This window comes from Phacochoerus africanus, chromosome 11 (genome assembly GCF_016906955.1).
Source record: "Phacochoerus africanus isolate WHEZ1 chromosome 11, ROS_Pafr_v1, whole genome shotgun sequence".
NCBI classification, from domain to species: Eukaryota; Metazoa; Chordata; class Mammalia; order Artiodactyla; family Suidae; genus Phacochoerus; species Phacochoerus africanus.
Genome location: NC_062554.1, coordinates 78,993,082 through 79,065,170, shown reverse-complemented (window position 1 = coordinate 79,065,170; position 72,089 = coordinate 78,993,082). Strand labels below are relative to the sequence as shown.

The window sequence follows — 72,089 nt, the reverse complement described above, 5'->3', positions numbered from 1 at the left end:
GCCAGCACTAATGGGGCCAGGGGAGCTGAGAGTAGGAACTCAGTAGGGGTTTGAATTTGAACTCTACTACTGTCTGCTGTGTGACCTTAATTCAGACTTCTCTAGTTAGTTACATTATAGCCGTATAGCATAGAAATGGTGGGAATAAATTAGAAAAAATGCTTTTTGAAAACACGGCCTAGAACCTGGTCAGTAAATAGCCTCTGAATAAGCATTAAAATTTGTTATAATTATTCTTCACAATTTTTCCCACCTGAATCCAATGCCACAATTTTAAAGTGAGGAAGTCAGATTCATGTTTGTGCTTGTCTTGCTAATGGTCCTAATGCAATTATGTGAGTTTCCTTCTTCTTTCCCCAATACTTCCCCCATATATCTTGATAACACAAAAACATGGCATTCATTTTGAAAAGTATTATTTTTGTATATAGCAGGAGGCTACTAATGTCTCCATTTCATGAGAAGTTTAGAGAATTGGCCAAAGAAAAGCAGTAACATTCAATTGCTTTGAAATATCTAAGTGTTTTGTACTTTTAGTAGCAATGCTTCTCACATTTATTTCTCTGTAGATGAAACCACATAAGACCTATGAAAATTCACTCTCTTTTCTTATGACTATTTTTTCTTTAATTATTTTCTTAATTATATAATCATCATATTAAGAATCCTCAATCCTTTGACTCAAAATGGAGAGGAAAAGGGTGGCTTGGTTCTTATTTGGCTCAGGCCTCTTGAAAAACAACTATGGCATCATTCATTAACTCAAGAACACAGATCACAGATGAGTCAACTCTAAATGCTAGAAGATATCTTAGAAAAAAAAAGTTTATTTTCAGTTTTGCCTCTGAGAGACATCTTCTATTAAAAAGGGAAATATAAGTAATTATCTTTCTAACTTTAAAATATTTTTAATACTTAAAAATATTCTAATGTTGGATTTTAATACAATATTTCAAACGTGATACTGATAGTCAATGATCAACTGATTAATTAACAAATTGTCAGAATAAAAATATCAAAAATGAAAAACGCTTTATAATAATTATAAACCGTATAATTTACAATAAATATTTGTTTAATAACTTATACCATGCAGGACAAGAACACAGCCTACACATGCCCATTATTAATTATCCACTGTAGCATCACTCCCCCCCCCCTTTTTTTTTTTTTTTCCTCTGTGTTTGAGGGCTGTACCCACAGCATATGGAAGTTTCCAGGCTAGGTGTCCAGTAGGAGCTGTAGCTGCTGGCCTACGCCAAACCACAGCAATATAGGATATGAGCTGTGTCTGTGACCTACACCACAGCTTAACCAGATCCTTAACCACCCACTGAGGAGGGCCAGGGATCGAACCTGCCTCCTCATTGATGCTAGTCAGATTCGTTTCTGCTGAGCCATGACGGAAACTCACTGTCATTTTCATTTCATACCTTGAGGGGATTTCAAAATGAAATAAAAGATGGTACTAAATATATTTTAGCTTTGGATGTCACTTTGAAACTCCCTAAACAGTTAACTCCAAAATAAGAGCAGTCATTACAGAATGAAGTGATTATCACTTTCTTTACAAAATTGTACAAGAAAAATTCATGTTAAGTAGTAGTAACCCTATGTGTTTGACTATACTAGCTAATTAGCAACTATTTATGTCCTGACATTTTGTCAGATTTACAAGTTATATGTCCCGTTATATGTTTCATATGTGTATAAATTATTTTAAGGTACTCTTAACACTTGCTTTTAGTGTGGTCTTGGAATAGCTGCTACGAAAATACATGTTTGGTATATAGCGATAGTCTCTTCCACCTCTAACCAGGTTAAAAAAGTTCAGCCAAGAAACTAGTGCTGGACAATATTTAGAAAAGTTGGCTACACAAAATTGAAATGCACAAGTTAAGCAAATAGAACCTAAATGGACCCAGATAGAGAAGTAATTTTTGGACTGTGAATTGTTCAACACAGTTTGATATACACTGGACACTAAAAATGAATTGTTTAACTAAAGCAAACTAGAGCTGAGGGTAGAAATTACCACCAGTTTGGTACCTTAAACACATTGGTTTTGGCCTGTGCACTAACTATTTGAAAACTTCCCCAGGCGATAAATGAAAACAGACTAGGGATATGGGGCATAACTCCTAATATTTTAAATACTTTGAAAAAAGCAATATGTTAAGTATCAAATCAGCTGCATACAATTAAGAATATATTCTGAGTATACTGCTGCACCTTTGGTAAAATTTTATTACAGAGATACTTAGAAAAACCTCCTATTTTGGAGGAAATTACATTTTGTTAAAACCACCCATTAATGATATTTAAACATTATCCTAGAAATTGCCTGTTAAAGTGTAAAAAGTAAACCAAGTGTTGCCTAATGTATAAAACCATTTCATTAAATGAATTCAGTATGATATAGTGTGAGAAATAAAGATTATTTGAGAATATTAAAGTAGCCCCATTTTTCCATGTACTTAAAATACATTTTTTATCTTTGAGTTCAAACATAACTCTAATAATGTTTAAATGTAGATGATCATCATTGTGTATGGCAATTGTTCACTAACATTTTTCTAGATTTTAGCTCATTTCTGTTTCTTAGATTACGATTTGTCATTAATTGTTTCAAAAGCTACGAGGATTGGGGGGAAAAATCAATCTCGTTAAGAAATTTCCCTTAAAATTTAAATTATTTGTTTTTCCTTCAAGTTTACTGTTTGTACCATTGAAAAGCACATTGCTGTCACTTGATGGCTTATAATTCTGTGTAAAGGTAGTGTGATAAACAAAAAATTTAGTCCATCCTAGCTAATAATGGCTTCACAGGATGCACAAATCTATTTTCTCCAAGCTCTTCTTTGTGAATTTCCTTTTCTAGCCTCTTCAAGGACAATTGTGGATGTGCCAGACAGCACTGAGCCACAGTACATCCTTGATGGGTTTCATGAGTTCATTCTCTCCAAAACAAGTGTCATTCCAATTCAATTTCTTGACATGAAGCAACATTACAACATACTTTGGGTAATTTTTAGGTGTTGTGTCAATTACAAAGCTTAGGGTCACTGATTATATAACTAGATGTTACTAATTACAAAACCTTCCAATGGTAATTAAAAATCTATTATAATTAATGACAAAATGTTAAAAGGAGTCAGTTATCTCAGCAGTTGGAGCATTTTACATAAATCAGTACACTATGCTTCCCATTATCAGTCTAAAAGGATAAAAAATCATCCTGTGGAAAAGTATTATGGTTGTATTTAATGAAAAGTAAAATGGAGAAATGAAGCAAGTGTCTGAATAATTTAGGGTCTTTGTTATTAAACTTTCTTTGAAATATTCAGAAATTTAGAACTATTTCAGTATAGATACACATTTATGTAAATTCTAAATTTCACTTTCAATTTATAAATGCAAACTAGTGTTTGTTAAGTCATTTAAATTAATATATGTTTGCTTAATCACAAAGCCTGTTCTTTTATTTACATTTCATTTATCTTTACTTCCTCTCAGTCAGTCCTCTGGGCCATATAACGTCTATGTTATGTGGGCAAAGTCACTGAAAAATTTATAATTAAAAAATTAATAAAGATTATTGAACAGTAATAAAATAGAACTAATGCACATGCCCTGTGAAACTGGCAGGGAGACCACAGTGACTGTGTCAAAGAAAAATTGCATTAAATAATGCAAATACGTAATAAAACTAAGGAAGATTTTATTTAAGACTATTGAAATAGGGGAGAGAGATTGAACTCGTTTCCCTTGAAACAAAACATGAGAGAGTTTTAAGAATTGTAAAGAACTTGTAGAAAAGTACCAGAAGACAGTGGGGAGGGATGAGGTATCTGCCTTATCTTTCCTGGTGGCCAGGTCTTTGAGCAAAACCTGTCAGGTTGTAAAATGGGCAAGAGACTGGGAGAGGCTTTACATCTCAAAGGAGCAGAGAAACAATTTTTAATAACAGGTATTCTAAAGTAAATAATCTAAGAAAAGGGAGATCACAGAGAAACCCAGCTGAAGATTAGTCAATCTAGAGAACATTAAGTCTACCTTGGTCAACTTTATTTTCATAACTTTCTCTAACTTAAAATAATATTCCTGTTACTTTCTTTCAAGAGCAAACAGTAAATTTCTTATCTGAGTGTGAATCTGCAGTCTACTAGCTAATTTGCGAGCTTTAAGCATAAACTCAAAATGTTTGATGGTCATGTATGTGTGTCATTTTTTGAAAATAAAAGTCATTAACCTAATAAATTGCTATTTTAAAATGAATAAAAGCAAACAGGAGATCATTGATACCAGATTGAAATTACATAAGATTTACTGATCATATAATGGACCTCATTTTTTTTTCTCTTTGTATTATGTTAATTATAGGAGTTAGAACTGTTTTTCAAATTCACTGTAACTATCAGCACAATTCAGAAATTTCGCTTTGCCTAAAATGTCTAAGATAAAGTTGTATTTCTTCCTCAAGTATGTCCTTCTCAAGTGTCTTTATAGAAGAAAATTTTTAAATATTTATAAAATTATATCCTCCAGATTAGCTCTAGTGAATCTAGAAAGGAAATACAGTTACAATAGTGATTTCCTAGCTATGTAGAGTATTAGAATCACCTGAGAAACTTTTACAATTCTCATTACCCAGTCTGTACTCAATAGCAATCAAATAAGAATGTCTGGAGATAAGAGTGAGGCATTGGTATTTTTCACAGGTCCTTAGGTGGGCTAAACTTGGAATAAAGTATGGAATGACCGAGTTAAAAGGTATTTAGCCTGACATCAGCAAAATAATCTGATCATATTTCCAAATGTTTCTATTGGTCAGAACTCAGTCACATGATCTCACTTTACTGCAAAGCCACTGTTTAAAAAAAGAAGAAAAAACATGGACTCCTGTTCTTTTCATCAAATATATTTTTATTCCTAACCATGAAATCCCCAAAACCCCTCTCCAAGGGAATCAATACAAAGTCACAGCCACTTCACGCATTAGAGTCCAAGATCCACAGGCAGTTATATGTCATCCATTGTTTTCCTTGGTTCTTGGCTGGGTCCTGAAACATTCTTTCTTGTATCTTTAACTCCTTGTCCATGTCTTTAATGCTGATACTATCTTGCTTGGCTTTTGCAGCCTTCATTTCATAGAAGCAAGCTTAGAGTCCCAAAGGTTGTGCTATGATTGAATGACCAAAGGCAATACAATTTCTTAAAGTGTTAGTAGATTCTGAATCTATTTGGTCCCCATGTACCTCAACAGCAATTATATTCAGAATTCTCTCTTATTATATTTCTTTGCCTTCTCACTCCGAAATTCCTTCTTCTCTTCTTAAGTTGCTGAGATCAGCTCAGCAGGATGGGGCTGAAGAACGAGTGCTGTGAAATTTTAGGGAAAAAAGTTAACATTAAACAAAACACAAAGACATTTATCTTAAGTAGAGGTGGGAACTGGGGGACTCAAGGCCTCAGGGACCAAGAGCCCTGCCTCAAGAAACCACACTGCTTTTATTGTGCTCTTTAGGATTACATCAAGTGAGGAAGGGGCTATAGGTGGAGGAATAGGTTTTTTTTTAATTATTTTATAAGTTCCTTTATTATTTTAAAAGTCACATAGCTGGTAGATGGTTAAGCTTTTACTCTGACCTTTAGGCATGTAACAATCATTAGCATTTGAGTTAGCTATCTATGCATACCATTTCAGAGAATCCTCACTGTGCTTCTGCAAAGGGCATGCCTATCTGTGGCAACTGGCATGCCTAGGTGTGCACCTTGGTTCTCTTTGCTAATGCATATTCTGTTAATGACCACTCATAAACCACTTGGCCATGAGGTTCTTCTCTTTCTTATTCTTTAGAGGACATATCATGCTTGTGCCAATCTGCACAGGTCCGGCATGCCTAGACCAATGCATTATGTCCTGATTCTGCTGACCCTATGAATAACTTATGCCTTTAGGTCTTTGTTCTTGAGCTTAAGTCATTTACCAGCACTGTGAATGTTTTTCAAGCAGGAAAATGGGGTAAAGTAAAGCAGGACAAGATAGAGTTTTCAGCAAAGAGGTTAAGAAAATATTGTAGAAACATGTCTCGTGACAGACAGTAACCTAGTGACTCTAAAAGTGAGAGATGTGATAGCCGTGCCCATTATCCAAACCTGTTCCAGAACTGAGTTATTTTGTTTAACTAAGCAATCTCAATGGATCTCATATAGCTCAAAAGATTTTTAAATGAATTTTTCTTTATTTTTTCCTTCTTCTTCCTTCTCTTTCTTTCTCTCCTTCCTTCCTTCATAGACGAGTAGACTTTCCAACCTTAAAAAATCCAATTTTCTGGATTTTTTTTTCTATTTCTTTCTATTTGATGATAACTGTCTTATTCTTCCTAAATTTATACTTTCAGGGTAGTGCATTGCCAAGCATAGTGAATAACCAAAGCAAACAAACAGCAACACTAAATCCCAGTGGGCACATGATTTTCCTTCTATCAGATGTTTGACACTAACACAGTTATGCATCTGTCCAGCCTGTTGTATCTGTTCTCTCACATCTAGCCTGCTAAAGCAGTTAATCACATATTCAAAGTTTCGTTTCAAAAGCAATCTATTGCATTAGATTCTGTATTAGATAACTCACACTTACTATATTAGACGTAGTATCCCTATTAGATTGGTTAATTTGAAATAACCTCAAAAATCTCAGAAGCTCGTTTCTCACTCACATCACTATCTAATGGATATTGGTGGTAAGAGGGAATGAGGAGTCAGTCTTCTGCTCCACGTGGTAATCAGGCACCCAGGTTCTTCCATACGGTGGCTGTGACATCATCAAAGGTTCAGGGTTATCTTTTAGAGGTTTTGCCTCCATTTGGCAAACAAGCAAAAAGAAGGAAAGAGAGGACTGGAAGAGGCCATCACTTCTGCTCAAAAGCACTTGCCTAGAACCCAGTCACATGGCTTTATCTGATTTTAAGGATTTTAAGGGAGTTGTACAATGATATCCATTGATGTTTCTTGGAAGAGGAAATAAAATGCAAATATTGCTGAACTGTAGAACTATCTCTGCTGGGGAGGAAGAAGTTTTCTTCTATCCTTTTAGGTTATTCTGGCTGGCCTAGGAAATAAATTGACATGAGATTGATTGACTGGAGAAAAATGAAATGTTTAATAACATGCATATGTGGGAGAGACACAGGAAAACTGAGTAATTTGCCAAGATGTCTGAAGCCTTCACCATAAATACCATCTTCATCAAAAGACAAGAGAATGCTGGATGTTTGAGACTTCAAAGTGAAGAAAGGCAATTCACATAGAGATAGGAAAGCAAATGTTAGGTAAACAAATGTTTGCTGGGCAAGGCAGAGAAAATGGGTCACAGAGTGGACTCTGATTTCTAGGTCCTACTAAGTTTCCCTCACCATGTCTAACCCATATTCTTATTTTTTCTTGGCTGCGCTTGCAGCATGTGAAAGTTCTCAGGCCATGGGATTGAACTGACGCCACAGCAGTGACCTAAACCACTGCAGTGATAATGCCAGATCCTTAACCTGCTGGGCCACAAGGAAACTCCCTAACCCATTTCTTTGCTCTATTTCAGGATAGAATACATAGTTCTGATGACAGCTCTATTCTGGGAACAAGCCCTCTATCTAAGTAAATCCTTTCAGGAAGTTAGAAGATCAAAATTTCTTCTTGTCTTTTGAGCCTTGATTGTTTACAGCTTTAAATAATCCGCAGGCTAAAGAGATGTTTGGGGGTGACAAATTCTGCTCCCCTAAATCTTTCCCAATTATCATTTATTTCTAATCATTGTTTCACCTAAGGATAAAATAATATATACAAAGGCCTATTTTCTTTAATTTAGTCATTAAAGCAACCATGCATACAATCTTCATTGATATGGATCTGATTTGCCAGATAAAATACTGGATGCCTGGTTACATTTAAATTTCACATGAACAACAAATCACTTTTAGAAAAAAAAAAAATCCCCCATATTTCACAGGCCAGACTTATGGAAAAAAAAAATCATTGTTTATCTTAAATTCATATTTTACTGGGCATGCTATATTTTTATTTCCTAAATCTGTCAATGCTGGCCTGAACATTTTAGTTATTATTATTATTATTATTACTATTATGTATGCTCAGTGGTATCAATATGAATATATGAATTATGGAAAGTGTAAATGTCACGTTATCTCTCAATTACTCTCAAACAAACATTGCTACAAGCCAAAGGATGAAGTCTCAACTACTATCTGCTATTTAAGTTTAATTTATGTGTGCTGAAATCTTTATTTATACTAGCCTTTAGCACTGTATGAAATTTGATGTTTTAATTAAATTTCAGTACAAACACCTTAAAATAATATTGTGCTACTTTGATTTCATTTTAGTATATGAGTTCTGCTTTGTTGCAGGGGAGGGGGAGAAAGTTGCAGAGAACCACAAATTATCGAGCTTCAACATAAATTAAGCATACTGGCACCTTCACTGATCTTCAAACCAAGAGCTGCCCATAAAGTGGTGCTGCCAAGATTGGATTGCTTCATCATGCTCCCTCAGTGATTTTTATATTTTAATAAGACTGTTCATTATAGTTTAGCTTCTCGTTTGGAGCCATTAGATATCTCTATGAAATAGCATATCATTATCCCAATTGCATCCTGCACCATTTGGGATGCTTTTAAGTTAGGGTGATTTTTTTTTTCCTGTCTTAATTTTGCACATACTAGTGCTTGTGTGCCTGTTCTGCTTTATTTCTGTCTTCAGATCCTTTGTCCTATTTTTCAACTTTATTGTGCTAAAAGTGGCTGATGAACAGTGTAGCTGGCTGCTGGATAGGAGTAACATCAAAGACAGTAATTTCAAAAATTTACTGTCTTGAGAAGCAGATAGGAGTTGATATCCCAATTGCTTCCTCTCTCTTCTTCTTTCTCTCTCTCCCTGCCTAAAAGTGTAAAAATACAACAGTGTATATTTACACTGATTCAACATTAGGGACCTAATCATGAAAACTATGATTTGGATAGTGCATGATCATAAAAACCTAAGATATTAAGAGGAAAACCAATAGAACACAGAGCAAAAAGGAAAATACAACATAACCTGTATTTTTTTGAATTTTATTGGCATATAATAGATTTACAATGCTTTGTTAGTTTCACGTGTACAGCAGCATGATTCAGTTATACATATGCATATGTCTATTCTTTTCCCATACAGGGATCCTGTACAACTGAGTCATTTTCACTGCTATAATTTGAACCTATTGAAGGCTTTGAATTATATAGCTGCTTCACTTGTCATTTCCATGTGGCAAACTATGTATGAGGTATAAATTGGAATTTAGCAGTGTTGAAGTCATTCCTGTTACTGGTCTGGCAATAGACGGTGAGGATAGGGTTTAACTAAATAGAAAAACCATCTTTATTCTCCTTTATGGCTTGTTATCTACAAAGACCTATTATCTAAATTTCTTTTACTCTTTATCTTTTATCCCAGCTGACCTGAGCAGCAACTCCATCAGATTCCAGTAATTTTTTAGACTGCATACATGTTACCTTATTCCATATTCCTTCTGTATGTTTATTGTAAATAACAATCTAGACTTGTTTATTCAGTAAACAAACATTTAATGAGCATGTCTTATATTCAAGCATTGAGGACTTTGTATTTAAATATAAAATATATCACCTACTCTCCCCCCAAGGAGGTTGCCAATATGTGTATGTGTGTATGTGTGTGTGTGTGCACACACAGTATTTCTTCTTTACAGTGGATGGTCAGTGACAATAACTTTATGATTTTGATTTTATAGACCAATAAAATTCCCATCCTCCCCAAATTTAGCTATTAATACAGGATTACTAACTTTTATTTTTGCTAAATATACAACCAGGAAAACAAAATTACCTTTTGATATGAATACAATGTTATACTAAAAAGGTATTCTGAATCCAGAAACAAAGGAGGTATCATAGTTCTGAACAGAGCCTCTTAAAAGCAATAAATTTAGCTTTATGAGTTCCTGTCCTGGCTCAGCAGTTAATGAACCCAACTAGTACCCATTAGGACATGGGTTCGCTCCGTGGCCTCACTAGTGGGTTAAGGATCTGGCATTGCCAGGAGCTGTGGCATAGGTCACAGACATAGCTCAGATCCCGCGTTATGGCTATGGCGTACACCTGCAGTTATAGCTCCAATTCGAAATTCCATATGCCGTGAGTGTGGCCATAAAAAGACAAATTAATTAATTTAGCTTTAAAAAAGCTTACTATGTTACTCTCAGGTGTTTCATTTCACATGGACAGTGAAAACATTTTTTCAGCAGGCTTTTGCCACCAACTCTTCTCTGGAAGCCAGTAAAGAGTGAAACAGCCTGATCTTTTAGCTCTGAAAGTATGTTTGGAGTTAAATTTTAAAATGTAGCAAATATGTCAAAGGGAAACAAACCCTAAGACAAAGCTGTGCTCTAAATTCTGGAAGTTGGCTTAAAACAAAAATTGGTTCTGTGTGAGGAAGAAACCAAAATAAAGAGAGTTATGCCAAAGGGATGGGATATGGGGCACTGGAGACCATTGTACAAAAAGAAACAGAATGAATGATTCATTGGAGCAGAATAGTCATGAGAACTGGAAAAGAGTCAAAAGCAGTAACTTGTGAAATCTTTTGCATTCTGTCCTCTAACTGCTTTATTTTACTTTGTTATACTTGCTACTCTCCACATTACATCATATTTTTTGACATAATAGATATTTATTGAGGTATGATTGATGCTTGGCTCTGTTCTGGGCCCTAGAATAAAATAGAACAAAACAAAAATGTCCACACTCATGAAGCTTCCATAATTGTTTTTGCTTGTTTACTGTCCCAGCATAACCACAGAAGCTCTTTGGAAGCAAGGACCTTGGCTATGTCTCAATGTGTTGTATAAGTGTGTGTGTGTATATATATATATCCTTGTAACTTAACCAGTGTGTAGAAGGTAGGTGCTCAATAACTTTTGTTGAATGAATAAATAAAGTAGCCCAAACCTACTGCAAGTTAGACTCTAGATGTGGTTGGCCAGGGCTAAGAAATTTACTTTTGAGAGCTATTCCTTATATGGTGTGAGTAGAAGATAAAAAGACCAAAACCAGTGCCCTGCCACAGTAGGAAAGGTGAGAAGTGGGGGGCTTTTCTAATGAATCAGTGTTGGGGCTCTTTATTCATGCTTTTTTCACAAGAAAAAGACAAGCCAAAGCCACTGCTGTTATTTCTAGCAGGTCAGTATTTGTACCAAGTAGTCCTAGATCCTCAGGTATGCTGAGAGCAATCAGCTATTGCTGTTCTAGGGAACTGGGAAGCCAGAATATATATATTAATATTATATATATATATATATAATATATTAATAAATATGTATATATTTCTAAGAATATGGTATACTATATAAACTATATGGCTATAGTATGAGGTATAGTCAAAGTACATACATTACAAAATATAGCAGGAATTTCTTCTGTCTGTCCACTCTCCTTTGTGGTAAAAGAAAGGATTTTTACATGGAGGCTATAAATTCTAGGAAAGAAGCTAGTTATGAAGAGCTATTGTTATCTGGTCCCCGAGCTGTACACTTAAACTGATGTTCTCAGGAAAATATCTGTTACAAAATGAACATGTTTATCTTGCTGTAGGACTATGAAACTAAATTTACATCCCCAAACACACATTCTACTTCAAATAGCCTTTTTTTGAAAGGTCTGGCCCTAAGTTTTCTTATAGACTGAATCAGCTCTTTTGGAAATAACGGTGCTTCTTTACCTTGGCAATGGTGACAGTGATAAAGAGAAGAGGAATGATAAATCTATAAAATCCTGGTCTTTATGTGCAGAAAAGAAAGTGCTACAGAGAAAGAATCACTCTCATAAAATGGACAAAGATGAAAGGTGGCAAAATGATTTAAGTAAAAATTAATGGGAAAGACTTTAGAGGCATTTAAAACATTCATTTAACGCAATGGTTCAAAGTTTAAGTGAGAGGACAGGGGATTCAAATCTACTGATGACTGACTATATGCCTGACACTATGGCTAGTCACTTCAGGTGCATTAATAAACCCAGTACATAGTCACTGAGGTAAATATAATCAGCTCTACCATATATTGATTAGAATGAAAGAAAAGGTAAAGATTCTTAAAATAACTTGTCTAAAGCCACTTGGCTAATAAGTGATATAGGCAGGATTTAAATCAGGTAGTCAAATGACTCCTAAATCCACATCTTTTATAACACATCATAGCACTGATATAAAATATGGTACCATATCTCTGGTTTATAATAACTTACTTATATCAAATATATATATGTGTGTGTGTGTGTGTATATATATATATATATATATATATATATATATATATATGTATATTCTCTTTCTTCCTAATTTAGTAAGTAGGGAATCATTTGAAAGCCATATGTGCAAAATATAGGTAAGCCACTCCATTAATAATAATAATAATAATTATTATTATTATTTTTATTATTATTATTTGTCTTTTTAGGGCTGCACCTGCAGCATATGGAGGTTCCCAGGCTAGGGGTCAAATCAGAGCTGCAGCTGCCATCCTACACCACAGCTCATAGCAATACCATATCCTTAACCCATTGAGCAAGGCCAGGGATCAAACCTGCTTCCTCATGGATGCTAGACAGATTCATTTCTGCTAAGCCATGATGGGAACTCCCACTGCCCTAATATTAATGAAGGTCTTTGTTCCAGTCATCTTCAGCAAGGATTAAATTATCTTGTTTTTTACAAGTCAGGAGAAATTAGATGAACAAGGAATTCTGAAGGATTCAAATCTACTTGAAAAAAATCTTAATACTATCGCAAAACAGGTGAAATGTAGCTGGAGTGATTAAGGTGAATTCTCAGCGACAATTCTGTGGCAGAAAAGCTGTCAAAACAGTGGAGTTCCAGGATGGATGTGGATGCCTGTCCTGGAGGCCTTTTAACATACATCAATATGTGAGGAACAATTTTTGACATTTGCTTCACTGAATTATCTTTAACTTTGTTTAGTGCTTATACGTCTATATTTAATTTATTATCCAAGATTTTTATTCTGTATCCTTAATGTTCTTATTGATTCTCACTGCATCACACTAGGTCTAACGTGTTGATAAGCTTGATAATTTTCCCTACCTTCTTTCTGACTCTGGTCTATTCATCTCCAGCTTTTCTCTCATTCTTAACACATAGCAGTCATTAAATAATTCTTCTGAATTCCCTGATTTTATCAAGTCACTTGACTTCCATAAAACTAATGGCTTTTGGGTTCTCACTGTCAACAGCTGTATTTGTGCAAAGCATGAAGTGAGGAGGGAAGAAAAAATGATGGCATTCAATGGTCAGATGACTGGGAGAATAGTGGGGATTTTACTCTATAAAGGAGGACTTTAACTCTTCAGAACTTTTAAAAGAACAAAATATGCAGCTATATCATTAGATTTGGCTGAAGGAGACTTCATTCTGTACACAAGAAATATCTGTCACCCCAAAATGTGTCTCTTTTGGCATGAGGCTTAATTTAGGCCAATTGATTTTAAGAACAGAATACTCAAGTCTTTCAAGAAGTCTTTCTTTTTACCTCCCTCTCCTCTGCTTAAAAAATTTAGATAAATGGCCTATTCCCTGAATAGAGCTATCACCAGAGGTGTCTACAAAGAATAAGGGCTAGGTATGGTGAAAGAGGGCAGGGTCTAAAGATCAGATTCTACTCTGCATCCCAGTGTCTCTGTCCATTTAGCAAATTTATTTACCAAACATTTGCCTTCCTTTTCCATGTGAATTGCCTGCTTCTCCTTTGAAGTCTCAAAACACTACCCCCATCACCCTCTTTTGTCTTTAGTTGGAAATGGTTTTTAAGGTGAGGCCTTGGCCATTTTGGCAAGTTATCTAGTTTTCCTGGCCCACTTATATGTTATTAAACTTTTGTTTACATTTTTCCTGTTAATCTGTCTCTTATCAATTTACTCCCTAGACCAGCCAGAAGAATCCAAAAGGGTAGAGGAAAATTTTAAAGTACCTCCTGTATCTCAAAGGATTAATGATGTTTAATGTGGCACTTTGGAAAAGGCTTGTTTTCTAAAATCTTATAGTTTAAAATCTTGACTTTCCATGTGTGCCTGGCTTGACTCCCTTAATTTAGCTTCTTTATTTAATGTCTTGTCATCTGAATAAACTTTGCAACGTCCTACTTCCTTATCTTGCATAAACAATTTCATCTGTTTGGAATGTCCTCTCATCATCAGTTCTACCTATCTTTAATTTCTCACCTAATTCACTCCTTCTTTTAATTAATTACTTTTTCATTCGTCTTTAGTCTTTCCCAACTGATCAGTTACATCATTCTTTCCCCTAAACACTGCAAACACTTCATACAAAGAATCTTGTATTTTATTAATTTTCTTGTATCTGAGTTAGAGATTAATTGCCTTGAATTTAGCAACTACGCACAGCATTTTGTACATTTCTCATAGTTTAGTATGTATATTAGACCTTCAATAACTGAAGGAAATCAGTTACTGACTCAAATGTAATGTATGAATTTCTATCTAAATCAAAACATTATTTGTTTGAGAACGTGTTTGTTATAAATACTACCCCAGGTCACACTCTGACAATTATCTCATTATATCTGGAATAATTTACACATGGTATAGGGAACATTTGCCTATTGTGGCAGTAAGTTCTCCTGTAAACTCTATTATATCTGCTTTTTAAGGAAAAGCAACGCCATAGATATGGGATATTTATGCAAATCCTATGCACAGTGTATTTAATAAGGGCAAAATATACAAAATCACACTGAAGACTGATAAATAGACTAAAAATATCAAAAGAAAAAGAAAACTTTATATACCTTATATACACATGTTCTAAAAATATATACTTTTATAGAAGTTGATTGATCCAAAACAAACTTTATTAGTGAAACAGGTCATCCAAGATATTTTTTTTTTTTTTGGTAAAAATCATAGGCAATGTTAACAGCAGACCTAGAACAAAATTTCCATACCCTGACATGATTAACATACAGATATAACTTATTTTCCAAAATTTATTTTCTAGTCAGAGTAGACTGTGCTTTACACTCTCTATGGTAGTTTCCATCACCAACAGAAGACATGGGATTTATAGAATATCTTGAAAGGAGATGCAGGTGCTCTATGTTAGCTTTCAAGTCCATCATCAAATTGTAAAGAATCATATGTTGATGTGTTCGATTTGTCAATGTCTTGAAGTGAGAAGAAAGGACATTTAAAACTCCAAAGGAATATCAAAATATTTGTGTCTTTTTCTCTGTTGTCATGTTCCTCTTTGCTTAATCCTAAAAAAATTCTCAGGTATCCATTTTGCTTTTCTTTTCATCTAGGCATAATTAGTTTTCTACATCTATTTTGGTGCATAATTCAATGACCACATAGTTTAAGCCTGCATCTCAAATCACCCAGAAAGCAGTGTTACAGTATCTCTAAAGCATTTTGCCTTTGTGGCATTTATCTGTTACACATTCTATTTCATACCTAACCAATGGAAACAGCCTGTCAAACACAGTGGCCTTATATCTAAAGATTTTGCCCTTTGAAATAGCATCTCCACAGGCTTCTCCAAGTTTTTCACACAGGAACTCTCTATTTTCATACATAGTGCAGTTGTATCCTGTAAGAAGCCTTTTAAACTTATGAGCACACTCATCAGTTTGGGAGTTGTATTTTTTTTTTTTTTTATGGTTGTAAAATTGCCTCACAGATACTTCTGAAATAGGAGTAGGAGATATGTTTAGTTTGAAGTTTAAAAATCATGACAGGGAGTTCTAGTTGTGGTGCAGTGGAAACGAATCCAACTAGGAACCATGAGGTTGTGGGCTCAAACCCTGGCCTTGCTCAGTAAGTTGAGGATCCAGCGTTGCCATGAGCTGTGGTGTAGGTTGCAGACATGGCTCGGATCTGGCATTGCTGTGGCTCTGTAGAAGGCCAGCAGCTATAGCTCCACTTGGACCCCTAGCCTGGGAACCTCCATATGCCAAAAAAAAAAAAATCATGACAGGACTCTTCCACTTAAAACCTCAATTTTCTCATCTATAGAATAGGAATATAGATCTCTTCTGCTTTACGCCACTTTCTTTTTACAAATGGCCTACCTTAGCACCATTCGTGCTAATTGAAAGAAAAAAAAATTCCAAAGAGGATTTTCACTTCTAGGAACAAAGCTGAAAAGAGAAAATAGTGTTCAGGGCTGTTTTGCACAAGCCCTCATAGAAGCAGTTCACATCCCAGCATAGAGAGTGTCGCTGCCAAACTCCTTCATAGGAACTACATTCAGCATCTCAGCATCAAAGCCACCATAGCTTTGAAATGTCCCTGTGAGCATCTGTGCTTTGTCTTGATTTATTTTGTGCATCCGTTAGGAAGATGTGTCCTAAGGTAATTGTTTCTCTACTTTACAACATTTCAGATTATGAAAGGTTTCTTTGAAACCTTCTACTTTCATATATCAAGGAAAATCTGCTTTAATATTTGCATTAAGCATCTAAGTTTAGTATGGAAAGAGATAATGCAGCTAAACCATGTGGCACAGAACCTGGCATAAAAGTCACTGCTTGATAAATGGTGTTGTCATAGATATTATTCCTAATAATATGGGCAATGTGATCTAAATTGTGTTTTAAATTATAAGCCTCAAAAGATGAAGAACTGCTTTATAGCATTTCTATAAAACAGGCATTTAATGAGTATGAATTCTCGGGGTTTGGGGAGAGATATTGATTAAGCAAAAAAATAATTTTATTGAATCCTTGTGGTGTTCTAGGCACCATGCTACGTGTTTGGGATAAAATCATGGAGGAGAAATCCACCCTAATGAAAATGACAATGTAAGAGATAGACATGAAACAGATATTAAAAATAACACAATAGCACAATAAATGTGCCCTGTATATAATACACACACACACACACATACACAGACACACACAGGCTGTGCTAAGTATTTCAAATGTATTAACAAAGTCAAAATTAGCAAATGGAATTCACCTAATAATATTTCATTTAAAATTACTAATGTTAAAAAAATAAATACAACAGGCTTTTTGGTTTAAATAACCCTGCAACAAGGCCATTTACTGCATGAATGTCATTTTAGCTTGACTATCACTAAAAATTACTCTCTGGATGTGATATAAATATGTCAGTACTATATACTAAGTACCTAAACTTTCTTATGTCCTCATGTCAATGCATTTTGTATTACACACACAGCAGACCATGGATCAAAGATACTTGCTACTCACTGTTACCAATTAAACCCGACAACTTTCTCTTCTTTCCTTGGGTAATTTTGTGTGTGTGTGTGTGTGTGTGAAAAACTGTTGTCAAAATAAATCCTTTCAGCAATGACATGGTCTTAAACTATTGCTCCTGCTGATCTTTCAACCCAGTTTGAATCTCACTTATTGAGGTTCTAAAACAGATCATTTTCTCAGTGACCCTGAGACCAAAGGTCTTTTCACTTCCAAACTCAGTAGAAAGATAATTTCTGAGAATGTAAGGATATTAGCAACAATGTAGCACATATTTTAAAATATCAAAATTGTTAGAAATATAGAAAGGTAAGTTTGGTTCTAAAAAATTGTATTCTTTGGGAAAATCTATTAAAAAACAATTAAAAAATCAAATTAAAGTTGCAATCACATATATATATATATATATATATATATATATATATATTCCATACTTGGTTTTCTTAAGCAGAAATTGGAAGATTCTTTTTATTTTTTTTAATAGTGGCACATTGCTGCATTTAAAACTTAGTCATATCCATGAGCTGAGCAGACTTATGTTTTACCATATTAGTATCATGTTAAAGGTACAGGTAAGGACTAAAGAGCATAATTTTAGATTGTTCATTATTAAAGATTTATTATTTAATGTTAAATCATCTTCAAGTCTTTTTATTTTTTTTTCTATTTTTAATTTAAGTATAGTTGATTTACAGTGTTGTGCCAATTTCTGCTGTACAGCAAAATGACCCAGTCATAAATACATATACATTGCCTTTCTTATATTATCTTCCATCATGTTCTTTCCCAAGAGACTAGAGTTCCCTGTGCTATACCATAAGACCCTATGGTTTATCCATTCTAAATGTAATAGTTCACATCTACTAATACCAAACTCCCAGTCCATCCCACTTTCTCCCTCTCCCCTTTGGCAACCACAAGGCTGTTCTCCATGTCTGTGAGTCTGTTTCTGTTTTGTAGATAGGATCATTTGTGCCGTATTTTAGATTCCACATATAAGTTATAGCATATGGCATTTGACTTTCTCTTTCTGATTTACTTACTTAGTATGGTAATCTGTAGTTGTATCCATGCTGCTGCAAATGGCATTGTTTCATTTTTTATGGCTGAGTAGTATTCCATTGCATATATATGTACCACATCTCTTAATCCATTCATCTGTCAATGAACATTTAGGTTGTTTCCATGTCTTGGCTATTGTGAATAGTGATTCTACAGACTAAAGTTTTCTGAGGAACCTCTATACTGTTCTCCATGGTGGTTGTACCAATTTACATTCCCACCAACAAGGTAGAAGGGTTCCCTTTTCTCCACACTCTCTCTAGCATTTGTTATTTATAGATTTGTTAATGATGACCATTCTGCCTGGTGTTAAGGTGGTACCTCATTGTAGCTTTGATTTGCATTCCTCTAACAATTTGTGATGTTGAGAATTGTTTCATTTGCCCATTGCCCCATCTGTATGTCTTCTTTAGAGAAATGTCTATTTAGGACTTCCACCCATTTTTTGATTGAGATATTTGTTTTTTATTGTTGATTTCTCCCAGTTGTTTTTTTTTTACGCAAATAATTCAGGGAGAGATGATAATGTCATCAACATTTTAGGAGATATTATTTTGGGTAAATGGCCAGAGGCATCGAGCCCTTAAGATCAAGAAGAGGACAGAAAGATAGAACAGAGAGTAGAAAGAGAGGAGAGACAGAAGACTACAAGCCTTGTACATAATTGTCCTTTATAGACTTTCCTAAAATATTGATACGCACACATGCATACTTATAGATGTAAAATTCAGTATTGAATAATTTTTATCATTGGATAATTACTTTTCATTTTTATAAGTATTTCATTTGTTTCTATTTGTACTCAATATAACTTTGCTTTCCCAAAAATATTAATTAATTTATTAACTAATGATATTGTTCAAAAGACCAAATTATACAAAAAGTTGTCACAGAACTTTGTTCCTACTCCTATCCCATTTACATAGTTCCAGTTAATCCCTTATAAATTACTATTTAATGAGAAGTTGGTTTATCCTTTTTCTCAAGACAAACTAGGCAAACACACACCCATATTCTTATTTTCTGTTACCTTATTTTTATTAAAGCATAGTTGATTTACAATGTTGTGCCTATTTCTGCTGTACAAATATATATATATATATGTATGCATATATATATATGCATACATATATATACATTTTTATATTATTTTCCATCATGGTCTATCAATGGAGATTGGATATAGTGGTAAGTTCCCTCTCTGCCCACTTTCTGGAGAGTTTTTATCAGAAATAGGTATTGAATTTTGTCAAAATCTTTGTCTGCATCTGTTGAGATGATCATATGGTTTGTATTTTTCAGTTTGTTGATGTGGTATGTAACACTGATTGATTTCAAGATATTGAAAAATCCTTGTATGACTGGGACAAATCCCTGTTGATCATTGCTAATAATCCTTTTAATATATAGTTGGATTTGGTTTGCTAATATTTTGTTGAGGATTTTTTTTTTTGCATCTATATTCCTCAGTGATATTGGCCTGTAATTTTCTTTTTTTGTGGTATCCTTGTCTGGTTTTGGTATCAGGGCAATGGTGACCTCATAAAATGAGCTGGGGAGTGTTCCTTCCTCTCCAATTTCTTGGAAGAATTTTAGAATAATAGGTGTTAACTCTGCTGAATATTTGGTAGAATTCAGCAATGTAGCCATCTGGTACTGAACTTTTGTTTTTTAGAAGTTTTTAAATCACCATTTTCAATTATAGTACTTGTGATGGGTCTGTTCATATTTTCTCTGTCTTTCTGTTTCAGTCTTGGCAGGTTGTACCTTTGTAAGAATATATCCATTTCTTCTAAGTTGTCCATTTTATTGGCATATGGTTGCTTAGTCTCTCATGATCCTTTTTTTATTTCTGTAGTGTCAATTATAATCTCTTTTCTCATTTTTCATTTTATGTATTTGAACCCTCTCCCTTTTTTATTGATATGTCTAGCTAAAGGCTAACTAATTTTGTTGATCTTTTAAAAGAACCAATTTTTAGTTTCATTTATCTTTTGTATTATTTTCTTTGTCTCTGTTTCATTTATTTCTGCTCTGATCTTCATGATTTCTTTCCTTCTAGTATTTTTGTGCTTTGTTTGCTTTTCCTTCTCTAGTTGTTTTAGGTGTAAAGTTAGGTTGTCTATTTGAGATTTTTCTTATTTTATGAGATAAGATTGTATTGCTATAAACTTCCCTCTCAAAACTGCTTCTGCTGTGTCCCATAGGTTTTGAATTGTCATAGCTTTATTGTCTTTTTTCTCTAAGTATCTTTTGATTTCTTCTTTGATTTCTTCGGTGATATATTGGTTGTTTAGTAACATTTATTTAGCCTCCAGGAGTTTGTGTTTTTTGCTCTATTATTTTTTTCTTATAGTTGATTTCTATCTTATAGTATTGTGGTTGGAAAAAATGCTTGAAATAATTTCAACTTTTTAAAATTTACCAAGGCTTGACTTGTGGCCCAAGATGTGATATATATACTGGAGAGCTTTCCATATGCACTTGAGAAGAATGTATATTCTGGTTCTTTGGAATGGAATGATCTATAAATATCAGTTAAGTCTGTCTGGTCCAGGGTGTCATTTAAGGCCTATGTTTCCTTGTTGATTTTCTGTCTGGATGAACTGTCCATTGATGTAAGTGGGGTGTTAAAGTCCCCTGCTATTATTGCATTATTGTTGATTTATCCTTTTATGATTGTTAGAAGTTGCCTTATATATTGTGGTGCTCCTATGTTGGGTGCATATATATTTAAAATTGTTATATCTTCTTCTTGGATTGAACCTTTGATCATTATATAACGTCCTTTCTTGCCTCTTGTGACTTTGTTTTAAAGTGTATTTTGTCTATATGAGCATATATATATATGAGCATATATATGTATGGCTGGGTCACTATGTTTTACAGAAGAAATTTACACAACACTGTAAGTCAACTATACTCTAATAAAAATTTTTAAAAAAGAAAGTAAAGAAAGGAGGAAGCAGTTAGACTTATCAATGTATTCAACATGTTTTGTGATCCCTGAACATGCCTGCAACTCTCCTTCACCCCACCTCCTCCTCTCTTTCCTTCTCCTTGTCACTAAGGTTCTTTTCTCTTTCAAGTTCTGTTTATTTAGTCATTGAGGCTGTAGTGCAGTGAGTTCAGTCCATTCAGTCACCTGTATTGGCTGAAATATTTTCTCCCTCTTCTATTCAGAAATTATATGCACACATCAATGTAGTACCTGTGCCTTTCAGCATTTACATATTACCTTTGTGTGTCCAAGGAGACTTACAATTAATTCCATTGATTTACTTCCCAGTTTTCAGCAATACCGACATCATTTTACAGATGAGGTAGCAGCCCTCTAGCAGGTGAGTGCCTTACCTGTTCCTGGATTATAACCCCTGGCATACAGGTCCTCTATGTGTTTTGAGCTACTGTCTTCCATCCAAGTACTAACCAGGTCTGACCCTGCTTAGCTTCTGAGATCAGATGAGATTACGTGCATTCAGAGTGATAGAGCTGTAGACCAGTGAGCCACTATTTTTCACATCACCACTTGAAGGTGGTAACAGTCTTGGGAACCTTTAAGATGTCAGTTAAAATGCATAATAAACTCGCCTTTTACTATTTGTCACCTGAATATTTACTTTCCAAAGGTTTTCTCTTTTTGGCTCTTATATAAGAAAACTATCAACAGTAATCTAGGTGAAAGTAAAATTTTTTTGTCTTTTTTTTTAGGGCTGTGCCGGCGGCATATGGAGATTACCAGGCTGGCGTCAAATTGGAGCTACAGCTGACAGCCTACACCACAGCCACAGCAATGCTGGATCCAAGCCACTTCTGAGACCTACACCACAGCTCATGACAATGCCAGATCCTTAACCCACAACACAAGGCCAGGGATCGATCCCACATCCTCATAGATACTAGTTGGGTTTGTTAACCACTGAGTCATGATGGGAGCTCTGAATTAAAATGTTAAATCTAAGGAAGATATCCCCAATGCTCTCCTAGGAACTTTGGTTAAGAGTGAAAATTTGAAATACATACCATGCTCTAGAGAACTACTTAGGCCTTGTAAGTAGATTATTAAGAACCCAGAAATACAGCATATATTCTAGGATTCACTATGGCTAGCGTTCAATCCATGTGATTCTCTGGACTGGGGAAACTGAATTTTGTTTTTCAAGTACCACATGTCATTTCTAAATCAGAGTGAAATCAGAATTAAACTGAAAGTGGCAGTATTTATTTATTTTGCTTATGTTTTTAACTTAATACTATGTATATATAACCTTGGTCTGTTACATATTCATGTTTTCAGTCTTCTAGAAATTTCAGTCCTCCACTTTGGAAGAGAAAAAAAGCATTGAGAAAATAAACTCATTTGATTGCATGAGTCTGTTTTGTTAGCAACTTAATGGCTTCTGTTCCCACAAGTGCCTAGTGAATTATGAAGGTGTTTCTCTTGAGCACAATAAGCAACATATTTTACTAAGGGAGACCTTATATTCTATTCTATCCACACCCTAGACATCAATTAAACCTTCATGAGCCTTACTCGAAGTAGCTGCCAGAATCAAGAAAGCTAAGATGTGAAGTAGCGATGTGAAGGGAAGTTTTACTCTTTTCTCTCCTTTGAAGGCAATGTATATCATATTTTGTATTTTATTGACTCTTACAAGCTGATGGTAGGCTGACCTAGGATTTAAGAATGCTTCTCTGCTCACCATCCTTATACAGAAACCCAGAAATCACATTCTACTCTGAACAACGAGACCTTAGTTTGCCAAAGGAGTGTGGCCCAATACTTCAGAGCTTTTTAACCTTTTTCTTATTGGTGATTACATTTGGAATTCATGCCAGTGGGATTATGGAGACTTACTCTAAATCCCTGGTAGGAAAAAAAAGAACCTCTTAATTTTTCCTGAACTCAGCTGACAAGCCAATTTTTCCTTCCTCATTTAGAGGTTTTAGAAATAAGCCTCATGACTAGGTATTATCTTGAAAAACTCTGAATTAATAAACCTAATCGAGTCATCAGAGATCTACTTTAGTAAAAAGAAGATGCTTCGGGGGGCATATTCATTCAGAAACTAGAGGAAGAAGGATAGTTCTGTTAGAGGAGAGAAGGAAAAAATATCTTAAAATGCTTTTTACTAGGAATAAATGTCTCAGAGATTACACACAACATATATATATACTCAAACATAGTCATGAAAAAATACCTCAGGGTAGATTCAGGTTTTGTGTGGGCAGAAGCTTACATTGTTTAGGAGACTCTCCTTGAGACACAAAAAAATACAAATTTATAAATTCAAAAATAGTAAAGGTATGAACATAAATATTTTGTTTCAGATAATAAATCACAAAAAATTAAAATATAAACTGATGGTATTATAAACATTGCAACATTCAAAAAATAACCTGTTGTTATTAACATTAATTAGTTGCCCAACATTGGCACTTTCTGGCAGCATATCCTTTGTCTCTTCATATGCAGCAATTAAAAAATATTTTCTATACAAATAATAGAAAGTCAATTCAGCCAAGTGTGGTTGATTGAAAAAAATGATTGATAGCTTAGAACAGTTTTTTTCAGCTTCACAAGTTTTTATTGGTGATGCAACATCTGTAACTTGCTTTGCAAGTCCTTGTTTAGGTAATGATTCTTGCACTGAGGAAATCCCTTGGACACCTCTATACTTTCGATTTTGTGGATATGGTTTCTAATAACTTGTAGACAAAAATTAATCAATAGTCTATGAAAGAGGAAATTTTATTCAAGTCAATAAGCCATGAACATACTCTCCCTAAGCTCTGAGAACTGTTCCACCTATTAGAGTTCAAAGCACACTTATCTAGGTTTTTGAGACAGAGGACTGTATATTAAATGATGAGATAGTTTGCACAATCCAGATCTGTAAGTACAAAGTGAGTAGTGGATCATGGGTCATCATAGACCCTCACTAGTTTAAGAGGGAATATCACCTTTTAAGGTGTTGTCTTGGTACTAATTGATTGTTGTTATTTGTGGCCAAGCAGGTATTTCTGCTGATGGGTGGGGAGAATTGGTTGATGCATAATGCACAGTAAAGGGGAGAGAGGAGCCAAAGGGCAGAGAAAAATTTTTTTATGTTTAAATTTTTTTCTCTTGCCATAAAATATGAATATGAGTTTTACTTCACAGATGCTTATGTTTGTTTATCTTGGCTATTTCCTATTGCCCCATTCCCTACTTGAATGCCATCCCCGCCTCTGCTAGGTTGAGCCTCACAGGCCACCACATGTGGAACCTAGAGCAGATGTCCCTCTCCTTAGGATCTAAGATGCTCAATCCCAACTTTGCCCATTGAGGAACCACAAAGACCAATGATTGTTAGGAACCAGGTAGATATGGAGGTACTGAGTGGCAGCCTGGGTGAGGTAGTGTATGTATCTCTGGTACAGAGGTGGGGCTTGTGATCTCCATTCTTTCCTCACCCCTGCATCCCTGGATAGAACACACTAGCCTTGGAAGAGGCCTGTCCAAGTGAAGGGCCCTGAAGTTTAAGCTTCAGTGCCTTCACAGCCAATTCTTCTCCAGTAAAATCACTGGTAACAATGGGAGACCTTAGAAACTATCAAGAATTAAAATGTATTTTTTTTAATGCATAGCATATAAAACATTGTACTACTGGGACTCAGATCTCACTATTAGGTGGCTATTCCAATACAACAAAAAATAAGTTCTTTATTTGGGACATTTTGACATAATAAACACTTGCTGAATAATTTATTTTGGAGAACTATCCTTAGAGCTAGCATTGTAATTATCAACGAAATCAGCAATGTGAACTGTGAATCAAAAGTGATTTCCCAAGGAACTGGTAGGTTTCTGATATGGGATTAAAATTTCTCACAGTAAAGGGGAGAATGAAACAGTTTGTCAGTAATAAAGTAGGAAATAAATTATAAGGCAAACCAAAAGTCAAGTTAGCAAGAAATAAGATTGCCCTGAGAGAATAGCCTTCATTTCTACAAATATGTGGATTTAGAGGGAAGGCAATGATTGTTGGTTGGGAATCATGAAATCATATTCTGCAAGCTTCCCTTTTTTGCCTATATGGTCTTTCCCTAGCAACACTCCCCTTTTACCCCTCTGTGAGCACCATTTTCCTCTGCCATATCATTTGCCATATTCTGACCACCACTCATGTTCAACATGCATAGTCTAACCTTCATCTTCAAAGATCATTTGTACATCCTAGTCTATGTGGACATCACTTGTCAACAAGAAACATTATAATTCAGGAGACAGTATTAAAATGATCAAGATTTAAAAATCTAGATTCAAATAGTACTTGTTCTTAGTCCATGCTCTGACATTTTCTTATAATGTTCTATTTGTAAGTTATCTCAATTCTCAAAGCCTCTGTTACCCCGAACGTAACATAAGAACAACTATATGATTAGACTATTGAAGGAATTCCATGAAAATTGAGTGCTTTTGTGTCTTTACTACACTCCCTGGATAAAATACATCAGCAATGTTACTTCCTGAGTTTAGCCTCTATTGGGAGTATGTTCTCTGTCAATGTCACCTAATAAATTTGTTCTTCCATTTCTTGCAACATAAAGTTCTTTGATTGCTTCCTATTTTTAAAATCCATTAGCCTGCTCTGAATTTTGTTTGCTTCCTAATAGTTGCTCAACTATTACAACTGTATACTCACTTATATTTTTCATGCTCTCATTTTGCTAAATCCTAAATCTGATGTGAGTCCTCTTAGAATCAGCAGAGAAAATAATAAAGCCATTCTTTAGATTGGCACTTCTAAATAGATATATGATTTCTAATCTCAGCTGAACCTTTAAAACTCTTAAATATATTCCTGCTTCACAAGTGCATTTGTGCCAAATATAGAAATAAGTCCAATAACACAAAGAGAAAACACAAAAATATATAATTGTGATTCAGTGAGCATTTTTAACGTAATAATTGTATGGTCTCTTGATTGCTGACATATTGTGCCATCTATGTACCCACAATTTTCCCTTCCCTCGGAAGAAAGTATCTACTTTGTATATAATTTCAGGTTGTAGACTGTTAAATTTAAGAATTTTGGTTTCACAATCTGACTGCTATATAGCTTCTCTACTGAATGTTCACTGTTGCTGGGAACTTTCTCATTTTCAATTCCAAAGATTTGACTTTTCTGACAGGAATCTATAAGATCTCTTCACTGTGTTTGCACAGCAACCTGGTCCTGCTGGGAAATATTCCTTTCTCTTGCCCTCAAGACACCACTCTTCTTTGTTATCCTTTTACTTCTGTCATCCTTGATGTTTATTCTCCCAGCTTTTCTTCTTGTACATACTCTTAATTTTATGCTTACATCAAATATCCAGTAAGGAACTTGTAAAAATCTTATTTTACATGAAATTAACAACTGGTCTGTAAATACTATTTAAAATATGGGACATTTTCAATACCAATTGGCTTTTTAACTTCTCTTTAAATTTGGAGGATCTTCTGATTCTGGTTCCCCTTTATGATTGGCAGCAATCGTGCAGAGCTAAGCCATAACCACATGGTGGAAACACCTCGTCATAGGCCACACCTCACTCACATCATTCCTCTCACTGTGCAGTGAACATCTGAGTGGAACAATCCTTTTCTATGTTCTCCCTGATGTGTGACTTCAGCTATTTATTTCTATTTAGAGGATTCACAAAAGCAAAATAATAAATATGAAGTGCCCTTTTCCCAAAATAACAGTGCTTAACTCAAACGTCTCTCAGGTTTCTTTGTTAGTGTAACAACCAGACATTTGAGTCTCTGCCAGTGTCCATTTTGATCAGTTCCTAGGCCTTAAAAGGAATGTTTTAAAGGTATATCCATTTTCCCTAGGATTTTTTTATTACAGTCTAGCTCAAACTCCACATATTAGGTCACAAATCTCAAACTGGGGCTTGTGTTCTTTATGTGGAACATATTCCTCTGTTTCTGGATTGATCCAACTTCTACTTCCTCTTTCTATAAACTTCGATTTGAATTGTTACAAACACTTTGGTTTCCTCCCCCAAGGTTTCTGATGCTTTTGACTTCAGACAGATGCCATGATGCTTTTATTTAACAACAAAAAAATGTCAATGGGACAAATACATCTGAAAAATCCCTAAATTCTTTCTCACTCAGTGAAAGTATATTCTTCATGAAAATTTCATTTTAACAAATGGATTACTGCCAAGGGCCACACTTAAGCATCAGGTAACATGGTGGGTAAGGGCACACCCCAAGCAGCAGACCGCCTGGGTCCACACCACTTCCTTGACTTTGTCACATCCAGCCGGTTATTTGGCAACTTGGTGCCTCTGTTTCCTTAATCAAAAATGGGGAGTACAATAACATCTGTTTCCTTAATCAAAAATGGGGAGTACAATAACATCTACCTCAAGAGTTTTTTTTTGATAATTAAATAAGCTAATATTTTCAAAGTGCTTAGAATTCTATGTACCTAGTACATAATAAGAACTCTATAAGTATTTGTTAAAACTTTCCTTTCTTTTAGATATATATATATATATATATATAAAAGTGTGTGTGTGTATATTTATATGTGTGTGTGCATATATATATATATATATATATATATATATATATATATATATGTATTATACATATATAAAGTGCTTGGAATCTGTGTACCTAGTACATGGTAAGTACTATGTAAATAGTTGTTAAACTTTTTAAAAAGTTCTGGGAGTTCCCATTGTGGCTCAGTGGGTTAAGAAACTGACATAACGTCTGTAAGGATGTGGGTTTGATCCCAGGCTTCCCTCAGTGGGTTAAGGATTCAGCATTCCCACAAGCTGCAGAGTAGGTGGCAGATGTGGCTTGGATCCGGAATCACTGTGGCTGTGGTACAGGCTGGCAGCTGCAGCTCTGATTTGACCTCCTAGCCTTGGAACTTCCATGTGCCACAGGTGTGGCTGTGAAAAAAAAAGTTTGAAATACCTCATTTATACAATCAATATTGAGATTATATTCAAGAACAAAATTAGTTAATTTAAATTCCTTGTTTTTCAAGTCTACGGGAATTTTTTAAAAGTTTAATTATAAAATGTTTATATTATTCCTCTATGGAGATACAATAGTCCTTAAGAGAGAGGTATTTATATCAAAAGATCTATTTTAATTAACCATTACTACATGATATCATGATATCTCAAGATACTAATATTCACATTTGAAAATATATTGTTTTTAATTAATGTTAATAAAGGCCAAATAATTTATGCTCAAATTAAAAATTTTTGGTGAGACATTACTGCTATATATAGTTAATAATTTTGAAATTAAGTTAGATTTAACTTCAAGTTTACGTCTATTTCTTTCTGGTCAAAGAAGAAATTATAGTTTCCCTAAGGACTTAAGAACTTGTCCTTTGGTTTCTAGAGGAAATAAAGTAGAACACAAATGACTATTAAGTCAATAGAAACCATACTATAATCAAGCTCATTTATTATTTCAATAATTAATAATGTATACTTTATTATGTTTGGGGTCAACATTGGTTTATTCTATAATACTTGATATTAAGTATTCAACTCTGAATTTTAGAGGGAGTAATATATACATATATATTATGTATACATAAATATGTGTTTTATAAATTACGTTTACTCCAGATTTATTTATTTTTGGTGTCTTGTGAGTTTTACATTTTTGTAGTTACAGTCTGAAATAGAGTAGGACATCTTTCAAATATTTTGTTCACAGATCAATACAGATTTTTGGGCCTCGCATATTACATGAAGCATTTTGTTATGATAATATCCCCGTCTGCTTTTTGTGATTATTTTGAACAACTTTTCATTTCTTGGGTTGTGCTATGAAGAGGAAATGGGCTCTTTCTCTTGAGGAGAACTCTCATCTGATATCTGTCTTGCAGAAAAGAAGCTGTTTTAAACCAAATCCATTGAGATCTAGTGATAAGATCCTCTTCTGTGTCACTGGGGCCTGTTCTACAGAATGTAATATTAAAGGTTAGGTTTCATTCTGCTTGAGTGGAATTTCTTAACCAGGAAAACACGAGCAAAGGCAGCCTGTAGAGATTTGACATGACAACCATTCTCATCTTATTGAAGTACAGCATAGACTGCAGATGTCCATTTATAGCTTATTTGAAAATCTTTAACATTCTTTGAAGCTTTTAAAAGTATATTTCCCAGGGGAAAACTTTTTTAAGCTACAAGAAGCTTCTCACCATTTTTAAGGCTTCAAGTATAACTGCACAGTATCCTGTTTCTTATTTCAGTAGGAAATCATCAAATGCATTTCTACATCTTATTGATGACCAGTAGGAAACAAACAATCCCATGCTTTCCTAATGAACAGGTATGGCATTTCAGATGTAATAATTAGCTGGATAATCAGATGTTCATAAAGCAGATAACTTACACTTCATTTTCATGATTATTACTACATTTAAACTTCCCTAAGACCTTCCTTTCCAAAGATTCCTTTTCTGCACATATGTGTGCAGAAATATCTGTGATGAGGGGAACTTCAGTAGTAGTTTGCTTAGGTGATCATTACTATGCTTTACTTTTAACTTTCCCATATAGTACCATGGAGGAGTATAAATAAGAGGACAGTTTTAGTTATCCTATCTTTAATATGGTGGAAGGTGTTTTTAAATTGCAGTCAATACTGTATGTTAACTTGAAAAGGGGAAAATCATACCATAAAGGACTAGGCAATGTTCCTTTTTTATTATGAAATGAAATCTTTTTCTAAGGTTCTATACATACATGTGTCTAATAGAATTTTTTTAACTCAGTTAGAAGAAAGACTACCAAAACATTGTAGATGCTATTTTTGAGTGCTCACAGTATAGTACCAGACTTTTTGCTAAATGTTTTACATGTGTTACCCAGTATGTTCACAACTGCCCTGTGATGTAGGGCAAATATTATTGTCATACCAAAGAGAATTTCTAATAATGTACAGTATCTGCAAATATAATCTTCATTCCTTATTTTTGCTTTTACCTGCAAAAAGAAAAAAAAAATTATTAGCTGTGTTTCATAAGATGTTTCTCAATAGTAAGAGTCGGAAAAGATATCTTAAAGAAAACATATTTTAATTGAATGGTTAAAGCAATAATCTCTTAGTTTTTGCCCATGGTTAATTAATTCTGGACCCTTGAAATATGCTGAAAGCAGACTTGAGCATTGCTTCTCAGAATTTAGTGTGGATAAAATTACATGGCAATCTTGTCAAAATACAGATTTCTGGGTCTTGCACAGAAATTCTGCTCCAGTAGGTCTGAATGTGGCCTAAGTGATGCTGACATTGGCTCCTACATGAAACTCTAAGTAGCACTGGGCTATCATTTCTTCTCTCCAGGTGCCTATATTCTGGTAAATTGTATTATTAATAAAATTATAGTGATTACTATATTACATACATTGCCTTTATCTAATCCTTTCAATCACTACAACACTGTAAGATGAGGAATCATTTATCATTATCACCATGTACAAGAAGAAACAAATAAATAAATGAAATGTCTTTCTCAGTTCATCATTTGGAGGCAGGAGAACCAGGGTTTAAGCCTAGTTTTTGTTTTGTTTTTCCCTCAAACCAAAATCATGTATGTTGCATTCTTCTCTGCCACATTTTATATTTACTTTTTCATGTTGAAAGCCAAAAAAATTTTTGAAGCTTTTGAAATGCCCAGCAAATGTTACCTGGAATCAAAGGGAAAAAGGATAAAAATTTTTTTCATCAGTTGTGATATACTAAATCATCAAATTCTTATATATATTACACATAATTATGTTTATGGAAAATTTTACTCTGTATCTGTGATTTTAGTTCAACCTCATCTTTAATACACAGTATAAATTGGATTTGTAAGCTTTAGTATTCAACAGGAAGTTGTAGATTTCCTGGAATTTAAAAAAAAATCACTATCATTCTCAGCTGGAGAATGATTTGAGATGTTTCCTTTGGAATATAAGGGTCTCAGAGGCAGAAGAGCTACTTTTAATCTTCTGTAACCCAGTGCCTATTCTATTACATGTTGAATGTTCTATAAATATTAACTGGGAGAGCAAATCAAATGATAGCATCTCAGCTTCTCATAGATGGCAGCCTTCTCACAGATGTCCTTTGGGAGAAAGTATTTATCTAACTTAACTCTTAAAATAATTTCTTAACGCTATAGATTTCAAACACCTTACTGGCATTGCTACTTTCTTAATACAAGCTATTTTTATTTCTTGAAGAATATGCTGGTTAATTCATAGGTACCATAAGTAACATGAAGCAGAATAATTGCTAAAGTAACTTTTTTCATGAATAACAAAGTAAACAAGTTCATAAAATCCATATAAATTGCCATTTCCCAAGTTTAAGGTTATCCTGGGGCCAAGGCAATAAAAACTTGAGTTTTAAGGAAAAACTGTCAAAATCCTTTCAATGTGAAATCTACTTACCTAACAAAAACTTATGTTTTACAGATTTTGTTTTTGTTTTTGTGTTTCTGACCAATTTATTCTATTTTACAATGCATTATTATACAAAGAAATTGAGAACATGCTATCTGAATTACAATTTGTCCAAGATTCTAGTCATCTGTTGCTTTGGAATTCCTAACTGCTCCTGGATTGGAAACTAAAGCCTCCTGTTTCCAACTTTGTAATAGAAGAATGCTGAAATCCTTTGAGCATGGATTATTTGTTTCCTTTTTCATTTTGAACTTTGTATGAAATTCAAAGAAAACAATATCAGTAGGCTTTCACCAGATATCCCTTTATTAATATTAATTTCATTTACTTTATTTTATTGGCAAATTAGTTTGAAAAAATCTCTAATGATACAGAGCTAACCACTTATATATTTCAGTTATCCTTTCCTGGTTTTGAACCTATGGTATTTATGGCCTTGTTATATTTGTTTTTTTCTTTTCTAGCAAGAAATACAGAGCAGCAATTCTTCTTAGATTTTAATAGATCCTACCTGCATTAAACCACCTTGGACTTCCAAATCGTGGAATCACTGCATGAAGAAAGAAATGCCTACAGAAAGAGAATGTACATGAAAGGTAAAAATGCCCAAGCCTTTTTGATACCATTTTTTCTGATTAATTCTCTCTCTCTTGCTGGATAGAGTCTATCCTGATAGCATCACAGAATTTCTAATCAAAACTATAGCCATTGATAGATATTATTTTTATAATTCAAACAAAACCCTTCTGGAATATTAATTTCTGCCTTTACTAGTCTATGAGAGATTATTTACTTTATATATATATATATATATATATATATATATATATATATTTACATACACATATATATATATAAATTTGAAGGAAAATATTTTTATGTAAAAATATCAATGACATGTCATTTATTTCATAAATAAGAACCTTTAATCATGTTAGATATTTGCATTAAGCTGTCTCATAATCAGTCATCATTAGCTGATTTGAAAAAATACAGAACCATGAAAATAATATTAGCATCTGTTTTTCAAAACTTGTGTTACCCTATAGCATGTCATTACCAATTCATTTTCAAAAGTTAGTAGATTTGTCTTTCCTACTTTAACATACTAAGTTTATATCTCTTTAAGGATTTGAAAGAACTAGTATATTTGTGACCCCCTATAAATATGCAATAATTTGCTGACCTGTCCTTCAATGATTGCTGGAGCTTCCTTGCCTTGGACAAAGGCACTTATCCCTGTTCAAGTGCCTACTTTATCATTCATCAGATGCTTTGCCATCCTAGAGAGCTCATCTCTTAGTTGATCACAGCTGAATACAGAGACAAAAGGGTACTCTGGGTGTTGCTTATATACATCTCTTCAAAACACTTTAATATCCCTTTAGTACTGCTCTCCTAAATATCAGTTTATTCTTTGATTAGTTTATTAAATTTTCCAGAGTTTCTTTATTGCACAAATCAAGGAGGAAACTAATGCTTGTTCCTAGACTCAACTTTGCTTCCCTCCTTAGCACAATTTCTATCCAAGCTTTCTTTCTGAATTAACTGGTTCAGCATTTATACGTACTTTGTCAAAGGGTCTCTACCAAGTATCTTGCCTGCTTCACAAGCCACAGAAATTGTTCTTTTATTTGGTAGTATAATCTTGCTCCCTGAATAAAATGTGCTTTTAAAAATGCACTTAGCAGTACTGTCAAACAGTTATCTAGTGGCTGTATTGATATATTAACAGCATATCAAAAAGTTAGCAACTTTGTTTTAGGCTGTCAAAGGTCTAATTTTTACCTATTATGAAGTTAATATTTGCTTCATCTTTTTTCCCATCACATTCTTTTATTGTATTTATAGTTGTACAACCATTGCCACAACCTAATTTTAAAACACTTCCATCCCAACCCCCAGTCCACCTATCCCTCCCCTCCCACCTGTCACCTTTGGTAACCAAAAGTTTTTCAAAGTCTGTGAATCTGTTTCTGTTCTCAGATAAGATCATTTGTATCCATTTTTTAAGTGATAGCATATTATATTTGTGTCTGACTTTCTAGCTTCACTTAGTATGATAATATCTAGGTCCATCCATGTTGCTGCAAATGCCATTATTTTATTTTTTATGACTAGATAATATTCCATTGTATATATGTACCATATCTTCTTTAGCCATTCCTCTGTCAATGGGCATTTCAGTTGCATCCATGTCTTGGCTTTTGTATACAGTGCTGCAATGAACATTTGGGTACATGTATCTTTTCAACTCATGACTTTCTCTGGATAGATGCCAAGGAATGGGATTGCTGGATCATTCAGTAATTCTATTTTTAGTTTTTTAAGAAATATTCATGCTATTTACCACCATAATGGTTGAACCAATTTACTTCCCCACCAACAGTGTAAGAGGGTTCCCTTTTCTCCACACCTTCTCCAGCATTTATTGTTTACAGACTTTTCGATGATGACCATTCTGGATGGTTTAAGGTGATATCTCATAGTAGTTTTGGTTTGCATTTTCTAATAAATAATGATGTTGAATATTTTTCCAAGTGTTTTTTTGGCCATCTATGTCTTCTTTGGTGAATTATCTGTATATTTCTGCCCATTTTTTTTGATGGGGTTGTTTGCTTTTTTGGTACTGAGCTTCAGGAGGTTTTTATATATTTTGGAGATTAATCCCTTGTCAGTCTTCATCTGTAAATATTTTCTGTGCATTGTTTTTTGTTTCAGTTTTTTTTTTTTTTTCATTTTACTCAGGGTTTCCTTTGCTGTGGAAAAAAACTTTTAAATTTAATTAGGTCCCATTTGTTTATTTTTGTTTTCATTGTTTTTGCTCTAGGAGGTAGATCTAAGAAGATATTGCTGTGGTTTATGTCAGAGTGTTTGGCCTCTATTTTCCTCTAAGAGTTTTATAGTAGCTGGTCTTATATATAGGTCTGTAATCCATTTTGAGTTTATTTTTGTGTATGATATTAGAGAGTATTCTAATTTCATTCTTTTACATGTAGCTGTCCAGTTTTCACAGCACAACTTAATGAAGAGACTGTCTTTCTCCATGGTATATTATTGCCTCTTTGTCATAGATTATTTGACCATAGGTGCGTGGGTTTACTTCTGGAATTTTTATCCTGTCGAATTGATTTATATTTCTGTTTTTGTGCCAGTACCATAATGTTTTTGTTGTTTGTTTTGTTTTGTATTTTAAGGAACACACCCATGGCATATGTTAATTCCAAGGCTAGGGGGAGAATTGGAGCTTCAACTGCTGGCCTATACCACAGCCACAGCAATGCCAGTTCTGAGCCTCATCTGTGACATATTCCACTGCTCATGGCAAACCTGGATCCTTAACCCATTGAGCAAGGCCAGGTATCAAACCCACGTCCTCATGGATACCAGCTGGTTTGTTACTGCTGAGCCACAACGGGAACTCCAGTATCATACTATTTTGTAGACTATAGCTATATTTGCTTCATCTTATCACCTCTACTTAATTATTTGATAATCACATATAGGCATTACCATTTGTATACTCGGGAGCTTTCTAAATTAAAACAGAGGTTTACTTCTCCAGGAAGATAGTTAAACAATCTTTTAGAGATTTGGGTATGTCATGCATATATGTATTTGGAGTGTGTATAGAAATGGGGGTGACTCCCAGTAGAAAAGTTAAGGAACAAAAGTAGATGTTTTGAATCACTTTTATTAATACAGCTTCCATTAACAATAAAAGCAACCCCATTTCCTGCTAATGGATTGTGTGCAGTAAAAGCAGGATTATAAATTGTTACATCTGCCATATCACAAGGAGATCTGAAGATTTTCTCTACTATATCTTTCCATTCAACTGCTTAGCACAAGCCTAAGCAACCTAAGCTTAGCTGATGGGTTCTCTGACCCTGAACTTTTTCTTTTGGCCACACTCACAGTATGTGGAAGTGCCTGGGCCAGGGGTCAAACCTGGTCAATGCTGGATCCTTATCCTGTTGAGTCACCAGGGAGATTACCTGCTGCCCTGAACTTTGGATCTTTTTATTAGTAGTAGTAAAATATAGTTGATTTATAATGTCGAGCCAATTTCTGCTGTACAGCATAGTGACCAAGTCATTCATATATACACACATACACACACATATATGTATAATCTATGTGTCTATACCACACACACACACATACACACGTATGTATAATCTTATATTATCTTCCATCATGTTCTATCCCAAGAGATTAGATATAGTTCCCAGTGCCATACAGCAGGACCTCATTGCTTATCCATTCTACACATAATTGTTTGTACCTATTAACCCCAAATTTGCAGTCTATCCTCCCCTTTGGCAAAAATAAATCTGTTCTCCATGTCTATGAGCCTGTTTCTGTTCTTTGGATAGGTTTGTTTGTGCTATAATTTAGATTCCAGCTATAAGTGATATGATATGGTATTTTCCTTTCTCTTTCTGATTACTTCACTTAGTATGAGAATCTTCAGTTGCATCCATGCTGCTGAAAATGGCATTATTTTGTTTTTATGGCTGAGTAGTATTCCATTGTATACTTTACCACACCTTTTTAATCTATTTATTTGTCAGTAGATATTTAGGTTGTTATGATGTCTTGGCTATCATGAATAGTGCTGCAATGAACATAGTGGTGCATGTATCTTTTTGAATGCAACTTTTGTCAGGATATATGCCCAGGAGTGGGATTGCTGGATCATATGATAGTTCTAAATTTAGTTTTCTGAGGAAACTCCATACTGTTCTCCCCAGGGTTGTACCAATTTATATTCCCACCAACACTAGGAGGTTGTGCCAATTTACATTCCCTCCTTACCACACCCTCTCCAGCATTTTCTTTTCATTTTTTTTAAAGTTTTATTGAAATATAGTTAATTTACAAGGCTGTGATAATTTCTGCTGTACAACAAAGTGTCCCAGTCATACATATACACATATCCATTCCGTCTCAGAGTCTTTTCCCACATAGATTATCACAGAATACTGAGCAGAGTTCTCTGTGCTATAAAGCAGGTTGGCCAATCATTCCATATATTTCATTGTGCATATGATAATCTCAAACCCCCAGACCATCCCTCTCATCCCCCCCCGACCCCCAATATGTTTCCTTTGGTAACCATAATACAGCATGTGTTATTTGTAGACTTACTGATGACCATTCTGACTGGTGTGAGGAAGTAACTCATTGTAGCTTTGATCTGCATTTCTCTATTAATTATGGTGAGCATCTTTTCATGTGCCTACTGGCCATCCATGTGTCTTCTTTGAGAAATGTCTACTTAGGTCTTCTGGCCATTTTTGATGGGATTGTTTTTTTTTGTTGTTGAGTTTTTTATATATTATGTAGATTAATTATGCCCTTGTTGGTTACATCCTTTGCAACTGTTTTCTCCCATTCCATAGGTTGCCTTTTCATCTTTTTAAAGGTTTTCTTTATTGTTCAAAAGCTTGTAGGTTTGATTAGATCCCATTTGTTTATTTTTGACTTTGTTTCTATTGTCTTGGGAGCCTGACCCAAGAAAACATTTGTAAGGTTTATTCCACAGATTATTTTGCCTATATTCTCTTCTAGGAGATTATATATATATATATATATATATATATATATACACACACACACACACATACACACACACACATATTTAGGACTACACCCATGGCATATGAAAGTATCCAGGCTAGGGGTCAAATTGGAGCCACAGCTGCCAGCCTACACCACAGCTACAGCAACACCAGATCCAAGCCATGTCTGCAAACTGTACTGCAGCTCATGGCAAAATTGGATCCTTAACCCACTAAGCAAGGCCAGAGATTGAACCTGCATCCTCATGGGTGCTAGTCGGGTTCGTTACTGCTAAGCCAGAATGGGAGCTTCTACTTTGAGTTTTATGGTGTCAAGTCTTATGTTTAAATCATTAAGCAATTTTGAGATTATTTTTGTGCATGGTGTGAGAGTATGTTCTAGTTTCACCAATTATCATTCAGCTGTTCAGTTTTTCCAGCACCACCTGCTGAAGGGACTATCCTTTTCCCATTTTATATTCCTGCCTTCTTTGTTGAAGATTAATTGACCATAGGTATCTGTGTTTATTTCTGGGCTCTCTGTTCTGTTCCATTGATCCATATGTCTGTTTTTGTACCAGTACCATACTGTCTTGATTACTGTAGCTTTGTAATACTGTCTGAAGTCTGGAAGAGTTATGCTTCCTGCTTTGTTTCCCTCTGCCCCCTCAGAATTTCTATGACAATTCTGAGTTATTTTATGGTTCCATATAAGTTTTTGTATTATTTAGTTCTATGAAAGATGCCATGGATAATTTGATAGGGATTGCATGAAATCTGTGGATTGCCTCGTATATTATGGCCATTTTAACAACATTAATTTTTCCAATCCAGGAGCATATGATATCTTTCCATTTCTTTAAATCCTATTTAAGTTCTTTATTAATGTTTTATAGTTCTCAACATACATCTTTCCCCTCCTTATTTACTCCCAGGTATTTAATTTTTACTCCTAGGTTTTTAAATTTGGGGGTGTGATTTTACAAGGTATTATTTTTATTTTCCTTTTCTAATATTTCATTGATAATATACAGAAATGCAACCAATATCTGAATGTTAATCTTGTATCCTGCTACTTTACTGAATTTATTAGTTCAAGTAGTTTATATGTGAATTCCTTAGGGTTTTCTGTATGCAGCATTATGTTATCTGCAAAGAGTGACATTTTTACCTCTTCTCTTACAATTTGGATATCTTTTATTTCTCCTGTCTGTTTGATTTCTGTGGCTAGGTCTTCCAATACTATGTTGAATAAAAGTGGTGAGAGTAGACATCTTTGTCTTGTTCCAGATTTTAGTGGAAAGTCTCTCAGCTTTTCTCTGTTGAGTATTCTATTGGCTGTGGGTTCTATTATGTTGATAAATATTCCCTCTATGCCCATTTTGGTAAGAGTTTTTATCATGAATAGATGTTAGATTTTGTCAAATGCTTTTTCCACATCTATTGAGATGATCATGTGGTTTTTGACTTTAGTTATTGTGGTGTAAGACACTGATTTCCATATTTTGAACCATCCTGTGAACTTGGGATGAATCCCATTGTTTGTGGTCTATGATCTTTTTTATGTGTTGTTGGATTTTGTTGGCTAAAATTGTGTTGAGAATTTTTGCATCTATATTCATCAAAAGTATTGGCCTATAATTTTCTTTTTTTGGTAGTCTCTTTCTGGTTTTGTTATTAGGATGATGGTGGCTTCATATAATGTCTTTGGGAGTGCTTGTTCTTTTTGATCTCTTGGTGAAGTTTAAGGAGGATCAGTATGAATTTTACTTTTTGAGATTTGAGATTTTTCTTGTTTTTTGAGGAATGCCTGTATCACTATGAACTTCCCGCTAAGAACTGCTTGTGTGACATCCCATAGATTTTGTATGGCTGTTTTCATTGTTATTTGTCTCAAGGTATTTTTAAATTTCCTTTTTGATTTCCTCATTGACCCATTGGTTTAGTAGCATGTTGTTTATTCAGCATGTAGTCAGTTTTTCCTCATTTCTTTTCCTGTGGTCGATTTCTAGTTTCATGTCATTGTAGTCAGAGAAGATGCTTGAAATAATTTCCACCTATAATGTTAAATTGGTTGAGGTTAGTTTTGTGCCCTAGTATTAGTCAGTCCTAGGGAATGTTCCATGTGCACTTGAAAAGCATGTATATTCTGGTTTTTCTGGAAGTAATGTTATGAAAATATCAATTAAGTCTAACTGTTCTATTGTGTCATTTAGGATCTGTGTTGCCTTATTGATTTTCTCCTAGAAGATCTGTCCATTGATGTAAGGGGGGTGTTAAGGTCTACTACTATTATTGTATTCTCATCAGTTTATCCTTTTATGTCTCTCAGCATTTGTTTTATGTATTTGAGTGCTCCTATGTTAGGGGCATATATATTGAAAAATGCAATAGCCTCTTCTTGAATTGATCCTGTTATCTCTAAGTGGTGTCCTTTATCTTTCTTTATGGCCTCTGTTTTAAAGTATATTTTGTATGATATGAGTATTGCAACTCCTGTTTTCCTGTCCTTTCCACTCACATGAAATATCTTTTTCCATGCCCTCACTTTCAATTTATATGTGTTCTTTGCCATAAGGGAAAGCATATTATAGGCAGCATATTGTAAGCTCTTGTTTTTCTATCCATTCTGCCACTATCTGTCTCTTGATTGGAGCATTCAGCCCATTGACATTTAAGATGATTATTGATGGGTACATATTTATTGCCATTTTAAACATTGTTTTCCAGTTGATTCTGTTTCTCCTTTGTTCCTCTCTTTTTTCTTTTTTTTCTTTTTTTTTTTTGATTGGATGATTTCCTTTTATTTTATGCTTGTGTCCTCTTATTTTTTTGCTTTGCTAATGTATTGTTTGGTGTTTATTTGTGGTTGCCCTCTTTTTCACATATGTTAACCCCCTCCTATATCTGCTTGCTTTAGCCCAATAGTCATATAGGCTCAAACGTGAGATTTTCTTACTCTTCTTTCCCACACTTTATGATTTTGATGTCATTTTTATACATCTTCATATTTATCCTTTTGCTATTCCTTGGCTTTATTATTTTTCTTTTTGATCTGTATATTGGCTTATTTAAGTGATTACTTTCCAATTATAATTTCTTCTATTCTTTATCTTCTTACTTCTTTCCTATTTAGAGGAAACATTTCAATATTTTTGTAGAATATATTTAGTATTTTTTTTGTTTGTCTGAGAAATTCTTTATTTCTCCATTTTAAATGATAATCTTGCTATTTAGTATTCCGTGATGCAAATATTTCCATTTGGAATTTTGAATATATCTTGCCATTCTCTTCTGGCCTGTAGCAATTTTGTAGAGAAATCAGCTGATAGCCTTATGGGGGTTCCCTTATAATTAACTCTCGTTTTTCTCTTGCTGCCTTTAGAATCTTCTCCATATCTCTAACTTTAGCCATTTTTATTATAATATGTCTTGGTTTAGGTCTGTTTGGGTTCAAATTTTGGGGCCCTCTGTGCTTCCTGTAGCTTGATACTTGTTTCCTTCTTTAGATTTGGAAAGTTTTCAGCCACAATTTCCTTAAATATATTTTCATTCCCCTTTTCTTTTTTGTCTCCTCCTGGAATCCCTATTATGCCCACTTTATATTATCCCATAGAGCTCTTTTTTTAATTGATTTTATGGTTTTTTCATTTGGCTTTCTGTCTGCTGTCCTGATTGGGTGATTTCCATTATTCTACCTTCCAAGTCACTTATTTGTTCCTCTACATTATTCATTCTGCTCTTCAATACCTTTAAGTCAGCTTGCATCTCTGCAAATTAATTTTCTAATTTTTCTTGACTCCTCTGTAGTTTCTTTTTTCTTTTTTTTTCCTTTTGTCTTTTTAGGGCCATACCCATAGCATATGGAGGTTCCCAGGCTAGGGGTCTAATGTGAGCTGCAGCTGCTGGCCTATGCCAGAGCCACAGCAATGCCAGATCTGAGCCACGTCTGTGACCCACACCACAGCTCATGGCAATGCTGGATCCTTAACCCACTGAGTAAGGTGAGGGATCAAACCCACAACCTCATGGTTCCTAGTCAGATTGATTTCCACTGCACTGCAACAGGACCCCCCCCCCACCCCCCGTAGTTTTTAGTTAGTTCCTTTTTTTTCCCTTTGTACAATTATATCTGTAGCATATGGAAGTTCTCAGGCCAGGGGTCAAATCAGAGCTGAAGCTGCAGGCCTGTGCACACACCAGATCCAAGCCACATCTGAAGCCTACACTGTGCCTTACAGCAATGCTGGATCCTTAACCCACTGAGCTAGGCCATGGGTTGAACTTACCTCCTCACAGATACCATGTTATTTTTTAACCCACTGAGCCACAATGAGAACTCCCTAGTTATCTGTGTTATTGTTAATATCCATTCTTAATTCATTTAGTATTTTAATTACCTCCTTTTTTAACTCAGTGTCTGTTAGTCTGCAGAGGTCTGTTTCATTGTTTGCTCTTTCAGGGGAATTCTCCCATTCTTTAACTGGGAATGGTTCCTGTGCTTCTTCATATTGTTTATATTTTTCTTATTCTGTGAGTCTGGGGAAGACAATTATCTACTATAGTCTTGGAGGGCTGGTTTATATGTGGAAGCTCCCTGGTAGCTTGTGAGGGCTACTTTTGGTTTGTATGCTTACTGTCTCTTTCCTCACTGTGTGCAGGTTGTTATCCCCTTGCTAGGTGGTGTACAGGTTTACAGCCTACATGTGCATCCAGGGAGGTGGAGGAAATAAGCAATGCCTATAGCTGGTGCCTGGTTGCCAGACACTTGACAGTGCTGAGGACACACAGGAAGTTGGGCACACAGACTGGTCCTGGTTGCAGGGCCCTGTGCATGGGCAGTGATTCTCAGGGAGGTGGGCATGGTGCCCAGAGCCTATGTCAGTGGCAAGAGCAGAGCATTTGCACTCCAAGGGGGGCAATGGCAACAGTTGGTGCTCAGTTTCAGGGCCCTCAGTGATGGCAATGAGGACCCCTGAGGTTACTCAAGCTGCAGGTGGTGCCTGATCATGGAACCTTTAGTCATGGTAGACTGTGCCCACCTCAAGAGTCTGAGATGCCTGTGGTGGTTTGTACCTGCCCCTATAGTCCATGTAAGAGAAGCTCTACCAATCAAGTACGCCATGTGCACACAGAAAGAAGTTCTTATGGTGGTATCACCTCTCTGCCTCTCACCCTCCCCAACAATGGTACCCTTCTTCTCTGGCAGGCCTAGGCCTCCTCCTACAACTACTATGGAGATTATCATATGTAATCCCAGCAATCCCACTCTTGGGCATATTTCTGGACAAAACTGTAACCCAAAAGGATACATGTACCCTCAGCTGTGGCATACCACAACTTCCTGGCTGATGGCACACAGCTCCCTAGCCACCTTAAGCTATCTCCAAACATCCAACCCTAGTCTTCTTCTTGGAATTAATCTCCAAAGCATGACTCTCAGTGACCAGTCCCGGCCTGAATGTGTCAGTATCACACACTGATGGTCTGTATAGCTCTCTCTCAGCTTTTCCCTCTTCTGACCATCTGCTGCCCTTTTCTCAAGGGTTTTGAGGCTCCCCCTTCACCCTGGCTGATCTCCCAGTCAGTTAGGTGGCCTCCCAGGGTGTAAATCCCTTTCCTCCACAGCTCCCTCTCAGGAGTACTGATCCTATCTTGATTCCTTTTTTTTCTCTTTTCTCTCTCTTTTTTTCTTTTGTTCTACCTAGTTATGTGGAGTATTTCTTGCCCTTTTTGGAGGTATAAAGTCCTATGCCAGCATTCAGTAGATGTCCTATGTGAAATGTTCTACATGTAGATTTTTTTTTAATGTGTTTGTGGGAGAGGGTGAGTGCCATGTCTTACTCCTCCACCACCTTGATCCCACCTCTGAACTTTGGATCTTAAAATGGGTGCATGCTGTGAAGATGGAAAAAACAGATGGAATTAATTCATTCTAACTGCATCACCCCAGAGTCCCACTCAGTTTCCATTATTGAGACTTTAGTGCTGAATTTCTAAATTCTCTAAATCCAGCTTTTTAGACTCCACTTCAACCTGTGAGCATCCTATCCTGTGACGTTTCCATTATTTACCCCTTTTTAAGGTTTTCCAGAGACAATGACTGTTGCTTACAGCCAAGAATCTTAACATCTACAATGTACCATTCTCTAATATCATCTTATTTATTAGGGATCAAATATAAATGAAGCAAAGGAAAGTAAACTCTTATTTCCTATTCAAAAGTGACTTTTTCTAAAAAAAAAACCTATATTTTGATATTGGGAAATTAAAAACTTGCTAATGACCAAAAGTAACATGGTCATGAAGTAATTTTCTATTTTACATGCTGTCTGGAACATAATGGGGGCCTGGTAAGGGCTTTTTGAGTTCATAAAACTCACTAGTATATTTAAAAATTGGAAAATTTATGGTATTAATTGGAAAGGGGTTACTGAGATCGAGTAATAGCTGTTTCTAAACTAGCTCAAATAAATTGGTTATAAATAAAATACAACTGTTATAAAATATTATCTAAATATTTAGACTACTAAATATTTGTAGAATTTGTATTCAGAATTTGATCTTTCTAAATTTGGTCGCTTTAGTCAATGATGACAGTAGAAGCATCGATGAAATTTTTGTAATATTAAGTATACTCATGGCAGAATATCTAGGGACAGATTCTTCAGAGCAGCGTTTTACCAGTATGAAAGAACTTGGACATTATTTTAAACATTTAATTAAGTTTGTACTTCTTTTTTGATAAATTTAAATACTATCATATCACAATAAAATGTTTTTATGATTTTACTTTAATAATAGATTTTAAAACAAGATACAATAAAGGAGATTCACCAATAATTACACGGAATTTTAACAAGTATTTGAATGGCTTACAGGAATAGGAAAGTAAAAATACTGAGAGGACCAGTTCTATTAAAGATAATATGATTACCAGTATCACAAATTTGTTGATATTGTACATATTTATGAAAAAAACAATAATCTACTTGTCTAATATTTCAGCTTTTACTTTAAAAATATTAATTTAAATAACTTAAATACACTGCATAATGGGTAGATCTTATATTTTATCTTCAAAGTCTTATGACACTAAAATATAATTGTTTACTTTCTAATCATAGGTTTTCAATACAAACCATGTTATAATTTATTTTTTTCTTTCCCACCAATCTCTGAAATTAGAGCTCTGCATTTTCTCACATGCATATAGCAATTAGTTGTCTCATAGTCAGTGGCCAGCACCACAGCTCACTGGGCAGTGTGGTGATAACTTTGTGTAGTTTTGTCATCGCATAAATCCTTCATCAGTGGATAGGAAAACAGGAACTCAGTAATGAAACACAGGCTATTGGATGTCTTTAGGTCAATGAAGAGGGGAAAAATGAAGCTATGGCTTCAAAATAGATTCAGCCTCTGGCTTACAATATAAAATAAATATGTGATCTAGCAAATACTATTACATGACTGATTATAACTTTAAAACTGAGTCCAACATATAAAGGACAGTGCCCTATACTTGGTGCTGCTCAAAAAGTATACCATGTAAATAACAATACTCTAGATCTAATTTACATCAAATCACTATAGCTACTTATATCAATAAATTCAGTAAATCTGAATGATTCCTATGGACACACTGTATTAGGCTATGGTCTGAGAAATGCTTTCTCCCTCCTATCTACTGTCCATATTCATTCAAGGAGTAAAATTACAGTTAACCGATAGAGTAAGAAGTAGGATTGAATAACAACAAACATTTTTATACTGTGAGCTCTAGGCCATATATGAGACTCAGTTTGGTAGACAGTAAAGAAAAAAAGAGTTTTAGAGGCTGGGGAGGGGTAGGGGTTGGGGCTCAAGAGCACTGGAGCCAAGCCAACCGGGTGCCTCTTCTGTCCCATTGCTCTTCTTGGGGCTGAGAAGGCTCCAGGCTGCTGTGTATGTAGATAAATAGGTTAGATAGATAGGTACATAGATGATTTTAGAGATGCTACAATATAGGGATAATGTGTTGGGTCATTCGGTTGTCTCAGAGTGTCATAAAACCAAGCAATGGGAGGAGGAGATAATCCAGCTTCAGTCCAGTGGAATCAAGCTAGATAAATCCCTGATGACCCTGTACAAGGGGCTGAGAAGTATACAAAGTATACACAGTAACTAACTTGGGAACTATAACAAAATAAGGTCATCTGACAGCTATCCAAGAGAGAGGAAATGGAAATAGGAAAGGAATTGGATTATCCAAAGGCAACATGGAATGTGGATAGATGTCTTCACTTAGAAAAAATCAGCACAGGTCCTATGGAAATATTTTTAGGGAAAAAAAGCAAAGGGAAAATTCTGCTTTTAAAATTACTTTTTTAGAAGATGCATAATAAAATTTTTAAAATTACTTAATGTTCTTAATAGGCCTTAAGAAAAATTAACTTTTAGGAAATAAACCAGATAAGTAAGAAAATAAGAGTCTTGAAACTAAAGGACACAAATAACTCTCAAAGAAATCATTTCAAAAAGAGAGGACTAGCAAACTAATATAAAACTACAAAGTAAATTAAAATACAGTTCAAGTTTTTTTTTTCTTTTTTAGGGCTGCACCTGTGGTATACAGAAGTTCCCAGGGGGGGTCAAATGAGAGCTGCTGCCAGCCTACACCATAGCCACAGCCATGCCAGATCTGAGCCATGTCTGCAACCTACACCACAGCTCATGGCAATGCTGGATCCTTAAATCACTGAGCAAGACCAAGAATTGAACCCACATCCTCATGGATACTAGTCAGGTTCATAAACTGTTGAGCCACAACAGGAACTCCCAAGTTTTTAAATTTATAATAGAGTCAGTTTTGGCACCAAGGAAAACTGAATCATTGACAGGAAAGAGTGATTTGATATTTTATCTCAAGATATTAGAAAAGAATAATGAAATGAAAAGAATAAGCAACTATATAATAGACATGGAGGAGAGAAAATATGAATAATTAAATCAATTTAGCATGTTCATTTGGTTAAATAGTATGCAAATATTAATTTTTTTCTAAAGGTTCTATTGACGTGTAATATTTTTATAATTAAACAATTACTATTTAAAAGAATGTAAGAAAGATGGAGACAACTACCAGAAAGTCCTAATAATATGCATTGTTTACAGGGACTGCTTCTAGGAAGTGGAACTTGGAGTAGGAAAGAGGGGGGCACATAGTTTGTGTTTTGTATGAGCTTTCTCCAATGTTATGCTTTTGACATTTAAATAAAAACATGTTGAAAAAATTGTTTGCCACAAGACAATGTGGACATTTGGACAAGGATTCGGTAGTATCAATCTTGAGAGTAATAAAGAGAAATTTCTTTTGGCTCCCCAGGGAAGACTGCTGTCATGTCTTGCTTACCACCTGCCATCCACATCCATGCAGGATGTCAGGCCAGGACCATTTTGCTTCAGACATGTAAGATCCCCTAGCTATTGATATCTCTAAAAAAAAAGATAATTTTCTTTTAATTCTTTTCTTTAGTTAAGAAATCTATTAATTTTTTTCAATGTAGCCATTCATTTCCCCTTATGTTTACCATCATATTAAATTGGATTTTTCTTCCAGTTTTATTGAGATATAATCAACAATCAGCACTGTATAAGTGTAAGGTGTACAGTATAATGATTTGATTACATTCATAATAAAATGATGACCACAGTAAGTTTAGTGAGCATCCATCATTTCATATACATACAAAATTTTAAAAAAAAGATTTTTTTTTCTTATGATGGGGACTTGGGATTTACTCTCTTAACAATTTTAATATATAACACACAACAGTGTTAATTATATTAATCATGTGTACATTATATCTCTAGTTCTTATTTATAACTGGAATTGTGTAATGTTTGACTTCTTTCATCATGTGTACATGCTGCTCCACGCTTTGCTATACAGACTGGATGCCATAGACTATTTCCAAGATAGAGATTCCTGTGCTTAAGATGATTACCTCTTATTGTGGAGTCTAGGTCTTCTAACTTGGTTGTTTTTCTTTCTCACCTCCATATTCAAGCATTCTCTTTTACCATCTTTGAATCTCATATTCTGGTAAGCCAATATTAATTTGTACTACATATTAATCACACTCTCTGTTATGCATAAACTTTTGCAAGGGTACTGACCTAGTACTAACCCCAATTCCAAAGAGTTTCAGATGAAATCTTACTGAGCCCACTAGCTGTGGTTTTCTTCTACAATGGTATACTGCCAAAAGTTTTTGAAGACTGTTTGGAGATGCAGTAAAAATGCTGCACACACACACATACACACACACACAAACACACACATTTCTTAAAATAGTATTTTCGATTATGCTTTATCATAGGATAATGAATGTAGTTCCCTGTGCTATACAGTAGGAGTTATCATTTATTCCATATACAATAGCTTATATTTACTAACCCAGCCTCCCACTCCATCCCTCTCTCAACTAACTCCCCCTTGGCAACCACAAGTCTGCTTGTCATGTCTGAGTGTTTCTGTTTCATAGACAGGTTCACTTATGTCATATTTTAGATTCCATCAGAAGCAAACAAGGAACCAGATCACAAAGAGCCTTTGAGACATAGTGGATACTAGAGAGTGATGAATGACTGTGAGCACTGAAAGACTGAAGGTCCAGAGCTTCAAAGTATCATAAACATGGTTTACAACAACAGAAATTAATTCTTTTAAAATTCTGGAGGCAAGAAGTCTAGAATCAAGGGGTCAGCAACTATGCTCTCCCTGAAATCCTAAGTGAAGGATTCTTAGTTTCTTACTGGTTTCTGGAGGTGGCTATCAATCCTGGGTGTTCCTTGGCTTACAATTGCATTATTCCAGTCTCTGTTTCCCTCTTAATGGCATTCCACCTGTGCAGCTGTATCTGCTCTCCTCTTCTTATAAGGACACTAGTCATTTTGGATTAGGGCACACCTTAATCCATTATGACTTAGCCTTCAATTGTTTATGTCTATAAATAACCTATATCCAGATAAGGTCCCCCAGTACATTCACAGATACTGGGAATTAGGACTTCAGCATATTTTTTAGGGGTGGACTTTGACTCATAAAATCAAAGTAAGAGAAGGTGAGTCATCTATGGAAGTTACTGAGGATATTGGCAGGGACAAATTTGAGAGATTTATATGTGGCAGAATTGTTAGGAATTAGTAACAAATTGGATGAGGGGATGACATTCATTTTCTGTCACATTTTTGATAAGACAGTGGTGTAATTACAGTGATATGATTAACAAAGAAGGGCAGTATAGGAAGAGAATGATTTGAAATTGGAAAGATATGATGAATGAAGATGTACTCATAACAAATTGAACTGCAAAATTTTTTCTGCTCAGGAATTCCAGGCATTACAATGTGTTAAGAACAATTTTTTTAATACATAAGATTCTACATCATTCATAAATCTTTTGATGCCATCTCAGACTGCCTCAGCCCTCTCTAACTCCTGGGCAGGCTGAACTTCAACCATAGGAGCCAGTCAGTGGTAGAGTTAGGCCCTCCTCTTTAGCCACTACTACTTAGCTGAGCCAACCAGCTGTGAACACGGACTATATGGCTCCCTTTTTCATTCCTAGGCTAAAATAAAACACCATACCACAGGGAAGAATATTTGTCATGGCTAAGAGGCAGACAGAAACTTGATGATACCATCCAGAAGGATAAGGAAGTTAAATACACTTGGGGTGAACTTGGACCACTAAGGGAAAAAGTAGGGAATCAGAGAGATACATTCTTTCTTCTTTTTTGTTCCATGAACTGCTCAAAGTCATAATTTCTTCCAATAGTCTTTTGAGAGTTCCTTGTGTTAAGTGAACATATATGATGAGGGATTCACTGTGTTTCTTCATGGCTATGTGTGAACCAGTAACAAATGTATTAATGCATTACTTTACTTTACATCACTTTACATTTTTTGCCCCTCATTTCCTTTAATCTTCATTCTAGCTGCCCTGGCTTTTCACTTCCTAAATAAAGCATCAGCTGTTTAAATACTTGCCTTAGGAACCACTTGCTAGGGAACCCAGTTTAGGATTTATTTTGAACAGCATATAAACCAATAGTTTTCAAACTTTCTTCTGCATAGATGGGATCCCAAAGGATCCCATCCATCTTCAAGCTGAGCTACTCTGTTTCAATGATGTCACTTGAAGAAAATGAAAAAAAATAAGATTCATAAAATTACTGGTTCTGGGAGAAGGATCAAGATGGCAGAGGAGTAAGACATGGCACTCACCTTCTCTTAAAAACACATTAAAAAAAATGTACATGTACAACAGTTCTCATAGAACATCTACTGAATGCTGTCAGAAGAACTTAAAACTCCAAAAAGGGCAAGATACCCTCCACATAACAGGGTAAAATGAAAGGGAATAAAAGAGAGAGAGAGAGAAAAGGAACCAGGATGGGACTAGCACTACTGACAGGGAGTTGTTAAAGAGGAAAGGAATGCACCTGGGAAGCCACCTAACCAACTGGGAAATCAGACAAGATGGAGGGATCTAAGAGTCTTGGAGAAAAGCACAGCAGCTGAACAGAGGAGGGCAAAGCAGAGTGAGAGCTGCACAGACCATCTGTACCACTGCCCCCTGACACCACAGCCTGAACTGCTTGGGCAGGGGTTGGGCGCTAAGACTCAGGCTCCAGAAGTCAGTTCTGGGGAAAGTACTGGGGTTTTCTGTGTGGAGACAGCCTGAGGGACTAGGGGACTGGGCTGGGGAGCTGAGTGTCACAGTGGAGCGAAACCAAGAGGGGGTCTGGACCCACAGGAGAAGCAAGGGACTATGGTTGGGGAGGGCAAAAGAAGGAGGGGTGGACTGCCATAGGAATATCTTCCCCTGTACACATGTGTACTTTCATAGGGCGGGGCACCTCTGGTGCAGGCTGCAGTTGGTGAGGTGCCGCTTGCATAGGCTATGGGTGAGGGGCGCCTCTTGTGTGGGCTACAGGTGGCCTGACACCTCTTGTGTGGGCTAAGGGCAGCTGGGCACTAAATGCAGTGCTGTGAATCTTACATGGTCTATAGGCAACAGGGGCAAACCACAGCAGTCATCTCAGACATCAGAGGTGGGTGTGCCCCACCATTTCTAGGGATCTGTGAAGTGGTACCAGACATAAATGACAGCAACATCCACCTCTTAGAGTAATGACAATAAAAACAAAAATAAACAAATGGGACTTAATTAAACTTAAAAGTTTCTGCACAGCAAATGAAACCCTAAACAAAAGGACAACTCACAGAATGGGAGAAAATATTTGCAAATGAAGCAATTGACAAGGGAATAATCTCCAAATTTATAAACACATTATGCAGCTCAATGCAAAAAAAAAATGAACAACCCCATCAAAAAATGGGCAGAAGATCTAAACAGACAATTCTCCAAAGACATACAGATGGCCAAAAAACATATGAAAAGATATTCAATATCACTCATTATTAGAGAAATGCAAATCAAAACCAATATGAGGTACCACCTTACAAAAGCCAGAATAGCCATCATCAAAAAGTTTACCAACAGTCAATGCTGGAAAGGGTGTGGAGAAAAGGGAACACTAGTACACTGTTGGTGAGAATGTAAATTGGTGTAACCACTGTGGAAAACACTATGGAAATTCCTCAGAAAACTAAAAATAGAATTACCACTTGATCCAGCAATCCCACTCATGGGCCTCTCTCCAGAGAAAACCATGACTGGAAAAGACACATGCACTCCATTGTTCATTGCAGAACTATGTACAATAGCCAGGACATGGAGACAACCTAAATGTCCATGGACAGAGGAGTGGATAAAGAAGAAGTGGTACATATACACAACAGAATATTACTCAGCCATTAAAAGGAAAGAAGGGCATTTGCAATAACATGGATGGACTTAGAAATTATCACGCTAAGTGAAATTAGCAAGACACAAACAACATATGCTATCAGTTGCATGTGGAATCTGAAAAAAAGGACACAATGAACTTTGCAAAACAGATATTGACTCATGGATATTGAAAAACTTATGGTTTCCAAGTGAGACAGGTTGCGGGGTGGGGGCATGCGCTAGGCATTTGAGTAGGAAATACTATAAAATTTGGTTGTTATGTTTGTTGTCCAAGTATAACCGTAATAAAATTCTTTGATTAATTTAAAACAAACTTAAAAGCAATTAAAAAAGACAATATGTGGAATATTAGAATATAATTTCAAACAATGTAACCAACAAGGGCATAATCTCCAAAATATACAAACAACTCAAAAGCTAAAGAGCAAACAACCCAATGAAAAATGGCATTTCACCAAAGAAGGCATACAAAGGGCCAAAGCACATGAAAAAATGCTCAACGTCACTAATTATTAGAGAAAAGTAAATTGAAACTACAATGAGGTACCACTTCACACCAGTCATAATGGCCATCGTTAACAAGTCAACAAATAACTAATGCTGAAGAGGGTATGAAGAAAAAGGTACCCTCCTTCACTGTTGGTTGGTATGTAAATTGGTACAGCAACTATGGAAAACAATATGGAGGCACCTCCGAAACCTAATATAGAACTACCATATGACCCAGAAATCCCTCTGCTGGGCATATATCTGGACAAAACATTCCTTGAAAAAGATACATGTACCCAAATGTTCGTAGCAGCACTATTCACAATAGCCAAGACTTGGAAATAACCTAAATGTCTATCAATAGATGAATGGATTAAGAAGATGTATATATACACAATGGAATACTACTCAGCCATAAAAAGAACAAAATAATGCTATTTGCAGTAAAATGGATGGAACTAGAGACTCTTACACTAAGTGAAGTCAGAAAGAGAAAGACCATATGATATCACATATCTGGAATCAAATATGTGGCACTAACAAACATATCTACCAAAAAGAAACAAAGTCATGGACTTGGAGTCAGACTTGTGGTTGCCAAGAGGGATGAGGAGGGAGTAGGATGAACTGGGAGCTTGGGATTAGTAGATGCAAACTATTGCACTTGGAGTGGATAATGTCCTGCTGTATAGTACAGAGAACTATATGTAGTCACTTGTGATGGAACACAATGGAGGATAATGTGAGAAAAAGAATGAGTATACACACACACACACACACACACACACAAACACAATACTATATATATAGTAAATAAAAATTTTCTATATACATTAGAAATATAGAAAATTTCTATTATAATTAGAAATGTATTTTAATATAATAGAAAAATAAAAATCTTAAAAAATTAAATAAAATTACTGGTTCTTTCATATACTTAAATATAATATATATATATAATATATATCACACAATGCAAGGGGTATTAAAAACAATCAATGATAGGAGTTCCCACTGTAACTCAGTGGGTTAAGGTCCCAGTGTTATTTCTTTAAGCTTATGGGTTAGATCCCTGGCCTTACTCAGTAGCGTAAGAATCTTGCATTTGCTGCAAGCTGTGTCTTATAGGTCACAGATGCAGCTCAGATCCACTGTTGCTGTGTCTGTGGCACGGGCCCCAGCTGCAGCTCCAATTCTACCCCTGGCTCAAGAACTTACATGTACTGCAGGTATAGCCACAAAATTAAACAACAACAACAACAAATCTGGAGTTCCCATCGTGGCGCAGTGGTTAACAAATCCGACTAGGAACCATGAAGTTGCGGGTTCGATCCCTGGCCTTGCTCAGTGGGTTAATGATCTGGCGTTGCCGTGAGCTGTGGTGTAGGTTGCAGATGCGGCTCGGATCCCATGTTGCTGTGGCTCTGGTGTAGGCCGGTGGCTACAGCTATGATTGGACCCCTAGCCTGGGAATCTCCATATGCCGCAAGAGCGGCCCTAGAAAAGGCAAAAAGACAAAAAACAAAACAAACAAACAAAAAATCTGGTTCTTCTAGACATAGTAGAAAGTATATTTGGGTAAAAATTAGTTGAATCTGGTGTAGCCCTTGGGTAAATGAATCTATACATATTTTATGCCTGTTTTTTGCATTGCTAAAATAAAGTTATGATGGGAACTGAAATTCTGTGTCAGAGTTCTAAAGTACAGTCTTTGAGAAGAAACTTTGTAAAAGAGAACCAAATCATCTCTGAACTATTATTATTCAATATTTTAGTTCAGCCGTTAAAAATGACATTTTTTTCTGAGGAAAATGCATTTTGGGTGATTTTTCTATTTCCTGTATAATCAGAGTCGAATCTTTTAAAATTCACTAAATTTGATATTAGACTCTATAAATTTTATCTAGACTTTTCATTGATTGTAGTTTACAGTTTTTATACTAATTATTCTATATGTTTGGGCACATTGCAATCTGAGTAGCATGAAAGTAAAATAATCCTTGGAATGAGAGTTGATAGTATCTTAATCTTGATGGCGTAGAGAACTTTAGACATGTTGATTACTGATGGCAAACTTATATTTTTTAAATTAAAGTGAAGATAATTTACAACATTGTACCAGTTTTTACTGTACAGCATAGTGATTCATTCATACATTCTTTTTCTCATACCATCTTCCATCATGTTCTATCCCAAGAAATTGGATATAGTTCCCTGTGCTATATACAGTGGGATCTCATTGCTTATCCATTCTAAATGTAATAGTTTGCATCTATCAACCCCAAACTCCCCATTCATCCAATTCCCTCCTTCCTCCCCTTTGGCAACCACAAATCTATTCTCTGTTTGTTAGCCTGTTTCTGTTTTGTTGATAGTTCATTGGTGCCATAACTTAGATTCCACATATAAGTGATATAATATGGTATTAGCCTTTCTAACTTGCTTCACTTAGTATGAGAATCTCCAGTTGTATCCATGTTGTTGCAAATGGCATTATTTTGTTCTTTTTTTATGGCTGAGTAGTATTCCATTGTATATATGTGCCATAACCCTTAATACATTCATCTTTTGATATACATTTAGGTTGTTTCTGTCTCTTGGCTATTGTGAATTGTGCAGCTATGAACATACAGGTGCATATATATTTTTGAATTGTAGTTTTGTCCAGATATATGTCCAAGAGTGGAATTGTTGGATCCTATGGTAATTCTATATTCAGTTTTCTGAGGAACCGCCATATTGTTTTCCAGAGTATTTGTACTGTTTTTACTTTACTGCCAAAAGTGAAAGGAGGTTCCTTTTCTCCACACCCTCTCCAGCATTTATTTGTTGACTTGTTAATTATGTCCATTTAGACTGGTATGAGATGGTACCTCATTGTAGTTTTGATTTGTTTTTCTGTAATAATTAGTGATGTTGGGCATCTTTTCATGTGCCAACTGGCTATCTGTATGTCTTTGGAGAAATGTCTCTTTAGGTCTTCTGATCATTTTTTGATTGGGTTGTTTGTTTTTTTGCTGCTGTTGAGTTTGTGTGTTGTTTGCATATTTCGGAGATTAGGCCCTTGTTGGTTGCATTGTTTACAAATGTTCTCTCCAATATTGTGGGTTATCCTTTTTTTCCTTCACTGTGCAAAAGCTTTTGAGTTTAATTAGGTCCTACTGGTTTATTTTTTTATTGTCATTATTCTAGGAGGTGAATCAAAGAAGATATTGCTGTCATTTATGTAAAAGAATATTCTGCCTATGTTTTACTCTAGGAGTTTTAGAGTATCTGTCCTTACATTTTTGTCTTTAACCCATTTTGAATTTATTTTTGTGTATGGTGTTAAAAGGCTGTTCTAATTTCATTCTTTTACATGTAGCTGTCCAGTTTTCCCAACACTACTTACTGAAGAGACTTTCTTTCCTTCACTGTATGTTCTTGCCTATTTTGTCACAGATTAGGTTACATACATGCTTCAGTTTCTTTCTAGGCTTTCTATTTTATTCCATTGATCTATATTTCTGTTTTCATGCCAGTAGCACACTGTTTTGATGACTGTAGCTTTGTCGTATAGGCTGAAGTAAGAGGTCCTAATTCTGCCAGTTCTGATTGTCTTTTTCAATATTGCTTTAGTTATTTGTGGTCTTTTGTGTTCCCATACAAATTTTAAAATATTTTGTTCTAGTTCTGTGAAGAATGTCATTGGTATGTTGATAGGGATTGCTTTAGATCTGTAGATTGCCTTGGGTAATACAATCATTTTAACAATACTGATTTTTTTCAATTCAGGAATATGGTATTATCTTTCCATGTGTGTGTCATCTTTGATTTCTATCATTAGCATCTTATACTTTTCAGAGTACAGATCTTTTGTCTCTTTAGATAGGTTTATTCCTAGGCATTTTATTCTTTTTTTTTTTTTTTTGTCTTTGTTAGGGCCGCTCCTGTGGCATATGGAGGTTCCCAGGCTAGGGGTCTAATGGGAGCTATAGCCACTGACCTACGCCACAGCCACAGCAACACAGGATCCAAGCCATGTCTGCAACCTACACTACAGCTCACAGCAACGCTGAATCATTAACCCTCTGAGCAAGGCCAGGGATCGAACCCACAACCTCATGGTTCCTAGTCAGATTTGTTAACCACTGAGCAACGACGGAAACTCCAGCATTTTATTCTTTATGGTACAGTGGTAAATAGGATGGTTTCCCTACTTTCTCTTTATGATCTTTTATTTTTAGTATATAGAAATGCCAGAGATTTCTGTGTATTAATTTTGTATCCTGCAACTTTACCAAATTCATTGATGAACTCTAACAGTTTTCTGGTAGTGAAGCCACAATTTGGTTCTTTGAAAAGATCAACACAGTTGATAAACCTTTAGTCATCAAGAAAAAAAAAATCATCAAGAAAAAAAGGGAGAGGGTTCAAAAGAATAAAATTAGAAATGAAAAATGAGAAGTTACAACTGACACCACAGAAATACAAGGGATCATAAATAACTACTATAAACAACGATATGCCAATAAAATTGACAACCTAGAAGAAATGAACAGAGTCTTACAAAGGTATAACCTACAAAGACCAAACCAGGAAGAAATAGAAAATATGAAGAGACCAATCACAAGTACTGAAATTGAAAAAGTGATTTAAAAGTCTCCAAAAAACAAAAGTCCAGGACGCAATGGTTTCACAGGCAAATTCTATCAACATTCAGAAATGGTTAACACCTCTTCTTCTGAACTCTTCCTAAAAACTGCAGGAGGAACACTCCCCAGCTCATTCTATTAGGCCACCTTCACCCTAACACCAAATCAGAAAGATAGCACAAAAAAAAGATTACAGTCCAGTATCACTGATCAACATGGATGCAAAAGTCCTCAACAAAATATTAGCAAACCAAACCCAACTATATATGTATCTAAATCTCATTTGATACACCATGATCAAATGAGATTTATCCCAGGGATACAAGGATTCTTCAGGATATGCAAATCAGTGTGATATACCAACATTAACAAACTGAAAACTATATGATCATCTCAATAGACGCAGAAAAAGATTTTGACAAAATTTATCACCTGTTTCTGATAAAAATTCTCCAGAAAGAGGGCATAGAGAGAACTTATCTCAGTATAATATACCACAAACTATGACAAACCCACAGCTAACATCTTTTCAATGGTGAAAAACTGAAAGCATTTCTGCTAAGATCAGGAACAAGACAAGGATATCAACTTTCACTACTGTTATTCAACACTGTTTTGGAAGTCCTGACCATGGCAATCAGAGAAGAAAAAAAAATAGAAGGAATCCAAATTGGGAAAGAAGAATTAAAAACTATCACTGTTTTTAGACAACACACTAATATACCTAGACAATTCTAAAGACACTGATGGCAAGTTTAAATGTGACAAGGAAATTTAGTAGGTCGGAAACATTTGCCAAGTTTATGGTGTTTTTAATTTATTCTAACATATTTCAGATAGACAGTTATACATTTACAGTTCATTAATGTCTGGGTAAATTGAACTCCTAAATCAGGAACATATACCACAAAGGTGGTCAGTTAACTTTATATTGAAAAGGAGCAAATCCTGAGAAATCCTTTGAATTGGGTACTTTCCATTATCCATTTTTGGAGATGGATTACCTGAGGGACTGAGGGATTAAGGTACTTATCCCAGGTGGCAGAATCAGGGGGTTGTGGAGCTGCTGTTTGAACCTGGATAATTTTTTTCCAGAGTCTTTGCTTTTAGTCACTTAGAGAATATGATTTCTCTAATCTAGTCTCAAGATTGTCTAACATATATTTAGTAGGGATATGATCTCACATGGGTTTTTGCTGTGGTTTGGGTGAAGATGAAATATCCTCCATATATACCCTAATTTAATTCCTGGTGCCAACCATCAAGAGTTGTCTGACTTGGGGCTAATTGCTAACGTTTCTGAGATTTTTCCTCATACATAATATATGGACAGAACCATAACTTTCAGAGAGTTAATGCAATGTTTAAGCATAATGAAACATGTCAAATGGTAAGTACAGATTTCTTTTAATAATATTGGCTATTAAGAATTACCATTTACCCATCCTTTGGAGATTCACATATCCAAAGGCTGATTTTGCCCTTTAATTACCTAATGTATCTTATATAAGTCCACTTATATAAGAATAAGCCCTGACAGTTAGCTTTTCTTTTTGTTGTATAAGTGCCTGACCTAAGTTTTGATTTCCAAGGTATTCACTTCAGAGACGACTATCTCCAATAACAACAGCATTGCCAGACATACCTAGAAAAGAGCCAGGTGGTTCCTTGCCCCCACCCTTTACTTAAAAGATCTTGGATGATTTTGATAACTGATCATTTTAGGAGGCTTGTTTTTTCTCTTCTTGTGGATTAAATACCTGATCTTGTGTTTTAAATTCACCAATAATGTCCATTTAATGTGAGTCCATTAAATACTAGGTCCTCACTCTCAACCTCAATAAAACTGGATCCTCAGGCCTTCCTCACTTGCCCCCCTTCCCCAACCTCCTGCCTCATGACTTTGCTATGTGGCCATAGGTGTGCCATGTAATTTTCTGGACCTGTAAGTAATAAACCGAAGGAAGATGAGAAAGGAGGTAATGTGCTCTTTCCTTACACCTTTTCCCTTTTGCCTATAAAAGCCTTCTACTTTGTACAGCTCTTCAGAGCTCCTTTCTCCTTGCTAGATGGAATGCTGCCTGATTCATGAATCATTCAATTAAGCCAATTAGATCCTTAAAATTTACTCCGTTGCATTTTGTTGTTTAATAGAAGATAACTTAGTCCATTTTAAATGTACTTTCTATTTCAAGCTTATTGACATGCACTAATTCAATTAGTCATTGAGTAAATATTTATAGTGGACTTCCTAAAATGCCAAATACTCTGCTCAGTAAATTACTATACTCAGGATACAGTAGTAAACAGAGTTTACTTGGCCCATGCGCTAAAGCAAAGTACATTCTACTGGGAATATGTACATTAGATAAATTAGTAAACAGTGATTTTATTAAATGTATGATGAGTTACGACAAGGAAAACTATGAGGTACAGTGGAAGTGTGCAATGGAGGAAAATAACTCAATTTTTAGATTGGGAAAATCTTTCCTAAGGATTTTACATTTAAACTAGACTTGAATTATGAGTAAGAGTTGATGAGATGAAGAGCGAGGCAAAACCTTTCCTACAAGGTTTCAAAGTGTGACTGACATCAAAATGGTATAAGTGTAGGAAATATCTTTATTACCACTGACTACTTGGGAATATTTTAAAGTATATGTCAGAAATTTTGGAAAATTGCTACCAAATATAATATGGACTCTGTGATTTTCTATGTGTGAAGTGAAAGTTATTCTGGTGAACAGTGGAGAGGAACCAGTATAATACTTGAAGTTGAGGTAAAGGTAGAATTTAGGGCAATTGGTGGATGGACATTTGATTTCCTCAACTGGTGCTGCTCTTCCACATTGGACTTTTGACTTTCACTTGTTATTGAAAGCATTTTAAGTAAACTATAGCCTTGATGACAGAGCACTTTAAAAAGCCATTTCAAGATGGGGTAAATCTTCTAGCTAATATCAGGCTAGAGAATTCACTTTTAGAAATATAAGTCAAAATTTATATGAAGCATACATTTTCTTAACACTCTTTTCCTATTCTCTAAATACTATTGAGTATCTAATTTGGCAACAAAGGGAGTAAACTTAATACAGGTCCTTGTCCTCCTTCTGGGCTTGAAAAAAAATTGAACAAGTATCTTTTTGTCTGTCTCTGACAAAACAGTCCTCAACTTCTAATATTGGTCAGACACACATCTTCCTCTCTAAAGAAGAGAAAACACAGAAAATCAATACATACACATAAAAATACACTGGCTTAGGAGTTCCCATCATGGTACAGTGGAAACAAATCCGACTAGTAACCATGAGGTTGCAGGTTTGATTCCTGGCCTTGCTCAGTGGGTTAAGGATCTGGCGTTTCTGTGAGCTGTGGTGTAGGTCGCAGGCATGGCTGGGATCTGGCATCGCTATGGCTGTGGCGTAGGCCAGCAGCAACAGTTCCAATTAGACCCTTAACCTGGGAACCTCCATATGCCATTGGTGCGGCCCTAAAAGGCAAAAAAAAAAAAAAAGCACTGACTTATGACTGATTCTTTTTTGTTTTGCATTGTTTTTTTTAATCTATAATGAACATGTATTATTATTTCAAAATAAAGAAAATTCTATCTTCATAAAAAACTCCCTTATACTTAAAATAGATTTAATTATTTTTTTTAAAATATCAAAATTCACTAATTTTACAGATTTTTTTTCCCTAAAGTTTATTATTAGGTGTCTATTAGCTTCCAGTACATGCCCAGCACTCCCAGGAAAATGCAGTTTATGAATATATAGGGAAATCTTTAGGATTATATTTGCATATAGTGGAACACTAAAAAGAACAAAGTAAAAGTGACTTAGAAAAGACAAATATGTTCCTTTCTCTATCACATAATAGGTAACAACAAAGTTTATTTTTCCATTATACAAATTAATTTGTAATTCAGCAATCTAGGCTTGTATGGCATTTCCACAAAGTTGTCATGGACTACTGCAGTTCACAGATCTGCACAATTCATCCTCATGATCTGAAATAGTGACTGGAACACCAGCCATTATATTGAAATTCTAAGCAAGAGGATGAAGGAAAGGAATTAAGAAGGTTATGTCCACTTCTTCTAAGGATAATTTCCAATAGGGTCACATGACACTTCCACATACAATTCACTGGCCATACTTAAAAAAGCAAGGCTGGATACTTTAGCTTAAAATACATCCAGCATTTTAATCAGGTTTCTTATTATCAAGATAAAAAAGAATAAAGAAAGTAGCAGTAGCAGTTTGCCCACACCAACAAATATATTGCTATCTCTGTTGTATAAAAGAAGAGATCCTAATGAGAATTTTCATATGTTTTTCTATATTAAGGTAATACAATTAGAATTGATATTTGCTGAGTGTCTTCTACATGTCAGAACTTGTGTCTCAGTTAATACTTGCATTATCTTGTGAGATATAATATTCTCCTTTTACATAAAACCATATTGGTGAACATGTAACTGAATGCAGTTTGCCTCTTCCAGAGGCTGTGTTTAATCAATGTGGTATATTACTCCCTAAAGACATATATTGTTTCTCCTTTTCTAGGACAGCTGAGAACTGGTATTGGCTCTCAGATGCCCTCTTCTGTGCTTGGATTTATCCTAGTGAGAATTCTCCTCATTTCCAGCTTCTTTTTTGGGTAGTCCAATTGAAAAAGCAAGTAAGACCTATGATGAACTAGGATTAGAAATTCATTGAGGACAACTATTAATTTTTATTAGATCAGCCAACATATTAGTAGAGAAGACTGCCTGCTGGAATAGTTTCTCTCAATTTGAGCTGAATAATCTGGTTAAACTTTCACTTCATCAAAATGGTGCAAAAAGTCTGAGCATACACAGCTAAGTTGGTGCTGTGGAGAATAAACTGTACCCTTTTATCTATAGGATGAGTAAAATTGAATACTTATTTTCTGTTTTACTATTTAGAATTCAATTTTGAATTCAAGACATACTCATATCTTAGAAAAAATAAAAAGGAAAAGAAAATTTGTATTCCCCTTGGACAATGTATCAGACTGTGCCTTATCCAAGGAGGCTTTTACTTTCTGCTCTCTCCTTAAGAGGCAGCTCCTCATAATTGATTGTAGACCCAGTAGACATCTGCTGGTTGGACCTGAACACCTGAAGTACTAGCTTTTACACACTGGCATCCACTTTTCAAAAACATACAAATAAAGTGACCACTACATTTCTACTTACCTCTTTTTCAAGTGGTGAAAATATTCCATTTAGAGTCAATCACATATATCAAGTCAAGTCCCACTTTAAGTACATATGGCCTATAGAAAAACACTGTTTATTTAAAGTCTACTTCCTTTCTATCTTCCATAACTACCTCTCTGACTAAATTAAGTAGTCAATTCTGGCAAAACTTTCCAGTTTTTACCTCTATGGGTATGACTTTCACTTTATGTGAAGCTTACGGCCACTGCTTGTCAATATCAGTTTTGCTTCTGGAGTGTACTCAACCCTTCCCTATGGCATTGTGGAGTTCTGCCTGGAAGAAGACACAGTCCTTATCCTGGAGAGCATAATAAGCCAATGTGATAATTTAAATGTGAGCATTAAAGCACTATTAGAAAAAAACAGATGAGATCAACGTGATCAGAGACAAACAGCTAAAACATTAAAACAAATACAGCAGACGAGAAACATGAAACAACGAGGGAAGTGAAAAGAATCGTGGTAGCTCCAGTTCATTGGTGGGATAAACTTGCAATTAATATTAATATTATGCTTGTATATGGTGGTTATGTACGTGATAACTGCAATGCTTGTCATCTGATAATGATTGGCCCAACTAAAGATTTATGCATCTTGACCTGTCACTGTGATTGAACTGAAACTCAAATGCCATGATTGAACTGAAATACACTGACTTTCTCACCAGTGGTTTATTTTATTCACAAGCAGATTCAAGTCCATTCTTCCTTGGAGTTCCCGTCGTGACGCAGCAGAAACGAATCCGATTAGGAACCATGAGGTTGCAGGTTCAATCCCTTGCCTCGCTCAGTGGGTTAAGGGTCCTGCATTGCCATGAGCTGTGGTGTAGGTTGCAGATGTGGCTCATATCCTGCATTTCTGTGGCCGTGGCGTAGACTAGCAGATACAGCTCTGATCTGACCCCTAGCCTGAGAACCTCCATATGCCACAGGTGCAGCCCTATAAAGGAAAAAAAAAAAAAAGTTCATTCTTCCAAATTCATGGGCATTCTCCCCAGAACTCTTTTTAACATGTATCACCAAGGTGAGATATAGATGAAATGCACATGGAGGAAATAATCAGGCACTTGACCTCACGTCTGATGATGTGTTTAATGGTTTCAGAGACCACATAGGCTATAAAAGCTACTTCAAAATTTACTTTTTTTCCCTTAGACAATTCACTTGTTCTGGGAGCATTCACAGAGACCACCTCTGGTAATTGCTTCAAAGGACCAAAAGTTATGGTCACAACTGTTCTTAGAATGAGTCTTTCTGGTTCCCTGTACTTACAAACACATTTAAGGGTACTTAATGAATAACCTCTTACTGATGTTCCACCCTTTCATTACCACCTGGGCTTAGAAGCAAAAGACATAAAGGTAAGAGTTATTTCCTTACTGATTCAGCCCAACCCTTCAATAGCAGTGGCACTTTGTAGATGGCATCTATCAGTGGGAGGAAAATTATACCTTAGGTCATTTTAGGCAGCACAGACCATAAAATGAAACACTATAAAAATCCTTGGGTTTATAATAGTACCATGTCATAAATTCTCCCTGTGGAGAGACAGAGCTGGTGCCTGCTTTACATTTATAATGTACACAGTGGAACAATGTGCTAAGAATATCCTAATTCAGGAATTATTCTTCCTATATTATTAAAGAAATCACTTAAGTGGTTGGGCACATGGGTTTTGGATCTCACTGTGGGAGTCTTATAGAGAAAACACACCACATAAACACACATACACACATGCACACACACACATGTAAATAATTCAATAAGATGTAGCCTATTTTAAATTTAAAACAAGTTTCCCAGTTTAGAGAATCCAAATCATCAATTTGTCTTGAGTGAGGAAATAAGAAAACCATCATGCTGGCTTCACAATGAAAGTTCCTTTCTCCTTCCCTCCCTCCCTTTTGCTTTCTTGGTAATTCCACATAAACAATCAGGATGGTGAGGTCCTAAGAGAATGAGGATATGAATGTGTCAGACATAAGAGGAGATTCTTAAGGCACTGGGAAAGTGTTCCAGCTTCATATCTTCCTCACTGCATTGAAGCAGGGTTCAGATCAAGGCAAAGGGACCCTAAGAGCAATTCACATCAGCTCTACAGAGGAACTTCTATCAGATGTGGAATTGGGTTCAAAAATCATTTATTAACATACCAAGGGCCTGTGTGTACACACACACACAAACACACACACAGTATATAATACTCTGTTCCACAGTCAGGAAATTTGAGAAATACCCCTCTAAATATTTTAAAGTACAGACGTTAATTAAAATTTAGTATGAAATATTCCATATCTCAGGAATCTTAAGTTAGAGAGTAGGGAAACAGAAAGACAGAGTCACTGTTAATATTTGCATATGTATCCATCAGCTTGAATTAGACTTCTCTTGCCTATGTCCCTGAAAACTCCTATTAGTTTTATAAAACTATTAAAAAATTATCACAGATAATGCTCACTCCTGTTTCCCCATACAGATTAGTTTCTCTTTTATATTTTTTTTCAAAACACATTGTGTAATTATTTACCTCTTTTTCTCTTCCCCTCGAAGTAGAGAATAGGCTCAAAGTTTATTCACATTTGTATACCTGGTACTTTTTGTGGTCCTTTGATGATGTCTATAGTGTGAATGACATTAAATGCCTTCAGTTCAAACATGTAATTTAGTGTATATGAAGGAAACATATTCAAACTCTCAAGAATTATGGCTAGTTTCATAATCATAATATTTGTTTGAATGCTTGAAATGAGAGAGAAATAGCCAAACAAATGTCCTGCCATGGTTCTCCTCTTTTTTGGTAATCTTCTGCCTTTCTTACTCATCTCTCCCCATAATTAGGACAAGAATGTGCTTTCCTTTTACTTTGAGGAGAATAATCATTTGGTCAATAGTATAAATTTCAAATACCCTTGCCATTTTCAATATGACTCACACAACTTTAGGTATCTGAATGGATCATCAGACAGACCCTGGAGAGGTAGGGCTGCATCCATGATCCAAGTATATTACACACTTGGACAAAAACATTTTGATTAAAAGTATAATAAATTTATGTGCCTATCAGAGGCTTAGTTATTTACTGGTGAAGATTGAGAGTAATGGTGGAGAAGAGGTATTAAGTATTTGTTTATTGTTCCATCAGTGCAAGTGCAGATTCTTTGTGGTGTCCATGCATAGTCCCCCTGTGCTCAGATCCAGGAGCCACTGCTTCATGTCCTTTCCTTTCCCATGTATCACAGCTGGACAATCTCATATCCCCCACCATGAGAAAAAGGTAGCAATGCTGTTATTACTCACAATATCATACTCTTCAGAACCTATTTGTACTGAAATAATATAAATCTTGCTACCATAGTTCCCTAATTTCGTTAATATAGTACTGGTTGCATCATTACTCATAACACTGAACCATCCATCAAACTCCCCATGGAACTGGCTTCCAAGGACTCTCTCAAGGGATGTTACTGTGCTGTTTCAAAGAGGACCAAATGTCAAGCAGAATAACATCTTTCAATCATAGAATCTTGAGGCTGTGGTCACTTGTCCTTAAAGCATGACCTGTTTTCACATACCACCACCAGCTGGAAGTATAAGTAAAAGGTCTGTGGACAGAACAAGAAAAGTGGTCCCTTCATACAAGGAATGTCCTTCCCTTCTCTAGCATGTCTTAAGAATAACTCAGGAGAGCACAAGGTCACCATCAACTGGAAATAAGAGAGGATATTGATTAAAGGCTCCACTGGCATTATCAAAAATGATCTACAAAGTTTTCAAAAGGAATAGAATGATAACTCTTAGAAGACTGACCAACACATGGTATATAGCCTGATGAGGCCATGTGGGTACTAGTGTCGAGTTGGAGGGGGGCACAGGGTAAAGGGTGCCTATGACCATCTCTAAAACATTGGATGTTATATACCCAAGGTGGCATTATTCTTGGAACACATGGACAAATCCAGCACATGGACCCAATGAGGTTGAAGCCTAAGGTTGTCTGGTTGTAGCTCAGAGTCCTGAACCCTTTTTTAATGAGAATTATAGTCACCTCAAGTCATCATGTCAGCACTACTGTCAGTCTAATCTTATGTGATCCCACTAGAGAAATATTTAAATAGCCAGAAGAAGCAATTCACTTGCTAGGCTGCCTTCCTAGAAAAAGGGTGTAGTGACCTTGCAAGAGGACCCTTGGATGACCACAGTAAATCCTAGAGCTCCTCAGGCCATCTAAATCACCCCAGTTTTGGTGGGTGTAAAGGATCAGAGAAACCCCAGAAAATGGAAATACAGATGAAGGTTCTTGTAGGTACCAGTTTGGCTTTGGGGTACTACACTCAGTCTGGGAATGCAGTGTTTGGGGTGCCATGGGGTGCTTGGGGTGCCATGGAGTGCTTGGGGTGCTTTTCAGAGAGCCTAGAGCAGGATGTAGACAGTGTTGAAGAATGCATTCCAAGGAGTAGCAGCCACCAGAAAACTGGCAGCTCTTCTCCTGGAGTTTAAGAGCAATACTATCTACAAAACTCTAGCTTCACTCTTATGATCTCCTCATTGCAACTCATCCCTAGGCTCTCACATTTGCATAACTCCTTTCCTCTTGCACACCACTTGAAACTCATTCTCTAAACCCTCAAATCCCCCAGAACTCCCATATATTTACATGCACCCTTCCATTCTTTTTCATATGCTATTTCTAGAAATTCTGCTTCCTACTTCTGGCTTTTCACTGTTCAGAAGTCTAAAGAAAGGTGAGAAAAAAAAAACATATTTCATATCTGCCTGTACCTAATTTGTTTGTCAGTCACAGAGACAAATGGCCAAGACAGTCAGAAAAAGGGCAATTGAACTGGTTCTTATTCATACTAATTATAGGAAAAGAGAAAAAAAATAAAGGTTCTTTCAAGCTTTTTTCCTTTCTTCTGTTTGTGCATGTGTTTGTTAGGGAGAGATAAGGCATGAAAAAAGAATAATACACAGGAAAAGAATTATAGAATGTGGATAGTTAAAACAACAGAGAAATAATGTGTTAGAATTTGTATGTTCGGAGGATATTTCTCTTTAAAAATGGAGAAAAACAAGAACTATTTCTTATAAATATGTATTTGAACTTCAAATCCCCAAGTATTTAAGCGGAAATAAATTCAGTTTCTTGGAATACAAAAATATATAATAGGAAAATATATATCATATATATTTGTAAATATATAACCTATAATAATATACAATGTTATAGGTACATTAGTAGTGAAATAAGATAATACAGATCCTCCAAAGAAGGTTAAGCAACAAAAGAACAAGACAACTTATAATCAAGAGAAGACCAGAGTGGAAAACCTCACTCTAACTTAAAATAATGGGATCCCAATTTAAAATTAGATTTAGAGATAGCAAGCCATCAGAGATTGCAGGGAACAGTCTTGATTTGATCCAGTTTTCTGCAATGAGATAACTGACTAATGGCCAGAGCAATCTGAATTAATTAGCATCAATTTGTTTTTAATAAAAAGCTTCTGAAGCCCATTTTGATAATGAATGCTGTCTAGAGGAAAATCAAACAGCACTTTCTGATATATGTGGAGCCACAGCTGTACATATTTGACCCCTATTTTACACAGTTGTGCCTCATTGATTTCTTCTGTTAAACTCGCAGACTGAGCACTGAACAATGGCGGGAGCATTCATATATCTTCCACAGAGACCCAGTCTGTGAACTGTAACCCTGCAGCAGGGCCAAAGCGTTTATATGCCTTCAACACTACCTGCCTGTCTTGATGACATATAACACAGATGCTGTCCTAAAGAACAAACAATCTCCAAAGTGTGGCCCTGGAATCAGTCTTTATGGGTGCAAACAAAAATAAAAGACTTAAGACAAACTTAATGTGAAGCTGACCTTCAAGTTAGTTGGCTTCAAACTTAAATCCACCTAGAGTAAGTGGGCTTATTACAAAAGGAATTTCTGTATTTAAATAGAATTCAAGATAGGACAGGAAACAAAGACACTTGCATGTAGGTTACCATGAAAATGGATTAAGAAAGGCTGTTTCTATTAAAGGGGAAGCTTGTTTGTCTATATCTCCGTGGAAGTTTTCCCAAGACTTTACCAAAAATAGTTTATTCATTTATGTTAACTTACTTCTCCTAATGATGATAGTAGTGACATAAAGGAGGGATTTAAAATAATTATTTTGCATCTCATACAACAGTTTCCATATTTATTACGAAGTAACTGCTTCAAAAATTTCAGGTAAATACTTTGCATGTGCTTCTCCAATGGGGATGACATGACTTATCTGCTTTCAATATAGAGTAGAGGAGTAAAACACAAATATACAAACAAAAAAAAACAGAAGAGAGTATGAAACCAGAGGACTTGGCTTAGAAATTCTTTTTTCTTTTCCTTTTTTTTAAGGCCACTCATGTGGCATATGGAAGTTCCCAGGCTAGGGGTTGAATTGAAGCTACACCACAGTCACAGCAAGGCAGGATAATAGCTGCCTCTGTGACCTACACCACAGCTCACAGCAACACTGGATCCCCAACCCACTAAGAGAGACCAGGGATCTTCATAGATACTAGTCGGGTTCATAACCTGCTGAGCCACAAAGGGAACTCCCTAGAAATTGTGACACTAAAAGTATGAATTAGTGTGGCCATTGTTAGATGAGTGATGTGTCCTTAGGGAGAATGACAACCTGGAGCTCTCAAGAGCCACTTCATACTTTAATGTGTTAATACAAAGAGTCTATCTCAGTTGTCTAGGAAACCAGTAGCCAGAGTTCCCAAGCACTAGTCTTATTTTTAAGTGTATGATGATTACTCTATAAAGGTTTGCATCAGGGGGCCAGGACAGAAGCTTGAGGGCCACAGGGAGATGTTGGATAATGTGCCTTTTTTTAAAAAAAAAATAGAAAAGCCTACCTCCCAAATCCCCTTTTTGTTCTTCCTGGACCCGGACATTTAGTTCCTGCCCTTAACTGAATGGGGGACCCCTGTCTCTTGCGCTGTGTATCCTGGCTCCTTTCTTGGGAAAAGTCACATGGACTTTCCTTTCTTCCTTTGCACACTCACCAGCAGCCAGAAAGGTCCTCACACCCTGATTCTTCAGTTTTCTGCCTGGTGACACCGACAGTAAGTAGGTGTTGGGGTGGATTGGTTGGGGTGGTGGGTGGGGAGACAGTCCATGCCAGGACACCCTGGAGGATCCTTCCCCTAGGCTGTGGGCAGGCCCTAATCATGTGGTTACAGAGTTGAGATGTCTGTCTGTCTGTCTGTCTGTCTGTCTTTCTTTCTTTCTTTCTTTCTTTCTTTCTTTCTTTCTTTCTTTCTTTCTTTCTTTCTTTCTCTTTCTTTCTTTCTTTCTTTCTTTCTTTCTTTCTTTCTTTCTTTCTTTCTTTCTTTCCTTCCTTCCTTCCTTCCTTCCTTCCTTCCTTCCTTCCTTCCTTCTTTCCTCTTTCTTTCTCTTCCTTCTTTTTTTTGTATTCTAAGTATTAGTACAAACAAATATTTTTACAGAGAGAAAAAAAATCTCCCCATGTTTCTGCAATTTCCAGCCTCTCATTTCAGAGAAGCCCTATTTACTTTAGCACAATTCCCACTTGCATGAAGAATTTTTTAAAATGAATGATATATTGATATTCTATTATTTTAATCAAACAGTGGATTTAATAGAAAATAGAACATTTATTTTTCTCTGCATTGACTCTCATTAGTATAATAGAGAATGCCAAATATTATCACATAAAGTAAATTTCTGGAGTGCAAGAAGTGTGATTCCTTCTCTGTGTCTTTCCTTGGTAACTTGTTCCTGGTTGGATGTCAATAAACATTTGTTAAATAAATGTTGTTGAACTTAACAATAGTTAACGAACTACTAACTTTAAAAACCGGCATCACACTTATTCTTAAAGCTATATATAATACAAAGAATTTGTAATAGTCAATTTAATCCTAGTTGCTATCAATTTCCTCAAACTTTTTTTTTTTTTCAAATTTTGGCATGTGTCAAAATACTGGTGTCTTCAGCAAATAAAAAAAGATATTAGTATGTAATTTACTTGAGATACTATTAAATAATTATTAACTACCTAATAGTTTGAGAGATAATTATTCTTTCTAAGCAATATGCTAGTATGTTTTATAAAATATTGGAAAAATAGAGGACTTGTTGAGACACATATTCTTGTCCTACCTCTCCCATTAATTGATTGTGTGAACTTCAGAAAAGTAATCTGTGTGTGTCCCAAATCCCTTAACAATCAAATGAAGAACGTATTATCTGTACTCTAGTATTCATAAGGTCAAGGAACATATATGAAAACACTTCAAAACTCACTAAGAAGCATCCAGTGTAAGTGCCAAAAAAAGCACCCACATATAGTTGAAGGGAATATTAAAAAATATTTAATTTGTGGAGAGGATCCATTAGCAAAACAATAATCTTAAAAATACATTATTCTGGGAGCTCCTTCTATGGCGCAGCAGGTAAAGATCCAGTGTTACCTGTGCAGCAGCTTGGGAACTTCCATATGCTGTGGGTGCAGCCAATAAATAAATAAATATAAATTTAAAAAAATTAATCTGCAAACACTTTCATTTCTAGGGACTAACTCCAGGAACTAAGATATGTATAATATATGTTATATATGTTTTATTTATATATTTTATTTACTATATATAAAACTATGTATGTTTATATATTAAATATATTAAATTATAAATATATATATATATTTTATATATATATAAAACTAGTAATGATAGCTGTGGTTTGGATCTGATCCCTGGCCCAGGAACACCCACAAAGCAGCCAAGAAAGAAAAAAAATAAAGGGAAAATCTATGAACACTTGACTCTCATTACCATGTGGCCCTTGTGCCCTAGGTACTAGTAGCAGTTTTTCCTTTTCAATGGCACTTTCACTCTAAAATTTACCATAATTAGTTTCAGGCATTCTTTGAGGTTCTGTGCCTAGAAATTTTAGGCATTTAGTTTGAGATTTCTCTCTACATAAGTGCTAATAGAAAAACAGAAAGATGTACACATCAAAATGGTTGGTAAAACTACAGAATAACTTATGTTTTATTAGCTTTTTTGTCTGAATGCATGTCTAAAAAAATTTCTACAGTGAATATGAACTATTTAATAAAGGACACACTGCTTAAAGTACAAAAATCTCAATAGACGGAAGAATTTTTTATGTGTAAAGAAGCTTTGGGTCAGTCATGATTGTAGTTGCTTCTTCAGTTCAATCCCCTGCATTAATCTTATAAATTATAGCTTTCAAAAAATAACTCCCCTACTAAAAATATTTCAGCAGTTTCTAAGTTACCTTTGCAATCTTCTCTCTTATTGCTCACAAATACGCCAAACATTCACGCTTTCTTCTTTCCATACTGTGTAACTTGACCTTGACAGTACCTCTGAGCTCATCTCTGAGTATGTATTCCACTTTCTATTCAGTTATGCATATCCTGCTGAATAATACTCAACTATTAAGCTAAATATTCTCTTTGAAATAAACTTTCTTCCCTATTTTAATCTATCAATATATGTCTTCCTAAGAACATTTCATGTCATAGATCCTACAATTACCATTAAATATGATATCTGTGCAATGCCTTATTTGGTATATGAAATTTTCCATGAGTACACAATTTGTTTTTTGTCTTTTTAGGGCCACACCCACAGTATATGGAGGTTCCCAGGTTAGGGGTCGAAGCAGAGCTACAGCTGCCAGCCTACACCACAGCCACAGCAATGCTGGATCCAAGCCGCCTCTACAACCTACACCACAGTTCATGGCAACACTGGATCCTTAACCCATTGAGCAAGGCCAGGGATTGAACCCACATAGCCATGGATACTAGTTGGTTTCATTAACTGCTGAGTCACAACGGGAACTCCCATAATTTTTTTTAACTGAATAAAATTTTACATGTTTTGAGAGCAGAGTTTGACTTCATCTTAGTTACAGAAAACAAAGGAGGAGAGTGTTTCCAGAAGAGAAAAAAGTATTCAGAATCACACATTACAATTGGATCGGCTTATAAAGAATGCTGAAAAATATCTAATACTTTGGACAGTTAAGATGTCTCTTTAGCATGGACAATACCAGATGGGCTCTGAGGCCAAAATAAGATTAGGCCATTTTAAGTATAGTGGTCAATAACAATGACAACAAAAAAAGCCAGACCTTTGCTTTCCAAATAAATACATTCTTTCAGTATAGTCACTCTAGATTTGTAAATATTGTTTATAAGTATACCTCCACTGTCAGATCTTTTATTTTTTAACCATTTCTTTCAAATTGCTCTAAAAAATGAAAGAAAGCTTTATGCTAAAAAACAACTAACCAAAAAACCAAAGAAAAAACTGTGTTTTGGAAGTTCCGTTGTGGTGCAGTGATTTG

General features: G+C 35.4%; 1 long non-coding RNA gene across 1 annotated transcript; it reads left to right on the top strand.

Annotated features, from left to right (window-relative positions):
* Nucleotides 1–21,731: 21,731 nt before the first annotated feature.
* Nucleotides 21,732–62,372, top strand: LOC125111976 (uncharacterized). Its single transcript, XR_007130998.1, has 3 exons — nt 21,732–21,750; nt 32,350–32,481; nt 61,006–62,372. It is a non-coding gene; the product is annotated as an uncharacterized LOC125111976 (long non-coding RNA).
* The last annotated feature ends 9,717 nt before the right edge of the window (nt 62,373–72,089 follow it).